Source organism: Diorhabda sublineata, unplaced genomic scaffold (genome assembly GCF_026230105.1).
Source record: "Diorhabda sublineata isolate icDioSubl1.1 unplaced genomic scaffold, icDioSubl1.1 Dsub_21, whole genome shotgun sequence".
NCBI classification, from domain to species: Eukaryota; Metazoa; Arthropoda; class Insecta; order Coleoptera; family Chrysomelidae; genus Diorhabda; species Diorhabda sublineata.
In genome coordinates, this window is record NW_026614144.1 from 244,690 (window position 1) to 316,778 (window position 72,089).

Consider the following 72,089-nt stretch of genomic DNA (forward strand, 5'->3'; position numbering starts at 1 on the left):
GTCCTACAAAATGCTAGGTTTGATCAACGAGGTCCCATTTTTGCAACATGTACTATTTACGAGGTCATGAAAAATTATTACTAACCAGCTGATTTTTTTTTTGTTGGTTAGTTAATAATTATATAATTTAACGCCCACATTGTCCTACAAATTGCATGGTATATTTTGCTGATCCTCCAATGGAATTTGAAATTCATAACAATAAAAATCTATTCATTCTGTACATTTTTCTATTGGAGTTTAGTTATATTAGTACGCATGCGCGCGATGCTGCGTACTGTGTTTAGTTACTCCATGCTGAAGCCGACTATAACCGTGCTGTTCTTTTCTGTTGACCACGTGTTGGACGCTCTGAAATAACTTACATTTTTTTTTTAATTGCTCAGCAAAAATGGAGTGTTTTTTATGCAGTGTATTGTGTGATAACCCTCGCTTTAGAGAGAAACGCGAAGAGATCAAGAAATTTTGCTTTCTTGTCGAACTTTTTTGTCTGCTCGAAAGCATCATAAACATAAATATAGTAATGTCGTATTACCGGAAAATTGGAATGACGACATAATCGGGTATCATTCCTCTTGTTATAAGGAATTCAGAGTGAAATCTCAATATTTGTGTTATCAACGGTAAGTCGATTGAATATTTTTTAATTTTATTTTCAAAATAAGGTAAAGCACGCAGCCGTTGCTCAGGAATTTGTATATCTATATATATGATATTTAACAAATCAATGAGGTGAAATTTCGAAAAAAAAGTTTTCAAACTCACAGACTTTTTTTAAAGGAAGCTAAATTGTTGAAATTTTTTTATTTTTGTAGTTCTCTCTGAATAACTCCGAAACCGTGAATGATAAAAATTTTGTATGGTAACATATGAAAACTAAACAGTTGGGACTAAAATAATTTTTTTTTTGTTTATTGAACGACGATCTCCTTCCGAGTTACAATCTGTTGAAAATTATCCAAACATTTATGACCTTTTTTTCAATCCCGTAATTTTTGTGTCTAATGTATATACTTAATTTGAATTATTCTTTTATTTATTTGTTTTATACAGAACTGAGCCAGCTGTAACATCGTCTGCAGCTGAATGTACTGAAGTTACAGACGCTTCGACTTTAACGTCTGCTCCAATCGTAGAACCACACTTAATGCCATGCTCCTCTCGGTTAGTTCGTTGAATATTCTTTTTTTACGTTATTGTTCATTCTTATAATATATATATAATATAATTTCAAGTCGCCACCCTGACAAAGCTCCAAAAAAAATGTTTTCGGTTATTGATTTTTTCGTTACTAATATAATAGCTTCACATGTTATTATTTACAGAGATATCGAACAGAATGAAGAAACAGAAAACATTGCACATTCGCTGGATACTGTTGAAGAGAGCTATGCACATGATGAGATAGATGTTGAGAGTTTTGAAAATGATGGATCAGCCAAATCATGCTTTTTTTGCATGAAAATTAACATCAAACGTAAAGGGCGGCAAATATACTGCCGTAATATTAAAAATAAAATACCTTTTCTACAAAAAATTAAAAGCTATGCTACAGAATTGAATGACATTGAGATGTTGCAAAAAATTGAAGAAGAGAGTAATTCTGTCAACCAGTCTTCTTTAGCATATCATAACAATTGTAATGTCAATTATTTTGCAAAACATCAAAGAAAAGTTAATCCACCCTCTACCGATGATTGGTCTAAAAAGCGAGACAGCCATAAAATTGCTAAACAACGATTAATTCTATATATTGAAAAAGAAATTATTGCAAATCGTCGAGTGTTGTCACTAATTCACCTCCAAGATTGCTACACGGAATTTCTAAAAGAGACATATGAAAATACAGATTTAGAGGCTTCCATTTTCAGCACTCATGTTCTCAAGGACTTCATTCTGAAAACATTACAGAATAAAATTACAGTAATTAAAATTTCAAATAAGCAATTTTGTATATCCTCTGAAGTTGATATAGAAGCTATTGATGACGAAGAAATCCAAGACATCATATTTGAACAAGAAGCTCAAGATTTCGCTTTAAAATATCGCAAAAATATAATGAAAATAAAAAAAAAAACCTTTAACAGATTTCATAGATAGTGAAGTCTTGAATAAAGGAGAGTGCGATATTCCCAAGTGGTTAAATATTTTTTGGACTACTGCCTTGAGCGGCGTTGGCAAAGAAAGCTGCGATCGAGTTAGAAGATTATCTTCATGTTATTCACAGGATTCTATCTACAGCATTACAAGAGGATACATCAAACCGAAAAAACATATTTTATTGGGTATGACTGTAAAGAGCCTTACTGGAAGCAAAAAAGTAGTAGAGATATTAAATAGGCAAGGCTACTGCATCACCTATCCCAGTATACTGGAATTAGAAACGTCTGCTGCATACTCTTGTACTTCTAATAATCAGTTATGTCCTACCAGCATTTTACGCACTTCTATATTGTCATGTGGAGTAGCGTGGGATAATTACGATAGATTTGTGGAAACAAGCTCTGGTAAAAATACCCTGCATGATACAGTGGGTATTCTTTATCAAAATATCCCAACAGAAGAAGAGTTGAACATCATCGAAAGGAACAATGCATCTACAGTGTTCGAACAGAATTTATCAATTAATGTTCGTGATTTCTCTGGTCGTAGAAAACGTTCATTTGAGGACGACTCATTTGAACATTTACAGCCTACGAAGCAACGTCGTCCAGAATTTTGGCATAGTAGTTCATCGTTACCCGAAGATATACAAAATTCAGATAAATTTCAACATAAATACTTTGCGTGGGTACTTTCCCATAAGTTACAAATTTCAGACACGCCAATGTGGATAGGATATAATGCCAAAATTTTTGAAGATACTAGTAAAATTCAAAAGGTGGAGTATCTCACGCAAATTAATGATTCACCCACGGATCCATCAGTTGTGAAAGAGACGATGCGAAGAAGTTTGCAAATCGCTTCGGAATGCCAGAAAAATTTCTTCAGTGTTACTTACGATTTAGCCATGGCTAAGATTGCTTTACGGATACAGAGTGCCGAGGACGAATTTCAAAAACTTTTCATTAATTTTGGATCTTTCCATATAATGTTATCATTCATGAAAGCAATCGGGAAATTTATAAGTGGATCTGGTTTAACAAATATTCTTATAGATAGCGAAATTTTAGCCAGTGGTTCTATCAATTCGTTTTTAAGTGGAAAACATTTTAATCGGTGTAGAAAGATTCATCCTCTACTCTCCCTTGCTTTGCAGATTTTGCATTTGGAGGGGTTTTTACAGCAACATGATGAGAACCTGGAAAATATCCAAGAGTATTTACAAATATTTAATAAAGAAAAAAATGAGGACCCACAAATAACCAATGAGAATTTGAAAAAGTTATTTGTAAAATATGAACAATATAAAAGTGAAACTTTACTCGGAAGACATGGTAAAACACCTCAAATTTATTTAATGTACACCAGATTAGTTGAATATTATCTTCAATTAGAATACAGTATTCGTACGGGTGATTTTAATTTCTTTATATACATTTTACCGAAAATAACCAATATTTTCTTTTCAATGAACCACCATAATTATGCAAGGTATATGTCTGTTTATTGGGATAAATTAATAAATATTGAAACAACACATCCTGGATTGCTTAATGATTGTCAAAAAAGTTTTTTGGGCATTCGCAGAACAAGCAACAAGAAACCGTTTTCAAGAATACCGATTGATTTAACACTTGAACAAACAATCAATGCTGATGCTGCTTCTAAAGCTTCTGAAATTATTAACGTTACAAACTCGTTTTCCGCACGACAAAAATGGTCAATTACTCATTCACTACGTACGAGTGTTATATCAAAAATGATGGAGTTTTGTAATATGAAATCCACCGATGACATAACGAAAGACTTAAAGGAGTCATCCATTAAGAAAGCTACGAAAAACTTAGAAGTATTAATGCAACTAATAAAGCAGTACACCAACCCTTTCTCGTTCGATCTGCCAAAAAATTATCTTTACAATATATCGAAAGGTCAGTCCGTTAGCGATGAAATATATCAATTTTTATCATCAGTTGAAATAGAGGGTGAAAAACAGCATCAGAATTTCATTACTGAGACTCGGATAACACCAGATAGGTTTGATGGAGCCATTAGTAAAAATAAAATTATTAATTTTGATTACAAGAATACGAAAAAAGTCAAAATTAATGGAAAAGTCAAAGAAATTAAAATGCAAAGAGATGTTTTTGGCCGTTTACTTTATGCATCAGTAGAAAATAAAATTGATATAGAAAAAGCATTAAGTTATCCTCTAGCTCCTGTTCCTTTTTCACTCTGTCATACTAATGGATCGATATGCAAGACCCCTAAATCTGTGATTATTAATGAATTACTAGAATATCAAACCGAAATTGAAAATCCTCCAGAAGCAGACATTCACTTAATTGATGGATTTTATTTATTACATACGCTGAAAAACGTTCCAAACAGATATGGTAAAATCTCGAAACATATATTACAAATACTTACATATAATAAAAAAGAAGTACATATTATATTTGACAAGTACAAAAAACCCAGTATCAAAGATTTTGAACATGATCTGAGAGGTGAAGAGGATACACAGTATGACGTCATACGTAGAGACAATAATCGTCCTGCGGATTTCTGCAAATTATTGAGGAGTAGCAACTTTAAAGAAAAATTTGTCGAATTTTTAATTGAAGATTGGACAAGAGATGAATTTTTTACCTTGATTGAAGGGAAGACTGTTAAACTTAATTATGATCAATGTTACACTTATGAGGTGTCTAGTGATAATAAAATAAAAAGAATTATTGATTATAATCTTTCTTGTTATCATGAAGAAGCTGACACCAAAATTGTGTACCATGTTTGTCAATTTAATCGTAACTATCGTGTGCAGATACATTGTACAGATTCTGATATACCAATAATAATGTTGGCTAATTTCAAGTATTTAAAAGATGAAATACAAGTAATAATTAATTTAAGCACAAATAAAAAAAAAATGTACCTGAACATAAATGAAATTTATGCCAAGCTTGGAGATCAATTATCGTGTTCATTTGCTATATGCCATATTTTTACAGGAAATGATTACAATCCCGCTTTTTTCCGTAAAGGAAAAAAAAGACCTTTCAGTATTTTTAAGAAAAATAAAAATTTTCAAGAGGCTTTTATTCAACTCCTACGAAGTGATCATACAGTATTAACAACGTCAAATGAAATAGTTCGAATTATTGAAGAGTATGTATGTAGAGTGTACTCATTAAAAACCAAAAATGATATCAACAGAGGACGGTATGAACTATTTGAAAAAGGCTATAGATCAAAAGGTGGAAGTGAAAAAGTATTAAAAAAAAATATTATAGGATATGATCCTTCCAGTTTGCCACCAACAAAACAAGAATTGTTGCAACAAATTAAAAGAACTGTATTCATCAGCAATGTATGGTGTAATGCACACATGCGGTGCCCCACAGATAAAGTACCTGAAAATTATGGATGGACAATAATTGATGGTAAATACGAGTATTATTGGTTTGATGGTCCTCAAAGCCCATCCTTTGAAGAATTATTTTCTCAATTGCAAGGTACCCTATTAATATTATTGAAATTTGGTTTTTAATTTTTCGGCGACATTAATTAATTTTTTCATATTATTACAGATTTAGATACCACGGAAGATCAGAATGAAGAAGATACTGATGAAGATGAGGAGAGTGATGCCAGTAGTGAGGATGAATGTTTTTCTGATGAGTCAGATGAAAATTAATTACTTTTTTAATATAAAAATATCTACTTTTTCATGTATGTTACATAATAAAGTTGATTTATTTCAATAAATATATTTTCACTTTACCTCATGTTGCACATAGGAAAAAGGAAAATTACGATTATTGTAGGACTACGGATGCATACCAGTTTTTTTGTAGGACATTGTTTTATTCGGATAAAAAACACACTAATGTATCACGTGATACTTTTGTCCTACAGTTACTAATAAAAAAAATGGTCCTGTGGTATGGACAACTTAGGAGTCTAGGACTAGAAAAACGTTCCACGTAATGTGTAGGACAATGTGGGCGTTAAATTATATAATTATTAACTAACCAACAAAAAAAAAATCAGCTGGTTAGTAATAATTTTTCATGACCTCGTAAATAGTACATGTTGCAAAAATGGGACCTCGTTGATCAAACCTAGCATTTTGTAGGACAAATATTTTTTCGGCTAATTTAGATTATTATTATAAGAATTATAAATAAAAAAACCAGTTAGTAATGAATTTTTGATAACCACTAAATCAACAAATTATGTTCTCATTACCCCTGTTAGCTACCACTTACGAAATTTTTGTACTAGCTAATGTTGGGCGTCTCGTCAAAATGAAGCTACTGACGAAAAATTAGCTTGTTAGTAATCACTTACGAAAAAGGGCGAGGGATCCCGGTCTATATTTGATTACCAATAGTTATGATACGCTGCCGTGGGGTCATTATAGTATTCCAAACTTACTCTCTTGTAGATAATGAACTCCTCAACATTAATGGAATTATGCATCATAAAAATTTGTGAAACGATAAAGTCAGCAGCCGATTTCGCAGAGCAATCCCCTCTTCCTCGGAAATTTACCGAAAAAATTGTGAAAAAATTTCCTGTTTACAAATAGAATGCGATGATAAAAGAGGCTGAGAGTAATCCAAATTCTTCATCCATTGGAATAGAATATATTGACTATAATAAAGAAATACCGTTATATTTAAGAAACACTATATTAAGTAAAACAAATTGGGGAGATATTTTTGAAGAATCTACTTATTGCGTATGGTCTAGTGGATATTGGCTTCCACAATATCGTATAAATGTTTGTAAATCATGTTATTTTGTATTTAGAACGGTCCATAAATATTTAAAAAAGAACATTTTTGTTAATTATGATCACTGTCATGAAGTATTTGATGGTGACGAAATTGTTGAATGTGTATATCAAGAAATGTCCTATTGGTGTCAGAGTTGTTTTAACAAAGTCTTATTCATGATAAAATCACATGAGTCCTGTATTAATAATTTACATGAGATGCCTAGAAATAATCGTTTTGATGATTCTGATATAGACAGTGACATTGATACTTTTGAGGCCGCTATGCAGTAAAAACAATATTCATGGAATGTACCTCTCTCTCTCTCTCTCTCTCCACATCAAAATATCTGTTTTATCATAGTTTTTTAGTATGCGTTTTAGGTGATTTATATGAGCGTTGTTAGTGTTAGACATAAGTCTGTCCAAGTTTATCTCGTATAAACGCTTCAAGATCGGCAATTTCGTAACATCCTGTGGGAAAATCAAAACTTTGAAGCTTGCCCTTGGTATCGTAGTAGTAAAACTTACAATTTTCAATGTTTGGTATACTGTGATAAGAATAAAAAGATCGCAAAGCTATTTCGTAATCATTATTCGGATCGAGCACAATAGGCGTAGTAGGTTTACTCTCAGCAACTGTGACATGGTGACTAATGGAATTCGGGTGATGTTTGAATTTAAATAATACTACTTGTTTATTCTATTTATTGTTACAAAGAAAACAAGTGGCTTGAGAACTCGGAGGACCATCACAATGTGTTGTCCAATCAGGTCGGTTGTAATGGATGAAACAAGGTAGTCGTATTTGTAGTTCAAAATTTCCTCGATATTCATTGGGAAGTTTATGCCACATATCCAACAATTCCCAAGGTCTTACACACTCTATTAGATGTTCAATGGGAAAGTGCTTTAGTTCTTCGGCAGTAAAACTATTCAATGTTTTTCCATGGTAGATATGTTATAGTAATAGTTCTACGCTCGTCATTGTTGCTGTAGAAATTTCAAACACAAATGTCCGCAATTTATTTGATTGTAGTTTTGATATTGGGTATTGTTGTAGAAAATTCTCGCACTGTTTCCCAGATATTCAACAACTTCTTTCGGCGGCTTCAAATTACCAAATGAATCAAAATACTCTACATCGTTGTTTATCTTTCTGTAATCCACCTAATGACTCCCACTATTCTTAGAGACATCTAAATTAACCAATGCGCATTCTTCTCTTCGAGGACCGTCTTTGGAGAGTGTGTCTCGCATGAAAACTCCTCGAAAATGTGGTGTTTTAAGTAATTTTGCATAATGCGCAATGTCAAAGTCAGATAGTGCGTGATTGGGTAGCTTTATTAGTTTTTTTTTTGTTTTTTTTTTTAAATACAATCCAAATCCACCTTTTGAATACTTTTTCAAGTATAGGACAGATCCTACACGTTCCATAGCCTTATTATGACGTACATCTTCCTCCAATTTCTTTTGCGCATGCTTAGCATCAATGACGGTTTTTGCAATCCCAGCAGCACCACCTGACAAAGCTCCAAGTGCCGAAAAACCGGCAAACAAAGGAATAAGTGGTAGGAAACCTCCGGATTTCGCTACAGGTATTACTCGAGGAACCTCGACTTCTTTTTTGCTACCAAATTCTTTAATAAGTGCTTTGGCTGCTCGTAAGGCAAACGTTGCGGTGTCTTTCAAAGATGTTCCTCTCTTCAATGACTTTCCCACTTTCAGAATAACATCTCGATGCAAGGAACGACGTTTGCGACGACAACCCATTCCCAGCTTTCTTTTCACCTTCATTCCGCCTGTTGCAAGTAATGCAGCAGCTTTCTCTCCCAGTGAAGCGTCTTTTGATTTGACGCGTGCCCAAGCTTTACTTTGGGTGGTTTACTTACGTCCACAGTACTGATAGCTAGGTAAGTGAAGTTCAATAGGTAGTTTATTGATGAGAGAATTCAAAATACCCTCTCCTTCAAACACCAACATTAAGACTGACACGCTTAATTGGTGACACCTATATTTAAAGAGTAGTACTACGAAAAACGACACACACAATGAAAATAATTCAACCAGAGCAGACTATACCCATTGAAAATCTGGATTTCACCTCAACACCAACTGTTGGCAAACATGGTAAATTGTTGCCAAATTCTTTCCGTGCCATTATATGTGGCCCCAGTGGGTGTGGTAAGACGAACGTCGTGCTGGCGCTCCTATTCAATCCAAATGGCGCGAAATTCAAAAATGTTTATGTCTATTCAAAATCGTTATTTCAACCAAAGTATCAATTGCTACAAGAAGTTATAGCGCAAGTCAAGGGTGTTGGGTATTTCCCATTTAAAGACAATGAGGAAATAATTAGTCCAGAGAAAGCTCGACCAAATTCCATCTTTTTATTCGATGACGTAGCCTGTGACGGTCAGCAGAAAATTCGTGAATACTACTCCATGTGTAGACATAAAGATATTGATGCTGCATATCTTTGTCAAACATACTCAAAAATACCGAAACAGCTTATTCGCCACAATTGTAATGTTATTGTGTTATTCAAGCAGGATGAGGTGAACTTGAAACATATATTCGACGAACACGTATCTCCAGACATGACGTTTGACACATTCAAAAATGTGTGTTCAAAGTGTTGGAGTGATCGCTATAGTACTTTGGTAATTATGAAGGATTTTACCCTTAATGGTGGTAGGTATCGCAAAGGATTCGATAAATATATAAAATTGTAAGCTGCATCTTTAGTCCATACCAAAATGTCTGACGATAAGGTTGCTAATGCATTGCGCAAGAAAAAAGTGTCCGAACTTGCCAGATCGATTCACAAAAAATACTTGTCGTTGAAATTAGGTAAATCAGAGCAAGATAAGTCTATTAATAAACTATTCAAGCCGATATCTAAACCACTTGAAGAAATTGTGCAATCCTCAAAGACATTACAAAAAACGATTACAAATTTAAATCCAAAAGAGGAAATAAAGAAGGAAGAACCTGATGATGATGTGTTTACACCTTTTCTCGAAACGGAACCGGTAGCCGAAACCGATGAATTCGGAAATATTACACGTTCTGAATCTCCAGAAGAGATGCGCCCCGAAATTTCCCAGGAAGCTTTCGCAGATTATTTGGACCAATATCCAGCCATCAGTTATCAGTTCATTGAAGATTACTTCCAAAAATATGATAAAATTGATAAAAATTATGGTCCGATATACAACGATGAAATCGGTTGGTCATTAGGCAAACGTCGAATTGCATTTGATGGAAAAACCGGTAATATAAACATACTACCTGAGAAAAACAAAGGAGGAAGATATGTAATTGGAACACCAGGCTTGTATGAGCTTCTATTTTACCGAGATCCCAGTTACAATGATCAAGATTTACAGAACTATAAAAATCTTTTGACAACAACTGAAGTTCATTTAGACACGTTAGATCGTCTTAAGGGGTCAAGTACTGAAAAATATCACTACATCATAAAACCTTTATTCAAAACAAAATCTCTAACGACGACGAATAGATCGTCGCAGGTATTGACTCGTCTAAAATCGATTCCTTCAGCAAAAGGAAAAGGCATCGATCGTTTAAGATATAATGATAAACCTATGGAGTATATTTATTGGGATGATGCGAATGAATTGGTGGAACGTTTGAAGTTGTTGATTGCTTCAAAAGAGGCAGGTAATACGTCACACGACAACGAAATAGTAGCAATTATCAATGAACTCAAGGAGGCTGATATAATAGAATAATAAAAGTTGAAACTTGTTCATTTTAATTATGCCAGTCGATAAATTCGGACATAGACATCAAACGCCCTATGCGCGTTTACCAGTGAAAATTACGTTTCCTCATACACAGGACGGTAATATTGATATTGAAAATATGAAAATTTGTAATGTTAAGGAACCGACAACAAATAGTGATGCTGCAACAAAAAAATATGTTGATGTGCAGTTGAATGACCTACGTGCTATCAACTCGCCATTAATTCAAGCACATGGTGTGGTGCTGCACCAACAAGACCGTGATATAAAGGATTTAGCTGTAGGATTGAACGAAATGAGCTTCATAAAACGAAAATCCCCATATTACAGGCGCACATTACTAACTTACAAAATAAAACTAACGAAATTGATACATTTATTTCGCGAAATCCCCCTGTAGCAGCTAGGGATATGGCTACGAAGAAATACGTTGACGATTCAATTGTTGCAGCCAAAATATTTATTCGAAAAGAATTCACTGCTTCTATTAACATGTGTGTTGAGAGAGAGCATACGTGAGTTACAAATAGAAATTACAGAAAATATCAGATCCGTCTCTGATATGAAAACTAACGTTTCGGGCATTGTAAACAATATTAAGGTTATGAATACGAATACCGTTAACCGCATTAACAGTCTGGAGCTGAAGCTAGCTGGTGGTACGGCATAATATGTATTCTAAAGAAAAAATTTATATTGTAAACGAACTCCACAAACCGATACGGAAAACATTTCCTCGGAGACGCACTATTATTAAGGGTCTTGACGATCTTTGGCAAATGGATCTTGCGGAGATGAGGAATTTTGCATCACAAAATAGGAATCATAAAATGATACTGGTCGTCATTGATTGTTTTTCAAAGTTTGTGTGGACACGCCCACTAAAAACGAAGACCGGAGAGGAGATTACTCGGGCATTCTCGGACATTCTCGCTCACACTAGACGAATACCAAAAAATCTGCAATCTGATCAGGGAAAGGAATTTTACAACAGCAAATTTCAAAATTTAATGAGAAAACACAACATAAATCATTATAGCGTATTTAGTACAATGAAAGCCTCTATGGCAGAGCGAGTTATAAGAACGCTAAAATCGAAACTCTACTTTCAGTTTAAATGGCACCTACAAATGGATTGATATTCTGCCTGAAATAACTCAAAACTATAACAAAACATTCCACATCAAAATATAAACCTTCTCAAGTCAACAAATCCAACGAGAAATCTATTTTGAATAACACCTATAGTCATTTAAAGTTAGCCGGTCCACGAAAATTTAAAGTTGGCGACATTGTGCGCATATCCAAGGCAAAGCATGTCTTTGAAAAAGGATATAAACCCAATTGGACTACAGAACTATTCAAAATCACCAAAGTTAAAATTACCAATCCTGCTACGTATTTACTTGAAGACATGCAAGGTACACCAATCAGCGGCTGCTTCTATCATGAAGAACTACAGAAAACATCGAATCCAGACATTTACTTAGTTGAAAAGGTGCTCAGAAAAAAGGGTAACAAAATGTACGTCAAGTGGCTTGGTTTGGATAACAAACACAACAGTTGGATAGAAAATATTGATATTGTATAGATTTTTTTTTTTCGGTTCGCCGCGCTAAAAACCTTGAAAGAGCTCTATAAATTGGAGTGAGCTTTGGATATCAAACCCAGTTAGCAACATGAGTTCCCAAGATAGTGGTATTGTCGACATCGAATCTGATTCGAGTAACTACAGTTCAGAGTTAGATAGAATATTGGAAAACTATGAGACTGCTGTCAAGTCTGAAAACATTTACCTGCTTTCAACACAGTATCCAATTTCGGGGTATGAAGTAAAATGTGGAATAAGTCCTGCAAGATCATTCACACCTGCTGTTATCTTATCTCAACATCTTAAGTTCAGCAAAATATCTTTCAGTACTTATGAATGGAATACCTTTATCTCAATTATGTCACAACAGATCTTTCATACCGGAGACGAGTTCAAACCTGATTCATTACCATGTGGAGATTACTGTACCATCACCCCATTGAATTACGATGACAGTAAGGTAATTTTAGTCAAGAAACATGGTGTTGAGTATTACATGGATGAAGAAGAAGTATCGCAAATTTTAGAATTAAATAATTTAATTATACAACGTATATCTGTGTTAGAAAATTTGAATTTTTGTGAATATTATTATAATGTTTTGGATTTCTGTAAAAATACCTTCCCCGAAAGTCCTTTACAAATTTTATACGCATTTTGTTCTATTACACCAAACGATATGTTACACAATGCTCTTAGAGAATTTGTATACTTTTATAAAGTTAAAGTTATCAATGATTTAAATAAATAATTATTATTGTTATTGTTGTTTTTTTATGTTACTTTTAAGTCACCCGGTATACGTTACTTTTAACTGTATTTCAGTAATAGGACGCTATCAGTTAACCGCAGATTTTTATATTACAAGATTAGCGCTCCCGCTGTTATCATCGCAACGAATCTGTCTCGATTACGTGCGTGATACCTTACATTGACAAAAAATCTCTTTTTATTTATACGTTATACTTTTATGTTACAAGATTAGCGAATAATAACGGTATATATAATTTTTTAAAACCCAAAGACTTTTAACCGACTTGGTATATCAGCGCTCCCGCTGTTATCATCGCAACGAATATATAACTTTACGCATGCGCAAAAACGAAGTTTCTCTCTCTCTCTCTCTTACACATTGTCTCGCTGCTCTCTCTCTAACACACGGTTTTCCCTATTTCTGTAGTCAGACATACGTTGCTCATCTACTAAAAACTGTTCGAGGGAAATTTCTTGCTGACAATGGGAAGCAAATATCATGGTTTGACAGGACACGGATGATTACACGGTCTCAATCGCTGATAACCTCAAAAAACGGATCAACCGCTTCTTCAGGTGTACAAAAACGTTGACCTCCCAATTTATTTTTGATCTGCGAAAATAATAAGAAATCATTGGGTTCCAACTTTTGTTGGATTTGGTTCGTCTTGAAAGACTCATACAATCAATTATTGTTTAGTTTCTGAATCATATGCATAGATCCTTGATTCGACGCTTTTCACGATCCTAATTTCACGATTTTACAGCTAATTTTCACTAGTTCTTTTTTGAGCGATTGCCAAATTATGCGGTATTAAACTCGAACGAAATCTTTTTCGACAACCAAATATTCATGCAATATGGAATGTATACAAATGGAGTGATGCCATATCTCAAAACTCAAGTAGCAACCCTGTTGAACTAATTTAAAAGAAGAAATAAGTGAAATTGCTGTAAAAAGATTGAATAAAAAAATGCAAATCTCCAACTTGTAGGATGCTTTATAGTCGATTTAAAAACAACTTATAATTGTATGTCTTCAACTGAAGTTTCCATGCTCAGATTTAGATTATTGGGAAGCAGGACCTTCGCAAAATATTCTACCGTCTATATAGGTTGCTCTTAGAATCTGCAGCTGTCGTCCTCTGCCATGTTTATCGTCTTAAACGTGCACTAAATAGCCTTCATAGTCTTCAATACCCAGACAAGATACAAATATTCAAACTGTACAATCAAGTTCCAAACTTTCTCGCAGTAAGGAGATCTAATAGAGGAAGAAAAGCACCTAACCTAACCTCAACTCTTTATAAAATATCTAGAAAATTTGAAGAAGCCAGGGAAAACATCCAATTCTAATGTTCCTGGTCTCAAAAAGAATGCTGAAAATAATCAAAACCAAAAAACAAAATAATAATGACGAAGATGCCATTTTCTTATATTTTAATAACATAAGCAATTTTTTAGCATCGACAGAACCTTGGGCACACTGCCAGCTCTGTGACGCCAACACAAGCGTTGGGCTCACAATCATTTGATTTTTCATTTCATGGAAATCAAATCATATTAAGAAGTTTTGAATAAAAAACAGTAATTTCTTTAACGCATTTCTCAGGAACAAGTTAAGAATAAAACGATAAAAGTATGACACGTAAGAAAATTGTGAGAATTTGAAGGACACGCGAGCTGCATATCAAATATCATTAAGAGTTTTTAACTAAACGAAACGGAAATATCAGAAATAAAATGAGAGAACATCTGATTTTGAAATTGAGACCTCTGAGAAAGTTTCAATCAGAAATATGGTCTCGAAACGTTTCCATATTTAGAACACACTCCTGGAAGACTTTCTGATCATTTAGAAATTGATTAATCTTTGCTTGTTGAATTAGCTTATGTAATTCCAGGTAAGTCAAATCATTAAAAGAGCTTCTAGGACACTATTATTATTTGAGAGGAGATAGATCATTTATCGGCTGATTGTGGATCCTAACCTAGAACCAGATTTTGATGACAGTATTTGAAAGGCGGGCGCGTCCAATATTTGGTGGAAATTTCAAATTTAAAACATTTTTTACAAGAACTTTAAATTTTCATTTAGTAGGATCCTATCATATGATTACGACAGACATCATGATCGTATTAAACCGAATAGTTTCCAAAAAATCCTAAAGGGATACATCTAACAAATTATGGAATTAGAGTTCGACAGTTTCAAAATAAAAACATTTCGATACTTTTTCTGGCATAGAAAATTGTGCTATTACCCAAAAAGACAAAACCATTTTGTTGAAACCTTCGTTTGAAAGAATAAGATATTCGTTTTCTGGTCAAATATGAGAAAAACTAAGACCACACAAATAGATTTATTTCAAAAATTATTAGCATTCGAATATGAAAAAAGTCCTTACGATTCGACACTACACTGATTTCTAGAAGCTTGAAATATTAGAAGGATTTATTATACAAGGCAAGATACTTTAACTACATGTTTTATTGAAGTTAACGCAAAATCATCTATTAATCTTTAAATTTCAAATTAATGCAGCGATGATTTTTCCATGGTAGATCATGTTAAAATTGAATCAGAAATATAGATATTGTTCAGTAGATTTACAGACAAATATTTTGATTTCCTTCTGACTTTCGTTTTGTATTTCGTTACTATTCTAATACAATTTCTCACTGATGATTGTGATACTTGAATTCCGTAAACTCTTTTGCAACTTCTATTTTTTGTGATTTACTGACGAGCTAGAATTGTGAGAAAAATAATAGGTGTAATCATATGTGGCGAATCATCTATTAACTTATAAATTTCAAGTTAATGCATAGAGCAACGATAATTCTATTAAAAAGATTACTTTGAAGTGAAACAAATAGTGTAACGTTCTCTCTCCGGGCGCTTCAGTTAGTTCTGCGCATCTTTTGCGTGCATGAAGCATGCGCAGTATAGATAAAGTGTGTCGAACGAGAGGGAAAATGAATATTGTCGGCACCGTAACGTAGGGACGTTTTTTCCCATACCAACGGTCCATACAGGAGTATTACATATATAACTGATTCATCAATAACACATTTCAATTGTGGTTAGGTTCAATCGTTTCTCGTCTTTTCAGCTGCCATTTTGTAGTCTATCAACAAAATGGAAATACTAGATCTATGACAAAGGCATTATGTAATGTTTACACAATGCTATAATTCAAAATTTTTTGTTTTGGCACATTTAGATACAATTTATCACAAATGTGCTTGCTACTGCTGCTGCTTCTGTTATAGTCTATTATTTATACTTCTGTTCCTTCATGTAGTTTTAACCTTAATAATTGACGAAAGACACGCGAACGATTGGAGCAAATAACAAAATCAACAATAGTTTTTCTATATTATGGAAGCTGACAACGTTTAGAAAACAAGAAATTTAGGTCAGCTGATTTTATATGTGTCGTTCTTCTTGCTCTTTCAGTTGGTGTTTGGGCTACCTGGCTGGCGATAGCGTTTATTAATACTCATCCTACCTGTTTAGATAATAATACTGAATTTTTAAATAATTATTGAACGCGTAATTTTAAAATTTTAGTCTTTAGATAGGTCTCACAGACACACATTTTTGCGTCATTAACGTTTCAAAAATTATATTTTTGTCCGCACGTTTTATTATCGAGTATTCCAGTAGATATTAGTAGAACTATTGCGAAAGACGTGACTCAAACAATGAGATCGCATATAAGGTTGTTTCTTCGGGATTAAATAGTCAAACATCAGGAGATTCTGAACTGAGTTTAAATAGTGAAATAATACTAGAACATATTGCTTAAAATTCAAATAGCCAGTGCATGTTCACAATACCGAAAAAGGAAGTTAGAAAAAGAGACAAAAAACGATTAGCTGGATCATTAAAAAAGTTTTTTGTGTCCAGGAGCAATAAAGAACCACAACTTCCATGTAGCCAAAACCCACATGTTCAATATTTTGAGTCAAACAAGGATAAAGAAGAACGACTGGAAAAATTGGAAGAAAATAAATCGTACGCCGAAGCGCCCGAAGTAGTGGAAAAGAACACGCTGGATCAAGCTACAACGAACACTCCCACGCCAGCAAATACACAAACTGAAGATAGTGAAGATATTCTTAGGTAAATAAGAAATTATTAAATGATCCAGCCTGTTGGCCGCAGGTATATGACTGGCAACATTTGTCTCGGAATTTAGAAAGGCATGAAACAAGTAAAGGCATTTTGAGAGTGTTAGAAAATGGGTTGCTTTGAAGCAGATTTACGAAGATATGCTTAATACTCTTGGTAATCAATGTCTTTCGTATGCGACCGTGAAAAATTGGACTGCAAGCTTCAAAACAGGTAAATTTTCTTTTGAAGATAATGACCGATCGGGAAGGCCAGTTTCTGTGTCAATCCCCGAAAATATCAATGTAGTTCATGATTTTATCAGATCGTTGAATTGGGCTAAAACGGATATCTGCAGCACTGAATATTTCATACGAACGCGTTCATTATATAGTTTACGTCAATTTGGACATGAGAAAAATTGCTGCAAAATGGATCCCCAAATGTTTGAATGTTGACAAGAAGCGTAGAAGGGTAGAGCATTTTCGTGTGATCTGTGCTCGATTTGAAAACGATGTAGACTTCTTAAACCGAATTGTTACTATGAATGAGACTTGGGTACATTTCTACGACCCAGAAACAAAGTGTACTGAATCCATATCTGATTATATATATTTTTAATTAATTACATAATTGATAAGTACTTTAACATTTTAATAAAATAATTTAGATATTATTATTAAACGAACTAACGTGACTCGAAAAAGATCATAACAAGATTTATATTTTAAATTATTAAAATAACTCGAAGGAATCTAAAAACAGTACGGTGTTTAGAAACAAATACAGATCGTGTTCACTTTCATTAGAGGTAAACAATACCAGCCTTGTCGAGTACACAATAACCATGAAAACACATATATATTGCTGACACTTCATACAAAAGAGAGAGTATTAATGGAAACATGATTTCTCGACATGGTAGTTCGTCGACTTAGTATATTAGGCCGGTTTTACGTATATTATAGAAAAGTGTATTTAGTGTCAAAAGGCTTAGCCGTAAGTATTATGTTAACGTAATAAACACCCAGTGATTTTTGTATGTTTTTATTATTACTGTTCCTGACCAAATACCCCAACAACACATGGCGATCCAGCGAAACACAAGGCTACTAATTGATCCTGATCAACATACATTGGTTAAGTAAACTAACTGATTCAGCAAAAACATCCTTAATTAAGAAACAAATCATCAAAACAAGAAGTCCAAGACAACGGAGCTGTAAATAACAATTTCATAGTCCAGGACGAACAATCAATGAATCAAATGACAGAGCTAATGTACGTAATAGTGATCATTCTAATCCTGAAACTGGTATGGTCCGTCTGGAAAACACACAGAAAATACCTGAGATCTAAAGGCACCAGTCGCAACCCTAAGTGTATAAAAACTGTAAGTACTTCTACGAAATTCGTGTATGATAAGTTGTACGTGTAATTTATGGTTATATATATTCTTATTCTTTATGTGTCTATATTCTTAAATTTTTAATATTTATGTCTCTATACTAAGGTTACATGATTATATCCTATATATAGATTTTATGTATTTATGTATTGTACGATTATACTAAAACGAGCCGAGACACACTAAACTTAATCAATGTTATTAACTTGGGAAGATTTTGAGTGAAGCTAAAAGAAATAGTGGAAGATGTAAATAGACAAAGTAAGAGTTTTAAAAAAAAAGAGGTTCTAAAGAAACTCGAAATACATAGGGACGTAATTAGTAATTCATTAAGCTCTTATAATAATTTTATTTTTAATAATTAATATTAACAATATAATTAATTAATATTTAAATTTTTCCTTATTAAATTATTTATTTAAGTCATCAAGAATTATGCAAACTATATTTTGATAAGATTCAAGATAAAATATCACGAATATTTGAAATATTAAATTATCAGATCTCATTACCACACTCAATTTTGCAAGAACTAAAGGGTGAAATATTACAAACAATAAACAAGGTGAAATGGCGTTGAGTATGAATGCATTTTTTTAATTTAGCTAGCAGAATTTTACCAAATTTACCAAAGTTTTTATTGGGGGTGAATATATTAGATGCAAAGACGGTGTAAATTACTATGGATTGAGTTCCTCCATTGCTGCTGATGCATTTTTTTTTTGGGTAACGTATTACTCTTGGTACGACGATGAAAAGTCCAACAACCAGTAAAAAAAATTATTATTTCAAATAGATTAGGAGATTGCTGTAACTACACTACTCTAGAAGAATTGGAAACAGAAGCAACAATTCCATCGTTATAAGGGTATCAAGTTTGTCCGCCAGACATCATTATAAATTCCTCACTGTGTCCTGGTGTTGCCAATGACAATTTTGATAAGATACATTGACACCTTGGACGGAAAAGAAACTTGACATGATACTGTGGAGTTTTACCAAAACATCGATAATAATTCCCATAGCGAATTAAACTAAGATGATGGGAATTGTTATTCAGAACATTTATCACCAACACGAATATTTATTATCCCAATCAATTGATTAATCAACCTAATTACGCTCGATATTGAGTAAAATATTCAGATAATTTGAATAATGTCAATAAAATCTATCCCGGACTAGAAGATGATTTTAATAAAGGATATTTTGGAGTCAAGAGAACTGATAAGTCATTCTCATGAGAACCAATAGATCTCACTTTAGAACCAACTATAAATGCCGATGTGGCAAAATGACTTAGTGGAATTGCTCACTTTACTAATTTTATAGCTGCACGTCAACGCACATGTCTTGGATGTTTGTCTTAAGGTAAGATGTCACAGCAAAATTACAACCCAATAGAATAAAAATGTATGGAAAACAAATTGCTGATTTCATTGAAATAATCGAAAAAAATTGATTCGATCAAACATTATATAACGAGAATTTGTACAAGATTGCTACTTCAAGACCTGCTTCTCCTGAGGTTGCGGATTTTCTACTAAATAATGAAAAAATGCTAATGATTTAAGGAACCAATTTGTCAATGAATGCGTTGAAGATGAAAGTAGTTTTGTGAAGCCAATAAAAAAACTTGCTAAATCGCCAAAGAAAAATAAATTGATTTGGGGAATAAAATTGTTGAGTTGTGATTCTATTCAGTAGAATGTTGGGTATTTCCTTCACTCATAAGGTTCATATCGAGAAAGTTTTGACATTCCCACTTACTCCAATGCCAACATCAATGTGTCATCCAGATGGTTCAATCTGTAAAACTAACAAATCACAGTTAGCTAAGCTCATAGACACTGTTGAGCAACAAATGTCATCTTTTGATGTTTGTCTTGTTGATGTTTTCTTTTTGTTGCATCTAATGAAAGATGTACATATGACGGTATATCTAAAAAATTTGTGAGTACTATCTTCCATAAGAAATCTATTCGGATTGACATTATCTTCGACCAATATTTTTTGCCGTCTATCAAAGATTGTGAGCGTTCACGCCGAGAATAATCAACTTGTCCAGTATATATTGGTCCAAATCAAGTTCGGCCACATAATTTTGGAGCAGAACTCAAAAATATCCAATTCAAAGAAGCTCTTGTTCAACTTTTTCATTAATCACTGGGATACTGAAGAAATGTTATAACTTTTATTGTTAATAAAACAATTTATGGAAGTTCTAATAAATGTCATTCTTAAAAAATTGTAAATAACATAGTTATATTAAAATTACTGAAGAATCATTATCATGTGAAAAACAAGAAGAAGCTGATTCTAGAATTATTTTCCACATTTGTCAAATTGATTTAGACGCAGAATTTGTTATATGCTGTTCAGACTCTGATATTTAAATTATACTTCTGGGAAATATGGATCATTTAAACGCATCTTTCAAAAATTTGGAAAAATATGGGTGTAGGCAATCAGCAGCGATACATCAACGTAAATGAACTGTACCGAATCCTTGGTGTCTCTTTATAGAAAGCTATACCATGTTTCCAGGTGCTTACTGGATGTAAGTACACGCCAGCATTTTTTAGAAAAGGTAAAGTTAGGCCTTATAAATCAAATTTTATTTTCAATAAATTCAATAAATTTCTGTTCCAATGTTTGAATTTCTTATATATAAATTTGTTCTGAATAGAAGGAATGTAAGTAACGTAATTTTGAAATTATTTTCTGTCTCATTCTTGATCATATTCTACAACTCTCTCTCTTTCTCTTTGACTACTAGCATCATAGGACAATACTTTACATGAGTTTTTAATTTTTTTGGCAAATTATCTTTAGACTATTTTATCTTCAAAGAATACAATATAAAAAATACGGACATTCTAAAATGTTGTGAATTTTTAATTTTAGGAAATAAAAAATTCGCACACTGAAAATGTCTGGCGATAAAAAATGTATGTCTGGGAGACCTATCTAAAGACAAAACTTTAAGAATCACGCGTTCAATAATTATTAAAAAATTCAGGATTATTACTTGTACAAGTAGGATGCGCATTAACAAACGCAACTGCTACTGCTAGCCAGGTAGCCCAGACTCTAACCGAAAGAGTAAGAAGAACGACATATCAAAAAATCAACTGACCTGTAATTCTCTCTCAAACACGTTACTAGCTCCTATACTACTACTCTTCAACTGAGTATAGAAAAATCATTTTCCTGTCAAATAATGAATACAATAATTTGAAGTGGCATCCTACAAATTTTATTTCATTATTATTTGTGTTTCCATCAATGAATTGTAGTTGACATTCAAAAGATGGAGGAGCATTTCAATATTGGAAAGACCTAAAAAAAAACACTTTCTTTATTTATGCTCAGCTACTAAGCCTTTTGATGTGTTTAAAAAAATATTTATTTAAAAATGTTGTCCTGTTCATTAAACAAATACCTCAAAGTTTGTATGGGAAGAAAAATGTGTATGGTAATCACATATTTTATTACCTTCACTTTCTACAATATACAATAGTTAAATACAGGGTACACACGTAAATATGTTAACCTGTGAAATAGAGTAGCAGCAATTTGGTTATATTATATCGTCGACAGACCAGCAAATGCCAAATGTAGTTCCAAAGAATATAAAAAAATTGTATATTTTAAACGAGATATCCCCTACAATATTTGACAATTTTCAATTATTTTCTATTGCCAGATAAAGGCAAATATATATTGACCATCGATGTGAGGAAAGTAGGAAAATGTTTTTATTACAACCGTTGCGTTAGTATCAACATGCTGAGAAAATAAAATGAGTCACTTTGTTTATACTGGTTTTATAATGATATAATATTGGTTTTATTTTATTAAATTATTCTTTTCTATGTTAGGCTAAGAACTCATAGACTACAATATGTAAATACTCATTTTGTTTAGATTTCTTTGTTTCTAACATAATGGAGCGCCTCCTCTTCATCTCAGAGGTGTTCTTTGGCTAGGGATGGCCAACCCGCTGCTTGCCTGGGAGAGTTTGGCGGTTTAAAAATTTATCAAACATTTAAAAAAAAATTATTATTGTTCCAATAGTCTATTCTGGAATGCCTGAAAACGCGGAATCCCAACAAAAGTAAAAAATAATAATCTAATCTGAAAAAAACATATACGAGCAAATAGTATTGTATTCACTTTTGAGAAATCTGAAAATACAAGCATTTTTGCTGATTTACAAAAGCTTAGTGAAAATTCGAGAAACAAATATCTCACTAAATGACTAAATAGGGAAATTATTAAATACTACAAGTTATTTTATAATAATGATTAATTCTGTTTAAAATGTTAACTCCCAAGTTTTTGGTATTTATTTATATTAATACTAATATAATTTTATCTGTGGCTCGCCGAAATATCAACACAATAACTTATTGTATTATTTGTATACAGATTGGCTTTTTTTTCTATTTTCTTGGCCCGCAAGATCATTTGGGATTGTCACTCCTAGGAGAGATAGATTCAAATATATTAAAAAAATGTGAAGATCAGAATAGAATTGAATATAAAAACATAACCTATAAAAATGCTGATATTTGCAGATGATATAATGTTATAGTAAATTTTAAAAATAGAATCCAAAAATTAATGGATGTCTGATCCTTAGAAATAAGAAAAATGACAAAACTAAAGTTGAAATAATAAATGTAAATCAAAAGAAACCAAATCTGAAGCTAAAACTTCAGGGAGAATAACGACATTAGGATACCTTAGTATGGTACCAACAGAAGACAGAAAACCAGGTAAAAGAACAAATAAATTTACAACAGTACCAACTATAACCTACACAGCAGAATATATGACAATAAAGAGAAAACATATCTTAACCCAATGATAATTGAACATTCGAAAGAAAATTGAAAAATATAGAAATTGGAAAATAATTAAAACAAAAATCAATAAAAATTGAGACAAGATACAGCTGAATTGATATGTATATATTATAAGAATGAAGACATGTACACTACACCATTGAAAACTGAGAAAAAACTTTGGTGAATAGAGCTAATGAAAGAACTAAGAATAAAAATATGAGATCACAGGAAATATACTAACCTCCAAAACACCTTCAAACGGTACAAATTTACATAGTGAATCCATTTTTTGCTCTCATCTATCGTGATAAGGACTTCTCTAATCCATTTTAACCATTTCTTAAGCCAACCGGTCAATTCTTTTTCGGTTTCCTTGTGATATGGAGGTCTTGGAGGAAGTGAACTTGATTTTTACATAGTGAATCCATTTTTTGCTCCTATCTATCGTTTTAATGACTTCTCCAGTCCATTTTAACCATTTCTTAAGTCAGCCGGTCAATTCATTTTCATTGTTCTTGTATTTTGGAGTCTGGAAGGAAATTAATCGAAGGAAACCAACTCTCGACCTCAGAGCGCACTAGAAGAAAATTGGCTCAACATTATAAAAGAAACCATATCGAACTTGATTCAGCTAATGTCTAATCATATGAGAAATATTAGTATAGAAATTACCCATTATTGAAAATTAAGTGATATATTAGATAATAGTTAATACGCCATCATTGTTACGATAATAAAACGAGTTAATTTGTATTATTAGTAAGAACATTTAATTTTTTTTATTTGATGCCTATTTGAAGTCAAATATTACCAAAGGAACTATTTTTATGTCAAATGCAGAGGAAGCTACTTCCTATTTCACAAAGGTGTGAGCACTTTCATAAATATATTTTTAGTGGAACTGTGATTTTTGAAAGTAATGAAAAGACTTTAACAATTTTTCTAAGAATCATAAGAATAAACCCATCTAGAACTTCAAATATTAGGTTAAATTTGGAACAGTACCATATTATGATATCTTTATTGAATTGAAAATTGGGTAATAAACTTTTTCTTGCAGATGCACTATCAATATCGTTTAACACAGACTTAAATTATTTAATATTGGTACATCAGAAAAATGTAAAAATAATGCCGATAACACCACAGGATTAAGTAATATGGAAAAGTTGTTTATTTCAAAATATATTGAGAGACCTGCCTCGTGAAATAAAAGAGCATATTATTATAAAATTTCCGAAAGCCTGAGTCCCTCCGTTCTATCTATGAAACTGAGTTTATGCATCATTTTATTAATAAAAAATCAAAAATTATGGATCTTTAAGCATGAGGTGTTCAGACGAAGTTATCTAAAATCTAAGCAGATGGCAGGAAAAAAAGCTACAAGCTTGTTTTTGGGAGAAACTTCAAATTTCTTCACACTCACCTCTCAAACTTTTCAAATAGAAATCAAACATAACATGAAAATAAAAACTCTCATCTTTACAAGAGATGATCACAAATGCTCGGTTTTGGTTAGTTTCCCGGTGTAAAAAAGATCCTTTATTAGGCCCCACAAATAAAAATCTAGGCAAGTTAGGTCTGAAGATCTGTATGGCCAAATAAATAAACTTGTCCTATCCACCTATCAGGAAAAGTTTGATCTAAAAAATGCACAACTTATATGGAATAATATGCCGGGCAATCATCAGATTGTAAGAACATGTCACTACAAATGACTAAATAAGGGCATATTTTCTAAAAGAAAAGACACAATTCGTTTTTTCACAAGTATAAATATTTTTCTTAATTAACTATCTCATTCAAAAAACTGGCCCAATTATTTGTCCGCCTAGAAACCCACGCCATTCATTTACAGACCAACGACACTGATGTTGGATTTCCCGCATCCAATGGGGATTCGTTTGGAACCAGTAGTGTTGTTAATTGTTAGATTTATTACCTAGTTTATTTAATGATACGTTTTCATTGTTAGTAATATTAGCTTCACTTTTAGATAGCGCCATTCATCGGCAAATCTAAGATTATTATAAGAACAGTTTAAATGACTGCAGGTAAGCCAATGTAAGAACTTTCCATACATTCTAATTTTGTTTTTATAAAGATTATAATAAGAATAAGTATTAGTTTTAGACTGATAGGTCTACTACTCTATTTTCTATAAAAAAGTATAATTTTCCTTCGATTTGAAGAGTTTCGTAATAATTGCTATGATTTTTCTTTCAGCCCACAACATATTTAATACTGATTTGAACATACCACCTCTGGGATCACTGAACATACCTTCTCAATATATATTCACCCATGTATCTAAAAGTATGACATCGAATCCAATAAAGGTATATTCATAAAGATTGTATAATCTAATACATAAAATTCTCGTGTAGTCGTATTTGTTGCCAAACTCCTCCAAATTAACTGGATCGATTTTCGTGATTTTTTATGTGAATATAGTGTAAGTCCAAGAATCGGCCAACATCTATTTTTCATATCTCTATATGTTAAGGGTCGCTCACACCAAAATAATACCTAAGAAAATATTTCAAAGAAATAATGTTTATGGCAAAACAACTTTTGACGGGTCAGCTAATATTTATTATAATAATTAGATAGAAGGGTGAATGCTCAATACATTCTTGTATAAAGTATATTACATTTATGTAATTTTGATGACCTATATATTTTGTAAAATATGTATTAGAATGGTCAAAAACTGGAATTGATGTTTCTCAAAAATGGGTCATAACATGAATTTGAATATAATAACAGAACCAATTTTTGAAAATATTTTCTAATTTACAAATTTATGGTGAAATTCAACTAATTTGTTTTTTGTGCCATACTTAAAAAACCGACTCGACAATTGCATCTTAGATAAGAACTTTAGTTGCTTAAAATAGAGTTTTGGATTAAGGCAAAGTTAAAATAACATCTAATATCTGTTATTAGCAATTGACAGAAAAGTTTCTGGACATTCCAAATTTTCATGAAAATACTCCCCAAAAAATCGAAGAATACTTGGAGAAAATAATAAAATGTATTACACTCACCATTTGTACTGAAGCTATACAAATAATTATTTGCAGCTTTCTTACTACATATTGAATAAAAGGAGATTAGTAAGATTATCAAGTCATATCGATCCATCCAAAGAGCAAATACTCATTGCGATTAATCTTGTTTTCTACTATTTGCATTTTAACATCTTAGTTGGCAAATCAGTTTCAAGTTACTACTTCAACCTAAAAACAAGAAAACACTTCTTCAGTTAAACGACACAAAATGTATAGTTTGCTTATTACTGGGTATTGTGATAAAGCAAGAAAATTTTTTTCTTTAGTAATAATTTAATTTCCACTGCTGCATTCACTGCATTCAGTTGAAGTTAGAGGCCTTTTCCTGTTCTCTTTCTTCCCTCAAAATAAAAAAATTATACATTACATTTAATAATTCAACAGAAAAACATTTTCACACATATGTTTTTTTGGAAAAGATGACTTTTTATATGTATCAATATTTCTGCGCCTACAAAAATGAGACTTTTGTGATTTAAATAAATCCAAAATATAGTGTTAAATTATAGAAAAAATCAGCTTTTCGCCACAAAAATTCACACAAATACGAATCTAGCATATTCCGATATTTTACTAATTCGTACTTGTACCTTATCTTTGCTCTTTATGTATGTGCTCCAGTTTCCTTATTAATAGTGAAGTGTATAAAATTCATCTTCTACTTTTGTAGTTTTGGTATTGGAATTCCAGACATCAGACATAATAGTAGTTCCGGGTTCTAAGTACTGGCCAATAATATAAAGCCACACTTTTTTTCTCCTGAAAGGCACGGCAAACAAAAACATTTCCCATCCTCTTGACAAATTCCCACAAACACCTAGTGATGCGTCCTCAATTGTATATCGTTTGTGAATAAACAGGACTCATCAATTTATATGGTTTTTTTGGGTTCTTGCAACAATTCCCTAAAATAATTTTTCCATTCGGTTACCTCATCATTACTTGACCCTAATTCTTTCGTACCCTATTTCTCTTGTGGCCATGCATGTATCAATAATGCTAGGGTTTCATAATAATGTACTGCATTCCAACCAAGTCCCCATTCTCATAAGTTTTTCGAATTGGCAACTTCTCTTCTTGTACACCCACCGAACTTAATTATTACTATAAATAGTACGCATCACTTGTTTCTGCTGTTTCCTTTTGAAATAATAAATTTTTTTAAATTCTGCTGTTTCCTTTTGGAATAATACACTTTTTTTAAAAATTCTACTGCATTTTTTCGACACTACTTTTTTCAATGAAAAAGTATATAACTAATATTTTCAAATTAACTATCAGAACCACTCTATGATAATACTGAGATAAAATACCATTTCAAAATCCAATCACATACGTTTGTAAATATTACGTCACCTAATAGATTCACACAATAAACATCAGCTACAACAACATGTAATAAGGAAAGCCTAAATAAATACAATTGATAAATTAAGCTAATACCATATCTATTAAGGAATTGCAAAATCTCTCATATTCATTAAATCATTCCACAATTTTCTACAAGAAATATTCAATACTGAGAAAGATTTCAAATGTAATTTTAAATCAACAAAAACAGAAAAGAGAACATCAGCTTAATGAGATCTATATACCATTACTATCAATCACCTTACTGACAATGTAAGTGATATATGTATGTTATAATTTATTAACCAAGCTAAAGAATAATATTATAGAGTACAACGTAACTATAGTGAATTGTGAATACAACAATACATTATACTACCCTCATATTTCTTCACTATACTGAATAAATAAATAGCCACCTTTATATTGCCCTTCTCTTTTGTGTTTTTTTATATTTCACCTATTTATCCATTTTGGTGGACATTAAATATTATATAAAATTAGTTGAAAATAAGTTGATAATTATATTGAACTATAAAGTTTACTTCTGTTTAAATTCATCAAACTATCAATTTTCACAAGAAGCAGAGATAACATTTATAACACTGTTACATTAACAGTTTAAAGGCAATGATTCACTTAATTAATATGTTCATTATTTTTGCAATTTGAGTACCTACTTACATTATTTCATAAAATGTAAACATGTTTTCTAGAAGCAATATTGAGGTATTATAAGCTAGCAGAAAAGAATTGATTACATTATTAAAATATAATAATATGAAAAGGTATTCATGGTGTTTTAATGATCACAACTGTTGCAATTAAAAAATGTGCTAGTTTGGTTACATACACTACGCCACTCACTTCCCTGATTGCCTTAACAGACAGTAGAACACAAGTGTAAAAACCAGCAATAGTATCCAAATCCCCAGCCATACTGAAAACAGCTGCTGAAAGAACCTTTTTCATTTCATATATCAATTGGATGTAGATTGTTTTCCATCAGTTATATAAACAGATTTAAATTGATAATACAATATGGGCTAATCTAATACAACTCCAGAAAATAATGTTTTTATTCCTCAATTTTTCATTTTATTTATTAGGAGTTATTTGAAGGTTCACAAAGAAACTGATTTACAATACACCTTCAAGTTAGCATCCCTATCACAATTAACAACAACTTTTTTGTCACTATTGAACAATAAATATCCAATTATAATTGTTTATTTATAAATTATTTTAATTTTCTCTTTGATAGCCTATTTTTCATTTAATTCTCAATTTTATTAGCAAACACCAACTAACCTATCTTCATTTTACTCACAACATGAGGATACTAAATATAGGAAGGTTTACCTGTTTTATTCTGGTTATCCGCATATGTTCTGAAGCTTCTTCCTACTACCTTTCACTAATTCATAATGTTGGTGTTATTTGGATGCTAATATTTTTAAACTCTGTGGCTTTCTTCAGCTTCATAATTTTAACCATTTTTACTTTGAAAGTACAAACTTCATTCCTGTATTCTGCATACAAGTCAATCAACTGTTTCATGTTGTTTCGTTGTTTATTGTTCAATTTCTTTTTTTTTTATATGTTTTATTAAAACTATATTTATTTACTAGTAGTTTTATTTATTAGCACTTTCATTATCAGGTTTTAATGCTAACATATTTTTTTTCACTGTGCTATCTTCTTCTTTTTTATATCTCTCGACAGGACTAGGGATATTCGATATAAATCGATGCATCGAAAACATTATAAATTTTTTTAAGCATGTTTTTAGAGATATTCATTCATACTTCTCTGCAAAACTATTTGACTGGTGATAAAAAAGGATAGAAAACTCCAAATAAAAATTCCATGATTTAGTAAAATTTCTAAATTCTATACTGTTATAGGGAACATTATCAGCATAGAAGATATCAGGAACACCAAATTTAGAAAACAAAACCTTACAATGCTTGATCATAGTAAAAGCTGTTTTATTTTGGGTTGGAAAAACTTTCAACCAATGAGAGTAGCTGTCAACAATTAACAAATAGCTTTTGGACTGGTAATCAAAAAAGTCGGAAAATAATATTTGCCACGGTCTTTGGTGGCGTCCATAAGTTACATGAGGTGTTCAAAGGAGGAGGCGGTCAAGTTAAATCTTTCCAGATCTCACTTGGGGAGAGGGGGGTTTCAACAAATAGAGAACCATGTAAAATTGTGTGAAAGTAAAGTTAAATTGAAGTAAGAAATTTTTCTAGAATAAAAATATATGCGAAATTTTACACAATGGTGTTTGTCGTACTACCCCGAACTCCGCAGAGTAGCACAATAGCTCCCCGATTGTTTATGTGCTTTCGACCAGCCGTATCGATACGCGCGACTCGATGAATGTCGTAGCGTAAAGACCCGAGTAACCGCGACGCAAGTACAGGTCCTATAACCTGCTTTGTTGATGCCCGCCAATATTTTATTTAACAACTTTTTTGTTACTATTTTAATGATTAAACAAGAGTTTTCAAGAATATTATAATGCTTACGTTAAAAGACACATCTACAAGACAAAGAAATGCTGTCAAGAATAAGTGGTAAAGTTATGGAACACAGCAAAACAAAAGTATGCAAAGAAGATTTGATGAAACATATTCAGCATGAGATTGATCAGCAGCGGAAAAAAAGGTCTCTCTCTCTCTCTAAGGTAGGTTAGATACCTCTATTTATTTATGGTATAAATTTAATTTTAATTCATCTAAATGTTCTTGATTTTAGGTATTTTAGGTCCTTTAGCTATTTTAGAGACCTAAAATCAAGAAAATTTAGAAGCATTGATATATCAAAAGATCTAAGAAATAAGAAATAGGAGAAATTTAATTTTATGTACAATATATTTCAAGATTGTGCTGAGGAGAAAAAAATATAGATCCTCTTAGCGGAAAGTTAAAAAAAATGCATAATTTTGTTCTAAACGTCTCTAATTCGTGAATCTTGAGTCTTTATAATGATATATTTATTCAAGGGAAACACTCGGAGCTCTGATAATGTTTCAACACAAGTACTCAAGGTATGTCAAACTTAGAATGCGCGAGTCAAACTGAAATTAACATCCAGATTACTCAACATGAGGAATCAGTGACACGAAATGAACCTCAACTGGCAGGTTAGTGTTTACCTTCTTTTTGTATGTGCGACATTTTCTTTATTTTTTCTTTCCCCTACAGGTGCTACAAAACGGAAAATTCAGCGACGATGAGAGATGAGAAGTTTCGGCAAGAAATTGATAATTTTGAAAAACAGCTCAAACCTAAGGAGAACCAAAGAATATACTCGATGAAGCATAGAAAAAATAAAAATTATCGAATTGTGTTCTAAAAATCCTGGAGCAGCAAAATCGTTGATACTTCGAGCAAGGTCTAGACGTCCGCGCTTGGAGGAAGAGCAGTCTGAATTGCTGAAAACTATTAGTGATTTAGCTATGTTTGGTGCATCAGCTGAGGAACGGAGTCTCTGTGAAATTGTTCCTAGTGTCCATAGTCTTTCAGAGCTGCTCACTGAAAAACTTATCGAGCTGGGATTTAATATTTCTCGAAGCGCCGCTTACATTCCACTGTTACCTAGACGGGCAGATACGCGCTAGGCTAAGCGCCACTTAGTGACTGTACCGGTGAAGTTGAGTCGTCCCGAAGCAGACCATCATAAAGCGCACCAAGACCAATACTTTTCTGTAGCTTCCATAAGGTCACTAGAAACTGTAGCCTCAATACTTGGCCCTGATTCTATATCTTTTTTATCCCAAGATGACAAAGCATGGGTCCCCATAGAATTGACAACAGCAAACAAACAGGCGCCTTTGCTAATGCACGTTGAGTATAAAGTGTCGTTACCAGATCACGACTTTATAATTGCTGCAAGACATAAATTGATCCCGAGTGTCTATGCTTTGTGTGAAGTAAAACCGAATGAGATGGGGCGGCCAGAAGCCGTCTCATATAGTGGACCAACATATATAGCAATCCGAAGTGGTAAGCACTCGTCTTCGACTGCAATTAGTCAAGCTGAAGACTTGGACACTCTCTTAACTCTTCAGCCTTTTGGTAAATTAATGAAAAACGAAGACGATAAAATCAAGCCTGTCCTTATTATTTCGAACGATGGCGGTCCCGATGAGAACCCGCGATATTTGACGCAATATTCATTGGGACTAATGCCCCCGGCAGAAGTGCTTTCAATAGAGTAGAGAGACGCATGGCTCCACTTAGCCGAGAACTATCAGGTGTTGTTCTTCCCCATGACTCTTTTGAGACACATCTTGACTCCACGGTAAAACAATTAATGATGACTTAAAAAAAAGATAACTTCAAAAAAGCAGAAATATGGTCCGCAATGTGCATTGATAGACACAAAGTTATTGCTAATTACATCGACCCAAACGACGACATTTCTAATGTTCCAGATTTTCCAGCTGAAGAATGGTACACCGAGCATTTTAGAGAGAGTCAATATTTACTTCAGGTAAACAAAATCACCATTTTTCTAAAATATTTTTTTAACAAGCATCTTTATAAATAATCAAAAATAATTATCATTTTAGGTTGTAAAATGCGATGATCAGCAGTGCTGCAATCCGCGTCGGAGTTCTTTACATGATATTTTTTTATTACCTCCATATCCCATTGAAGTTAATGGAGATCCGGCGATTCCGGGTCCTGAACAGCATGATGGAAAAACATTTGCAACATTCTTCATTCGCCATTGCCTACCTATTCAACCATTACACACCTTCACAAGCATGCCTTATGATGACCTCTATTGTCCAAGTTTACGTCACGATATAGAAAAGAGATGCTGCAATACATGTGGTATCTATTTCGTATCCATCATCATGCACGAGATGTGCAAACACTTAAATTGCGACCACCGTGTATTGTTTCAAGACCAGCGACTGTGTGCAAGCGACAAAGGTTTGGAGTGGCTCAATCAGAACGAAGTTGAAGGAGCAGATGATTTCATTGAAAATTATTTGAATATGTTGGTTCTAGTAGTCACTCTTGGGAGTACACGAGTCTCCATGGACTGAATTAGAATAATCTCTTATTAATTTACGTTGAAGTATTTATTATTTAATTTCATCACAGTGATTTTAAACTAAGGCAATATTCTCAAATCACAATTGTATACTAGTCTTTAATAAAAGTGATAGTGCAAATTGTTTTTTTTTTGTATTTTTTTTAAATCCAATGAATTTTACAGCCAAAAACACATTATAAAAAATCTCACGTGAGAATGGGGGAGGGGGGTGTAGGTAGTAAAGAAAAATCTTACGAAATCTCATCAGGAGGGTGGGGAGTCGAAAAATCCTAGAAAATGTCTCACGTAATTCATGGACGCCCCCTTTCTGGTGTTTTATGGGGTACAAGAGTCTCTTTTAGGTTAGCTGGCCTATTGAATTGACAAGTTTCACAATTTCTTACATAGTTCTCAATATCTTTAGACATTTTGAGCCATATCACAATTTTACGTGATTGTAATTTACATTTTTACATTCCAAAGTTGACCAAATGTATTAATTTAAACATACTACTTCCAAGTTTCAGAAGGAACAACAATTTTTTTGGTTGTAAAATAGCAAATTGTCAGAAAAATATTTGTTATGTCTCAAGTTTAAGGAATATTTCAATTCAGAAGTCAACTTTTTATCAGTGTTGGGCTATGAGTTATACAACAATCATTATTAACAGCATTTTGAAAAACAATTTCCTTTTCTGCAGACATCGGTACAGTTAAAGAGAGTGCATGAACAGTGTATTCTAGTTCTGTATCTAAGGGAGTCTCTGATTTAATATAAGATCTACTTAATGCATCTGCGACATACATCTTAGGACTAGGTAAATATCTTGGGTCTAAAAGTTTTTCAATCGCCGAAACAGCTTGTACATTTTTTTAGAAGGTTGCACTTTATATTGCAGCTTATCAAAGTTAAATTTTATATATTTTAAAGATCATTTCTAATATTTTTTAAATTTAATTACAGATTAAATTGCTTTTCCTTCCAGCTTAGCTAAAATTTCGTCACACCTAGGAATAATATAATGCTCTCGACAAATATATTTGTTATATCAGTTGGAAACTCAACTTTAGAAATTATACTTTTTTGTTCAAGATTATCTAACGTTGATTTTAGTTTTTCATTAAAGGCCAATGGTACCTTCTTTGTGTTTGTATAATCTAATTTCCACATAATCTGAAATTCATCCGAAGCCCTCAAAAATGTTTTTAAAATTTTTATTTACTCCATTTCTTGTTTTTGGCAGTATTATCATCATCTTGGTTTGAACTATACTCCCTCTAGATATCATGTTAAAATGTAAACAATCACCTAACTCCAGTGAAGGCCCTGACTCTAAATCAACTATAAAAAATTCAACATTTTTAAATTGACTTTTATAAAAACACTCAATTTCAAAAGGAAATTATTGTCATGTTGAAATAATTTTAGATTTATCAACATGTAGATCATTAAAATATTTCAAAGGTACAACGCTAGATTCAGCTCCTGTTTCAAGCTTAAACATAATGTCAATTGTCAATATTGTTAACAATAATAGGTTCATACCAGCTATTCTTTTTAATATTTGGCTTATGCTCATTAATAAAAATAGAATTCTCAATACCTGCATTGTCCCTACTTATAATGTCTGAATTCTGAATTTATATTGCCCAAAACATGTACTTCTGATGTTAGTTTCTTAACCTCAGCTTCATCTTGTTCATTTGACCGATATTCTTCCTGCCTCCCGTTTTCTGGCTATTTGGAATTAGAATAATTACCTCGTTCTTACCACTTGTTTTGGTGCTGTTTGTCCTTGAAAAAACAAACCTTAGTAAAATGGCCTTTACGTTGACAAATTGCACAAGTTTGATTATAAGAGGGGCATTGTCTAGGTCAGTGATTCCCAAAGTGGTCCATATCGACCCCCAGGGGTCGATGAAGTCCTGCAAGGGATCTATGTAGGCAAAAAAATAAATTGGGGGTCCATGAAATAAAAATGGGGGTCAATAGATAGAAGTTTTCAAAATTACAAAATTTTAATATAATTTTTATATAATAATATAATTTTATATTAGTTATTAATATATTTTATGTTGTATTCGTTACATCAAAGGAAAACAAATACGTTAGCAAACGAATGTATATCGAAGCAAAAATCACTCTCTAATCTAAGCTAATGAAAAGAATCACGATTTGTAAATATTAAACATCCGTTGTTGTTGAAATTTGATTAAGCAGAATTGTTTTTAAGAAAGAAATAAAAGAGCAATGACGACACGCTCCGTTTTTATGTATGTGCAAGCATATTCTTTGTGAGGGCTTCGGTCCACTAATAGTCCGAGAGCCAGCTGTCGAAAATCGAGACGATTATTTAAAGCATGAGATTTACAGGGTAGATAGATAATGATGAATGAAATTAACTGAATTCCGATCATCTGATCTATTTCAAATTTCTAAAAGAGTACAAAATAATTGCATATAATTAATTTTTCCTATAATTTCAATAAAATTATTAATTAATTACGAATTAAGGGTTGTTTTCTTTAACTAGCCGTATAATTAATAAATATTTTCTTGTTCAGAATTAAATAATCTACAAATCTATGATAGTACGGTGCTTTAATTCCGATTATAACTAGTAAAAAATTCAACATTTGTTCTCGTATCACTATTGCGCGGCTAATTAAGGGTAATTTGCCCTATGTTTCCGTAGGCTTTCTTGAGATAATTTAATATTTTCTTGTTCAGAATTAAATAATCTACAAATCTATGATAGTACGGTGCTTTAATTCCGATTATAACTAGTAAAAAATTCAACATTTGTTCTCGTATCACTATTGCGCGGCTAATTAAGGGTAATTTGCCCTATGTTTCCGTAGGCTTGCCTGAGATAATTTAATATTTTCTTGTTCAGAATTAAATAATCTACAAATCTATGATAGTACGGTGCTTTAATTCCGATTATAACTAGTAAAAAATTCAACATTTGTTCTCGTATCACTATTGCGCGGCTAATTAAGGGTAATTTGCCCTATGTTTCCGTAGGCTCGCCTGAGATAATTTAATATTTTCTTGTTCAGAAATAATATATTTTTTTGTATTCTATATATTCTGATCTTTAAATCTGAGTCAAATTTAAAACGAAATACCACTGCCACTACCACTATAAATAAATTACCGGAAATAACCCGTTTTAGGGGCAATTCCGTGGATGGACATTAGGCAAGCTATGATTTTTGGAATCCTCATATCATTATCTATCTACCCTGTAAATCTCATGCTTTAAATAATCGTCTCGATTTTCGACAGCTGGCTCTCGGACCATAAAGGTTCAATCAAAAACAGTGTTAATTTTGCTGTGATTGACATCAGTTGAATAATAGCACTGTGCACTTTGTGTTTTACTTTGTTATCCTCAACGAAAGGAATACTAATTTGATTCGAAGTTTCGAAGAAAAGTAAGTACCTCTTACATTATTTTTTATAAAACATTAATTTTGTTCTTGTTGTTAGAACTGAAGAAAAATTTAAAATAAATAAATTAAATTTTTAATTATTGTTTTATGTTATATATATAGCTTTGTTGTCCACAGATAACCTATACTAAGCATGTCCCAATCAAAAAAGAAATGTAGACAGTACAATGTTGATTATCTGAAGTTTGGCTTTATTCCATCATTGTCGAATAAACAACTGCCATTGTGCCTTATATGCAACAAAGTATTTAGCAATGACGCCATGAAGCCATCTAAGCTGGAAGATCATTTAAGAAGATGTCATCCAGATAAATTAGATAAAGATTTGAAATATTTTCAAACTCTCAAAGAGAATCTTCAGAAGAGATCCACGCTGGACAAAATGTTCACTTTGACGTCACAAAGAAATGATGGTGGTTTTCGAGCGTCTTATAATATCTCGCTACTTATAGCAAAATCCGGAAAACCGCATACCATTGGAGAGCAGTTAATTTTGCCAGCCGTTGAAGAGGTTATAAAGACTGTTTTACACAAACCTGCGTTTGATATCATAAAGAAAATACCCTTAAGCAACAATTCTGTTCAAAGACGCATTGATGAAATGAGTGATGATATTGAAAACTTCCTATGTAAATATTTGCAAACGACCCATTTCTCTATACAACTGGACGAGTCAACTTTACCTGGAAATGAAGCATTATTACTAGCATATGTTCGCTTTATTATGGATCAAAATATCCACGAAGAATTGCTATTTGCGAGAACTTTGGCAACGGACACTAAAGGCGAATCAATTTTTCATGTTTTGAGGGATTACTTTATTGAAAAAGAAATTCCTCTATCAAATATAATATCTGTAGCTACCGATGGAGCACCTGCCATGGTTGGTCGATATCGTGGATTTATAAGCTTTTTAAAAGAAAGCGTACCCGGGGTATTAGCAGTACATTGCGTCATCCATAGACAACACCTAGTTGCTAAAAATTTGAATGAAAGATTGCATGAATCTCTGCAATTTGTCATTGACGCAGTAAACCGAATCCGCAGCAATGCGTTGAATACGCGATTATTTGCGCAGTTGTGTGAAGATAACGACGAGAACTTCCACCAATTACTTCTTCACACTAATGTGCGTTGGCTGTCGAAAGGTTTATGCTTGGTAAGATTTTTTGCACTTTTTGAAACTGTTCTAGAGTTTCTCGATGGTAGATATGAAAATTTAAAAGAAAGTTTATTAAAAAGAAAAACGGACATCGCGTATTTGACCGATTTATTTGCTGAATTGCATGAATCTCTGCAATTTGTCATTGACGCAGTAAACCGAATCCGCAGCAATGCGTTGAATACGCGATTATTTGCGCAGTTGTGTGAAGATAACGACGAGAACTTCCACCAATTACTTCTTCACACTAATGTGCGTTGGCTGTCGAAAGGTTTATGCTTGGTAAGATTTTTTGCACTTTTTGAAACTGTTCTAGAGTTTCTCGATGGTAGATATGAAAATTTAAAAGAAAGTTTATTAAAAAGAAAAACGGACATCGCGTATTTGACCGATTTATTTGCTAAATTTAATACGATGAATTTGCAGTTGCAAGGTGACAGTTTAAATTTGATTAAGACAAAGTCGGTCATTTCAGCGTTTCTTGTCAGAATTAAAATGATGAAGCAAAACATTGGACGGAGCGAATTTTCACAATTTCCCAATTTATCCCAAGTAAACTGCCAAGAAGACGATGTTCCAGTCTATGTGCATCATTTGAATGCACTCTACTCAGATTTTGAAACGAGATTCGAAGATATTTTGACGCTAGTAATACCACAATGGATTATTAATCCTTATGGTGATATTGAGGAGGCGGATATCTCATTACAAGAAGAATTAATTGGAATAAGTACAAACGAAGAACTTAAGGTAGAGTTCAGAAAGGGTTATCAATAATTTTGGCTTCAGAAAGACATACCTGCTACATATCCCGGAGTGTGGAATATCACGAGAAAGTTTTTAATTGCCTTTCCGTTTTCATATTTCGTAGAAAGAGGTTTCAGTGCAGTTACTAATCTTATTACAAAAAAAAGAAACAAACTGGACATAGTAAACCGAGGAGATTTGAGATTAAATGTTACTAAATTGAAGCCAAATGTTGATAATTTGTTATTAAAGCATCAAGTTCATCCCTCGCATTGAATGAATTAATTTCTTTTTTTTTACAACACATTTTGTTTAAAATTTAATTAATAAATTAGTTAATGTATAAAAATGTGTTTTTTTTTCTTTTACACTATAGGAACTACTTATTTATTAATTTTTTTAAAGAACAGGTGGGGGTCTAATAAAAACCATAAAATATGGCAAGGGGTCTACGAAACAAAAAAGTTTGGGAACCTCTGGTCTAGGTTGATGACTGAAAACACATCTTTCACATTTGCGTAAAAACTTAAGAGCATCAGCTTCTTGTGTTTATTCTGTACCACTTTTTAATAACTCAACATGTTTCATTGTAACTTCAATACTCCTACAATATTGAAGTGTCCTGTCTAATGACATTGATGGTTCTCTTAATAAGTGACTTTGAACCTATTTATCCAGAACACCCAGTGCTATTCTATCTTTTATCATCCTCTCTGCATAGCTGCTTTTACACTGACCCTTTTCACATACAAACACAAACAAACAGTTTGCTGCTTGAGTCTATATTTTGACCTTCTTTTTGCTGTATGCTGTTAAATTTAATTGTTTTCATACTTACATTTTTTTGGGTAAGAAATGATCATCAAAACAAAATAACACATCATCTAGTTTTGAAGTTTTGGTTGTTTCAAATGTATTATAGATATACAAGAATATTCAACAGCTACTTTTATATTTTCCTAAGTAGTGCTTTTTCCTGAAGCTAACAAAAATATTTCAAATATTTGCTTCCATTTGGACCATCCATGTGGCTCCTGTACGTTAAACGCTTCCGGGGACTTGAAGTATTCCATTTTTCACTACACTTTTGATACATCCGTACGATTTTCTTATTTTTAACTTCTCGTTTTTTATTATATTTATTGGAGGGAAAATGGCTTCTGTCTAACTTTTTTTTTATTCTTTTTAAGCTATCGGCTATTTTCGACTACGCTTCTGACACCATATTTCGTTGTTTATTGTACAATTGCTTCTTTTATTAAAAATATATTTATTTACTAGTAGTTTTATTTATTAGTACTTTCATTGTCAGGTTTACCAGCTATTTGTATTTATCAATGTCCCTCCTTCTTCTTTTTTATCTTTTGACAGGGTCAAAACTAAATAACTAAAAATGCATAAAACTTAAAAATATAGCCGATATTAAACGTGTCAAGTACCTAAAGCAAGTTACCAAATCAAGTAGCTAAATTTAGTAACTTGTATGTTGAAAACAACTTGACTAAACGCCGACTAAACGAGTGTAGACAGGTTGCTTCAGTCTAGTTTATTAGTACAAGGTGAGGGGATAATTTTTATTTGATTTGGTAGCGTGTTAAAATGTCTCGTTAGAGTGAAGCGACAACATTAAAGTTTGTAGAAGAATATTGCGAAAGGCGATGCCTATGAGGTACAAAGGCTATAATTTATAAAAATTAACAAGCTCGGGATTCGGCGTATAATGAAATTGAGGAGATCGTGGGCATAAAAGGATTCGGAGTGCCTGAAATGAAAAACAAGATACGGGCGTTGAGGTTAACTTAGTCTCAAGAAAAAAAGAAAATAAGGGATTTGATGAAGTCGGGAGCAGGATCGGAAGATACATATAATACATGAATTATAACGTACCTTGCGACCACGTGTTTGTTAGATGTTCCGGCAATATCATCTACACCTCTTTCTGCGATAGTTATTTGAAAATACTTTCAGTTCATTTTAGCGGAACACAATGATAATAAAACTTCACAATGACAGCAATATAAGTATGTTGACACTGACAAATTAGAAAGTTGCGCATCATAGGATGCGCACCAAAAACGTAACGAGGTCGTTCATGGATAGATTTTACTCCTCACATTTTTCTCATACCGAGCCCCTTATATATGCAAATCGATTCTTAAGGAGTGAACTCCAAAAACTTTTATTATTTCTTAAATCTGTCGGCCACTAAAATTTTTCCCCTCGTAAATATCAAGTCCACAATTTTTAGATGGTACCCGGTATTATAAATTCAAAGTTGTATTACCCAAGATGTTATAATTAATTCGACTTGAGTGAGTTAGTTATAAATGAAAATTATATCAATAAAATCAACTTTTCAAAATGAACTTCACAAAAAATATCCAAGCTGCAAGCAAAAAAGTAAAAAATCCCCCACCTAATCAAATTTGTCGAATTCGCCTTCGTGGTTTTCAAGTTAAACAAAATATAACATAAAAATTTCTTACGGAAAATTACTTTTTCATTAAAATTGCGATTCTCAAATCAAAATCCCTACAAAATTATACAAAATCATTCTCACTAAAACGATATTTTAAAATAAAATTCTGCTCGCTTTTGTTTCAAACTTGATTTTATTAGTTGTTTACAATTAAAAGTTTTAAGATTTTTATTATTTAACAGAAGAGAGGCCCACAAATTATAATTTTCGGTTTTCGAAATTTATTTTTAAAAAATTTTATTTTACAATATTCGAATGAATACAATTAATCTCAAGAGCGAACTAATTATAAATATTGTTAAGTTGTTTACAAAAGTCTTATTTATAATAAAATATATGCTGATACATGTTTACGATATTTAATAAATGCTGATACATGTTTACGATATTTGATACAATTGCGTTTTTATAAAATGTCCTTCAAGAATTTTCTACATGTAACTCCTCCATCCCTAAGAATGAAAAATGACGGAGGTATTTTTCATCTCTTGTTTTCTTCTTTCTTCTAATTCGACGTCTTCTTTCTTCGTTTCTTCGATTTTCTATTTTCTTACAAATTTATATCTACGAATTTTTTTTTAAACGACTTGTCACACTTCCTCAGCAATTTGCTGGGAAACATTCACCACCTCTGCGGAGTCCTGCTTTGCAGAGGGGCTCGGACGGTTGGAGTGTCCTTCTAGTCGTCTACGGCCCCTTTCGTCACTTATGGCATCGTTCCTGGAACATACTTCATGAGTGACGGGCTATCAGTGGTTTCCTTCTACCCTACGTCTCCCTTCCCCTCTAGGGATTAGGAGTTCGGGTTCCTTTCTTTCTGCTGTCTTTGTCTTTCATCTTTTTCCTTGTTGCTGAGAATACTCTTAGCCATGTTCTGCACCGATTTCCAGTTCTCTGAGCTGTCAAGCATCTTCTCTACAATGTTGTCTGGAGTGAGCTCGCATTCCAGCTGTCTGCAAGTCCTGTCTCTGACCTCTCTCCACTTGTAGCATACGGCAGTGTCTACGGCGGCACAGTATATACATCTATCCGTGGTGTCTTTTCTGAACCGTTTGGCATAAACTCGAAAGACGCCATGTCCTGTTAGGACCTGTGTCAGGTAGTAGTCTATTTGGCGGTGCTCGCACTTAACCCACGGCTTGATGTCTGGTATTAACCTTTTGGTCCATTGGGCCTTTACTGTCTCACCTTCCCATCTAGTTTGCCATGTTGTGAGGGAACTTTCTCTAGCTTCGTTGCTATTCTGTAGCGATTTGTACTTGGATGTTCTTTCCTGGGCTAAGAGATCAATGGGCACCGTAGCCGTAATTACTTGGAGTGCTACCCCAGACACAGTTCGGAAGGCGGAGGCTACACGCTGCAGCATGTCTCTTTGTGCTCTATTGACCGTAGTATAGTGCTTTTTTCTCATAAGCGCTTTTTGCCATATTGGAGCTCCATATAGGACAATATTTTGCATAGCACTACACAACTGTGCTCTTTTGCTTTACCTAGGACCTCCTACGTTTGGCATAATCCGAACAAGTTTGGACACCCTTTCTATTGCTTTCTTTGTTACTGTTTCTACAAGTTTGCCAAAATTTCTACTTTCGTCAATGGTTATACCTAGGTATCTCAGGTTCTTTGCTGGCTTTATATTGACTCCGTCTACGCTGAAGCTTATTTGCTCCCTCTTTTGTTTACCCTTTAGTAGGATTGCCTCAGTTTTGTGGGGGGCAAGAGCAAGCTTGTTGTCTCTCATCCAGGTATTTATTTTTTCCAGGCACATGTTGGTGTTAGTAACCAATGTCTGTTGGCTTTCTGCTCCGACTATCAGCGCCAGATCGTCAGCAAATCCTATTGTTACAGCATTACGAGTTAGTTCTAAGCTCAGCACGCCGTCATATAGTACATTCCACAGCATTGGGCCCAGGACGGAACCCTGGGGAACACCTGACGTAATATCCACCTCCCTATTCTTTTCTAATTGCAGCTTTCTGTTTCTTACATAGTTAGAGACAAGGCTTATTAGATATGTCGATATTTTCCTTTTTTGTAGCTCTTTGATAATCAGGCTGTGGCATGCAGTGTTGAAAGCATTCTTAACGTCAATTGTGACAAGGTGCAGAATCTACTTTTGAACTCCGTTACAGTATTCAGTGCAGCTTCTACAGCCTGGATCGTGGATTTCCCTTTTTGAAACCCATACTGACACATGTGCAACCCTCCTCTGTCTTTAAGCTCATCTTGTAGTCTTTCCCGTATGAACGCTTCTAGTAACTTGCTCAAAGAATTTAACAGACAGAGTGGTCTGAAGGAACTAGGTAACTCAGCTGACTTTCCTGGTTTTAGTATTAAAACCATCTTTGCAACTTTCCATTCATTTGGAAATTCCTGTTTTTGGAGTAGTTTGTTCATCATACCTAATAACCAGTCTGGGGTACAATCTGCTACTATTTTGATAGCCTTAGGGGGAATTTGGTCAATTCCAGGTGATTTTCCACATTTGATACCTTGGGCTACCTTCCTTAGCTCTTCTGCTGTGAAGGGTGGGGCTGGAGCTTCCTTTTCAGGGTATCTCCACTTATCATTTCCGGGTGGAAACAGTACTGCCACGATTTCGGATTTCTTTTCGATGTCAAGCTCATAGGGTTTTAGAGTATTAAGCTTTTTTGCTACTAGCTTATACGCATCTCCCCATATATTATTATCAAGTTCTTTGCATATGTCGTTCCAGTGTTTCTTCTTTGATTCCTTAATTAGGCAGCAGAGTTCCCTTCTATTGGTCTTGTACGCCTCTTTCATTGCTTCAATATCGTCTCGATTCTTAATCTGTTGCATAGTGACCGTTTTTCAGCAATGTTTTCATACCACCAATACGGTGTTTCAGTCTTTGGAATTCGATTTTGATTAATTTCAAATGCGATATGTCTGTGCTCTGTCAGTGTTTCGGTATCAAGTATCTCCCAGTTGATTACTCTTTGAGATACACGATTGGTTGCTATGGTGACATCAATAAAGGACTCGCTATCTCCTCGGATAAATGTGGGCTCATTTCCAGTATTCAGAACCACCAAATCGCGAGCGTTGATCCATTCCACCCAGTATTGACCATTTACATCGGTTACAGGTGATCCCCACATTGGGGACTTGGCATTTAGGTCTCCCAGAATAATGGCATCACTGTTGTTCGTTATGTGCTCCATTATACTGTCCACCTCAGTTTTGTAGTCTTCCAATCTGATGTTTGGGGATATATAGCAACATATCAGCTCAAGATCTTTGAGTTTGATAATTACGTTACCATCTCCGGCTACGTGGTTTATTACGCCAAGCTTTTTATTCAGAAGTACGACCCCCACATTATGCCTGCTGTCCTTGATCCAGTTTGCTTCTTTGGTTCTTCTTTTGTTCGGTTCCCCAGTTACCAAAATATCAATACATTGCTAAACTGCGGTGGCATACGCCATGGCTTGAGCTGCATAGGCACGTCCAACGTTCGCTTAAAGTATTTTAATATTGAACACTAAAGTTTTGACCGCGTGCAGTGCTGAGTCTGCGTCTGGTGTCACTAATTGCTTTTGATTTTTCTTTTACAAGCTTAAGGTAGTAAGGGCAAGCAGTCTGATCAGCTCTGTGACCGTCTTTTTTACATGTTAGGCAATGGCTTTTGTTAGGACAGTCTCTGGCCTTGTGGTTATCCTTGCCGCATTTAAGGCACATCTTCGAGTTATCGGTTCCTTTGCATTCATTGGTGCGGTGGTCAAACATTTGAAACACCTGGTGATTTTAACCCTTGCTCGGACCTGGCACGGTGCCCACCCTATTCTCACGGTATCCATTTTGAGTAATTCGCTGGCCACTCTTCTTTTGACCGCAAGTGTAGCAGTTTGGTTTCCCCTCTGGTTTGGTCTGCAAGAGAGCACTCGAACGTCATCTTCTTTTGCGTTTGCTACGCTTTTCCTGACATCTTGCTCTATCTGTTTTGCGTTCATATCTCCGTCTATGTCCGCGATATGAATAAAGTCTTCATCTCTTTTAATTTCGACCTGGGTATCTTTATCTTTGTCCATTATAGCTTGTCTGAGGGCGATTACTTGATTTTTTTCTCCAAGTATCTCCATAAGGACATCACCCTTAGCAGTTTTCTTAATCTCTTTTACCTTAACACCCATCTCGTCTATGTTCACACTACTCTTGATCGAACGGAGTATGTCAGCATATTGCTTTCCTTCAGATTTGATTATAATCTTCTCTGTTGTCGTCGCTGGCCCTCCCTTACTTGACTTAGGTGCTAGTCGGCTTGGATCTCTAGGTATAATAACTTGCACTTTGACCTCAGATCCCCTGAAGATACCTTCTGCGCACTTTCTAAGGTAGATTTTATCAATTTTGCCGAAGGCTACTACTTGAATTTCCGTCACTCCATGGTTTTGGACCTCTGCTTGCAGTTTGCCTAGCAATTGATATAGTTGACCCATGTCGTTTTTCCCTTCTGGGTTGACCTTGTATGGCAGCATGTACATGGTTCTTGACCTTGCTCCATTTTTGCCTTTGCTGAGTATGACCTCGGTGTTCGTCCTCACAAATTCAATACACCCTTCCTCAAGCTCTTCGCTTGTTATTTCCGGAAAGTTGCATTTTAGGTCGCTTTCCGTAGTGGTGGTCACGGTTACATCAGGGTCTGCTACTATTACCAGGTCTCCTCGTAGCTCTCTAAGCGATCCCAGCTCTGTAACACCGGTGCTTTGGTAGCAGCTTTCTGGCCACTCGAGATGTATTACCTCTTCTAGCCCTGTCCATCCTTTTCTTGCTGTTATTTGCGTCTCTACCCTGGTGCGTATTTCATTTGTAAGATCGAATAACTCTCGTCTTATGTCGGTTTCATCAGCTTGGACTTTGTCTTGCGTAGCTAAGATTATTGTCCTCTGGTTTAGCTGAATTATTAGCAGTTTTGCTCTTACCTGCTGATGATTGCTCAGTGTTGTTTCGCACCATCTGCGTGTGTCTGATGCTTAAAACATCCATTTTTCTGTTCAGGGTTGCCATTATGCTTACGAGCTCTCTCGTTATTACCTTGATTTCAGTTTTTACCTTTGTACTCACTTTGACTTCATTTTTTAATTCGTCAACTTTTTTATTAAGACTACCCAAGGCGGTCAAAGCAGCAGTCATCTCTTGGCTAGTATCATCCGGGATATGCTTTCCATGTGAGTCTCGCTTTCGTTTCTTTTTGGCTGGACTGGTATACTGGACTATATTTTTGCCGGTCCGTCGTGACTGTTGTCGCTACTTGCTTCGTACGCCGTGTTACTGGGGCTCCCAGTCTTGACATCTTGGCGTGTGCCAGAGTTTGTCTCTAGGCTAACAAAAACATCATCCGTGGCAGAGGCAATTGAATCTTTGCGATTCATTGGTGGTGTTCTTGCCAATGAGGATCTCCTAACACTAGGGTCTGTAGTAAATATCCAGTGATAACCTGTTGGGGTCATATCTCCTTCATTTTGTTCTTTGCCTTCTAAAGACAGTGCAGTTTTTTCGTCGTTTGAACCATAGCTATCTATTTATTTCTTGTCACCTGCGCTTCGTATGTAAGGGGGCGGGTCGAGTTGATTGAGAACGGGTGTACCCTCGGCGGTCGCCTACCCCAGTTCACTGAGGCCCAACCCTCGCTTAGCCAGTCCCGGAACACACAGACGGACCAGACTCGCCCGGGGCGATGTGAACTTCCGACTTCCACATTCAATACATACTACCTGATCAGGGCCCGTAGTGGCTGGCTTCAGATCCAGCGCCATCATCCACCTCGGCAGAGACTAGCTCACATCAGCATCAGCAGCTACTTGGGTGACGAACCGAAAGCAGGGCGATGCACTCCCAGCAGACTACAGCGCAGAACCAATCCGGGATAGTGCGGTTTTTTTTTGGGAAGAGTCCACCTTGGGAGTGGGGGGGAGCTCTAGCTAGGGTACCTCGGGCTTGCTACACCCGTAGTCGCAGTGCGACCTCCTGAGGGATATATTTACGAGTTAACCAAAATATTATTAAAATTATACAAATTATTATTATTATAGTAAATGATCCAATTGATACATGACTTGGTGGATTATAAATTTCATGAATTGGTTTCATGTTTTTAGCAATGTTATTAATTTCATGTAATTTATAAAAATCTATATTGGTTAAATTAGGAGATTTATAAATTTGATTATTTAAAAATTTAAAGTTTAACTTCGGTAATATTATTGATTTTCCTTTTTTAATTTGTACATTGGTTAAGAAAATTTCACTTCCTATTTGGATACTACAGTTCTTTGGAATTTTTATAATCGATGGATACATTATTTTAAAATAACGGTCCGAAACACATTTAGAAATTACGTCAGTTTCTTAATTTGGAATCACTAAAAGTTCATTATTTGTTACTTGTTCTAATATTGTTTCTTGAAGATCAATTTCACTAATAACACAATTTTTACCAGAATGTCCATTTAACAGTTCAATAGTACAATTATCTTGTAACTTGAATGTTTCTTTGCAATAATATTTTTCTTCTAATGCTGGACATTCTCCTTTAATAAAATTGACTTCTTCTTGACTTCTGGCCAAGTAAGGTTGAGGAGGGATAAATATCGTATGATTTTGAATTACGGGATATAAATGAAAAAATTCATAGGTTTTAGGTTTAAGGATTGGAACATGGGTAGCAACAATTATTTTAGATTTGGAAAAGGTTACTTGCGAACCAAGAAAGAGATAATATGTCAGAATATTATTAAATTTTGGTATTTGTTCTTTATTGTAAATGGTACTTAAGTATTTTATTATTTCCAAAATTTCTTGACTGAAGCTGTGAATCGTATTTAATTTAGAAAACGTTATTGCATTTTCAATATTATCAATCAGTGTAATTAAACTTTGACAATCCAGATTAATTTGTGAAATTGTACTCTGAAATGTTATAAAATTATTCAAAGTTATTATTTTATTTTCAATTGAAATGTGAAATTTCTCTAAATTATCAGAAAGTTTTTGTTGATTAGTCCATAGAGTCGTAATCGATTTGTTATAATTTTTTATGTAATGATATTTGTAAATTAACTTCGTGAATTATTTGCCTTTGATTTTGTTGTAGAACATTTATAGCATTATTATATCGTTCTTCATAATCGGAGTCTAAAGTTCCAAAAAGCCATTTATCTAATTTGCCTACTGCATTTATTAGTCCTCTTTTCAATCTTAAATGCGGATAAATATTTTCTGATTTTTTGTCTAAAGTATTAATTAAAATTTCCGTTCTACTTAATAATTGTTCAGCTAGATAATGATACGAAATAGGATTTGTTGCGTTCTCTTGAGATAAATTATTTTTTAAGTTATAATAACATTGCTTTAAATTATTGATTTGTTTGTGAATAAATTCTAAATCTATATAATATATGAAAGTGTGGTATGTATAAGATTACTGGTTCCTAAATTGATGGGTAATAATAAGTTATTTACTTTTATAATTGTTATGTCTTCTGTCTTAGTTGTCTTGTAAAGTAGTGGTTATATTAATACTATTGTCAGCTTCATTATCCTGTAACAATTTTTATGTTTTAGTTTCTAATAATATGCTGGAGTATTTTACGATTTCAGCTTTTTTTAAATTTAGGTAATTTTTTGTCTCGGAATTTTGTTCTGATATAGGCTATGTCTTGATTTTCATAATAGGGTGGATCATTTCTATTTTCATTTCTTTTATTTATTATTTTTTCTTTAATGTTAGCATTTCTATCTTTAATTTTTTCGTATAATAATTTTGACGTTTCTTTATGATTTTGTATATAGTTAGATATTATTAAATGATCATCTAAGTCAAATGGCTCGGGGTGGTTTATGTGACCTTTAATAATTTCAAATGGTGTAAATTGTGTTACAGAGTGAATCGAATTATTATATGCCAATATTGAATGTTTTATTAATTGGTCAGGAGTTAAATCTTTATTATTTTCTTTTATACATCTAAAATGTTCAATTAAACTAGAATGAAAACGTTGTACGGGTGAATTAGAATTACTATTTTTAGACGTTGTATAATGTAGTTCAATTTTGTGCAGTTTGCAAAAATCTTGTAGGTCGTTATTCTTAAGCTCTGAACCACAATCAGCTGTTATTTTATAGGGCAAACCATGATGAGTAACGTAATTTAATATATCGTCAACAACTGAAGTTCCATTCACACTTGACATTGAATAAGCTTGACCGTAACGAGAGAATGCGTCGATTATAGTTAAATATGACTGATTTGCTATTTTAAAAGTATCTATATGTATATGCTCAAATGGTTTACTAACTGTTGGGGTCAAATTGAATTCAATTACTGGTGGGTTTCTATCATCTTTATTCTTTTGACATATTTCGCAATTATTAACAAAGTTTTCTATTTTATATTTGCGCCAATTATAATTTTCGTTAATTATTTTTTTTTATCTTCTTTTGAATAGTTAAAGTTGTGAATTTCATATTGGTTTGTTCCAAATGGCTGGACTTTATGAGGTTCATTAAAATTCTATAAATTGTCTTAAACGTTTCATTTGTGTGACATTGATTGTAATTTAAATTTTTATATTATTTTCTTTTTCCATTAGTTGAATAAGCAAAGTTATGAATTATATTATTAAATTTCTTATATATACTCTAATTAATTATTATATATAATATTAATTATTATCATAGTTTCTAAAAGTTTACTAATTTTTTTTTATATTTTACTTATTTTAATTTCTATTCATTCTAAATCTTATCTACTCTTATAACATAATAATAAAAAAGAAAGAAAGGTCTTTGTATAAAAATCCATTTTATAATTTCTTGAATTGCGTACCATTTTAATGAATTATAATATCTACGTTTCCAAAATAGTTCTTCAATTAAACTTTCATATAGTATAGCATTTAATTTTCTATTGAAATATTTTAAACTTATTTCATTATTATTTCTATCAAATTCTTTGTTAATTGTTTCATAATTAATAACCATTTTCTCATTTTCATTATTCATGTCTCTTTTATTAATCATATTATTTTTATTTTGTGTGTCCAATATATTTGTATTTAATTCAGATTTTATAACATAACATTCTTTTTCTAATATATCATTATCTATTTTTATAACATCATTTATATCTTTTTCATTTTTAATTCATCTAATTCCGTATATTTTAATTTTACATTTAATTCCACTTTATCAAATAATTCTAATTCTCCTTTTGTATTATTATTCATTTCTCCTACCATTATAATATTTTCTTCTAAATTCTTTTCTGTTATATTTAATTTATCTTTTTCTTCTTCGTCAAATAATTTACTAAGATCTAATTCTACTTGTCCCTTTATTTCTTCACAATGATTTAATTCCGATTCTTTCATTTTTATGAATTTTTGAATTTTTGGTGATGAATTATTAGATGTAAAATTTATTTCAATTATTTTTTCACTGGATTCTGGTTCGTTAGTTTCTATGAAATTTTCAAAATATGTTAATGGATCATTGGGAGTAAAATTTATTTCTTCTATTTTTGATTCTTTTTCCGAAGCTCTTTCCGAAAATTTTCTATTCAATCATTATTTTCATCGCGCTCGAACAAATGTTGAAAATCAATTATTTCTTCTTCTTCTTCTTCTTCTTCACTATTTTTATAATTATTATTGTATAATTCTTCAGATGTAAAATTTGGTTCGTTTCGTGATTTGAAATATTTATTATTGCTTGTATTATTATTATTGTAATTGTTATTATTATTTATACGTCTACTAGGTCTGTCAGAAAAATTTCTCGATGTCGTAGACATCGATCGGTTCTGGTCTAGGTAAACGGTTTACAAGTATTTGGTTCGGGCGGAAAACATTTTTGCTGGGACCAAATACTTGTGCATTCGTCGGGTAATTTTGCCTTCTCTGTGACATGGGATTTATGTTTATAAGTTGACTAGGAAAATTATTATTATAATTATTATTATTATTGTATCTTTCATTATTATAATTATTATTGTTATTATATCTATTATAATTATTATTGTAGGGTTGTCGGTAGAAAGAATTGTATTATACTATGTTGATTATTTCTATATTGATTATTATTTCTTATTTTGTTTGTTTGGATGTCATTATTATTATTATTATTATTATTATTATTATTATTATTATTATTATTATTATTATTATTATTATTATTATTATTATTATTATTATTATTATTATTATTATTATTATTATTATTATTATTATTATTATTATTATTATTATTATTATTATTATTATTATTATATTTAACTCTAGGCTCATAAAATTGGCCGTAAAGTCTTTCAAAATTTTCAAATTCATCAACGTAAGCCATAGCGTCGTCTAAAGAGTTAAGCTTTTTTAAATACATATTATTGCGTATAACACCTGAACATCCCGCTATAAAGGTGTTCAAGGCTGTTTTCTCACAATGATTTATTTGACATCTCTTATCAATTTCGGCTAAATTTAAATTGTTGCTAATTATTTGTATAGTTTGACTTTTTAACAATTGAATGAAGTCTGTTTCCAAAAGCTATTAGATTTTCATTTTCAAATGGTCTGGTTCTACTTAATTCTTGTAAAATACAATCTAAATCACGTCTATCTGCAAAACACTGTATCAACGCTTCTTTTAATTTAAACCAAGTATTCAATTCTATCCTATTTCCTACCATTAGTTCAGCCTTATCTATTAATTTCTCTTGTATATATTCTAATATATGATTATTAACGTCTTGATCGTTATAAACTGAATACGTCTCTATTAAGTTTTCGCATCGATTTATAAATTTGTTTAACGTATTTTTATTTCCGTCGTATGGTTATATGTTTTCTAATTTTAATTTGAACAATTCCCAATTTAGGGTTTTTGGACTTGAAGTTGCAATTTTTATATAGTCTGGATTCTCTTTTAAGTTTAAATTACTGAATGTATTTAATAATTTATCTAAATCGTTCATAAAATTAATATTCAAAGTTATTAAATTATCTCTTCCTTACTCAAAGTTTTGATAAGGATGGATAATAAAAAAGGAATAAAAATAAGGAAACTTGGCACTTACAGCTATCTGAAGTCCTGAAGTTCCTCGTCGCACACGTAGGTCTAGTGCTGCTGTACTGAAGTACGTAGTCGGAATTTTTATCGCGTGAAAAATCGCGACCGCACTAATCCGAATGACTGCGCCACTTATAAATTTCGGTTTTCGAAATTTATTTTTAAAAAATTTTATTTCACAATTAATCTCAAGAGCGAACTAATTATAAACATTGTTAAGTTGTTTACAAAAGTGTTATTTATAATAAAATATATGCTGATACATGTTTACGATATTTAATAAATGCTGATACATGTTTACGATATTTGATACAATTGCGTTTTTATAAAATCTCCTTCAAGAATTTTCTACATGTAACTCACATTATTTTATTTCTGAAATTACTTTTACCAAAATTACTTTTACCAATTATGATATACAGGGTTTTTCTCAACTATTTGTATTTTCTAATATAATATTAGGAAAATATCGATCATATATATGTTTTCTAGTAGTTTTCCAAAAAAAAATTCCGTTCTTACAAACACATTTTTTGTAAATGCTTTGCAAAGTAGATTATATATATAGGGCGAGTCTTCTGTATTTGAGATTTAAAAAAATTCATTTTCGTAGCTATTTAAACATCAATCACGATTACAATCTAAACTTATCTACAGGATGTGCCTAAAATAATCAATCAAACCAAATAGACGATATCTCATGATATCAAATTAATTTTACCAATTCGTGTATAAAACTAGTTATTTATTTTTGTCTTTTAACCTGACATAGATGTAGAAAGAGTTATACAGAGTGTACCAAATAATAATTGATGTCATTAAAAATCATATTTTGAAATTATACCGAACTATACTGAATGTTGCAACTCCTTTACAAACATATTATTTTGTTGGATGGGAGCTCCTGTGTAGTAGGTATACTGGATTGATCACATTTTTTGAAGAAATGGTAATAATTACGGCTTACAATAAATTTTAGCAATTTTCTTATAAGTTTAACGTATAGAGAATACTAAAAAAAAATTACACGAAGATAAATTACAGTGTGATACATTCGAAACAAGAAATATAATGAGAATTTCAATTTTGGGCTCACTTTGTATATAAAATAACAAATAATTACAATTTAATCGACTACGATGATATTGCATCTTATTAAGAAAGTCACTTAGGTAAATTCTTTTTCCTAACTTACAATAACTTACAGAGGGTTCTTTCATTTACCTACCACTCTATAAATTTGTATACACCTCTCAAAGGAGTCATTTTCAAAAAATTATGTTTAAAGCGTTCAAGATAATTTCAAAATATGGACCTCAAATACAACTAATAAAAAAATCCTTTTGATACGTATTAAAACGACCCCCTAATACCCAACTTTTTAACAAAATTGGAGCACCCTGTATATCAATATAATTTTCTATCGGATACAGAGAGAAGTAGGCACGTAAATAAAAAATGTTTCCTAATGAAATTAATACTCAAAATTTATGAAATCCAGCTATTCAATAAGAGATGTCACTATTGGTCATTCGACCATCAACCACTGTTCGTAGAGTATAGGATTCAATTTTTTAGAAATTTCCATTCATATTTCCGTGATGGTGGACAAATTATTCAATAAAAATATGTTTATTTACTCTGACACACAACTTTGGTCTTAATAAAAAAATAAATTGGTGTGAAAATAACGGACGCCATCTTCCTTTCAGTTTTGTAAATAGGTGACAAAAAGTCAAGTGCTGAAACATACGAAATGGTAGAAACTAATATTGAAATGAGCTCAGTATGAGCTTCTGTACATAGATAGCGCTGCTAGTACTAAAAATCTAAACCAAATTCACGTTTTGGAGTTATTATAAATAGAATAAGTGACGCAATTTGCTAATTTATGTCCCGAGTAAATACTTTTGATTTCAGGATAAATTTGCGCCTTTCCATTTTGCAAATCCATTCGAGAGTATTTCGTTACTCGGTTAACTAGATACGTAGAAGAAAGTCACCACAGAAATGTCCATATCTCAATTTTTTGAACTTTTTTTTATTTGAAGAACTTTTCAGTGAAGTGAAAAATTATTTATTTGGATATAAAACCAAAATTTCGGCAATACTCTGAGAAAAGCATAATTGATTTCTGGAATTCTGAAATCTCCGAATAAATAATTTTTCACTTACCTGAAAATTCTACAATTTCTTAATTCTCAATATTCCTTCTGAATAAAAAAAGAAAAAAGAAAAAATAAGAAAAAAGAAAAAACACACACACAGATAAGCCGGCTTTTTTTCGTTTAGTTCATTCTTATTGCAGCTTGGGGGCGCTGAAAACTGTTTAAAAAATTAACATTGAGTGTCCAAGTCTGAAACGGATGGTCTGTGGGCCAGATCCACGCTCATGCGTGCTAGGATCCGTTTCAGACTAGTATTCTGACGTCATGTTAAAATATGACTGTCTTTGGCGGGATTTTTCGCGCAACTGTCATGGCGTTGATGTAGAATAGTTGTTTGATACGAACTCTACCATTTTGTACTAGTTGGCAAAGGGCCGCACAAGAACTTCGCGGAGTCCGCAGGTTCCCCACCTATGCCCTAGAGAATGGTTTATTGCCAAATGTTGTTGGCTTCATTATTGGTGACGATGCATTTCCGCTAAAATGTATTTGATGAAACCATATTCAAAAGTATCACTTTCGGAAGAGCAGAAAATTTTTAATTATTTTTATTTTCTCAGTCAAGAAGGATAGTAGAGAATGCTTTCGGAATTATAGTTAGTAGATTTCGTGTTTTTGAGAAGCCTATAGCATGCTTACCAGAAACTGTTGATAAAATTATGAAACGCTGTTGCTCAATACACAACTATTTGCAAATAACTTCTTATAACATTAATACCCCAAATGCAGTGACGGATTAAGACTACTTGATGCCCTAAGCAATCCATGCCTGTGGGTCCCCCTATCCGTATGCCAGACATTTTTACAAATTTCCAATCTCTGTGAAAACTTGTACGAGAACCGCGACTTTATAGGTATGTTAGCGGTTTATTGAGTCATTATCACTTTATTTGTACTGTTTAGTGTATCCCAGGGTATGTGTTTAGTTTTATTTCTTTCTTTGATTATGTTACCTGACGCCTGATAATATTGTAACCATCCCTAATCTTACCCACACATGCGCACGTGTACAGAACGTCTACCACTACAATGACAGGTCAAATCGCGCTTTTTGTATGGAGTGTCATACCTGTGATACGGTAGTAATTCATTTAAATGAACTTAGCAGCATGAGCGGTTTTAGCGCTCATAGCTCATAGGATTCGACTCGGAACACGGCCTAGGTCGGACTCCACCATAGAGTCCGACTCTATGAAAACTTAAAACGAGCGAATTTTCAAATTAGTCCTAGAAACTTTTTTTGGTTTGGTTTTTGGTGACGTGAGATGAGAGTGAGACATGATGCCCTAAGGACGGTTTATTTTTGTGCTTCTTCTGGTGCCCCCACAGACGTGATGCCCTAGGCCAGATATGGGCAACCTTTGACATGCTGAGGGCCAAACTTTAGCGTGCAAAACGTTCGCGGGCTGCGTTTAAAAGTACTTATTGCATTTTAAAGTAGTGATAATATTTTTTTGCGATAGATATTAGACATGAAATAATACGACAATGTTATTATTGTATTATGTATTTATTATTGACATGTATGTATATATTGACAATGTGATTATTGTATTTATTAAAATAACAAAATGAAATTATAATTAAATAGTTACATTTGCAATTGTTACAAACTACAAAAGTTAAATACACTGAAGTCAATGAGACACTTGAGCTTGAATTTGGGAAACTAATCCATCGATATTTGGATGAATTCCACTGATACAAAGACGTAAAGAATTTTCCAAATTATCGTCAGTCAGTCTTATACGATGTGTTGATTTATTAACTTTCATCAATGAAAAGAACTGTTCGCATTTATAAGTACTGCCAAACGCAGAAATCAATCTTCTTGCGAATTTTCTAAGCTGCGGAAAATTGTCTTCTTCTAGTTATTTTTTGTAGAAATCGCACAACTCTACGTCTTCAAATTTGGATTTTAGGAGTGAGTTTTCTTGAATCTCGATTAACTCCATTTGTAAGTGTATTGGAGCATTTTGTACATTACATTTTGTAGGAGTAGCAAATAAATTGAAACATTCTTCTATGTTTTTGAAGTCGCTAAATCTGTTCGAAAATTGTTCCGGCAGTAACTTGAGTTCTTCAGCATATTGAGCATAAGCAATATTTTCATACGCAGAGAGCGTGTTGAAATGGTAACTGTTACCAGACTGCATCTGTGACTCCCACAAGCGTAGTTTGATCTGAAACGCTTTCAAAATCATTTACTAACTGTCCTTGTTTTTGAAGTTTCAAATTTAAATCATTCAAATAGCCTGTAAGATCGACCAGAAATGCTAAATCACTCAATTCAGATAGTGGCTTATCTTTTATTTTCATAAAGTCTGCTATCTCATTTCTAAGCTCGTAAAACAGTTTCAACATTTTTCCTTTGCTCATCCATCTGACTTCACAATAATATGTTACGTCGTTATATTCAGCTGATATTTCATCCAAAAACGTCTTGAACTGACGATGGTTAAGCCCTCGGGATCCAATAAAATTGATGGTTTTTACTACCACATTCATAAAATTGTGGAGTCGAATGGACTTAGAACACAAGTTTTGTTGGTGGATAATGCAATGAAGGACTATCAAATCATCTTTTTGTACATTTAATTCTGTTGCTTTTTCATTCAAAATTCCGATGAAACCTTTTCGTTATAGCAATTCCTCAGTAACAGTGAACTCCTTATCAATACCTCGAATAAATATAGCCAGTTGAGCTGTGTCAGACAAATCGGTGCTCTCGTCTAATGCTATGAAAAATGATTCAAAACCAGCCATACGGTCAGTCAATGTTGTTTTTATATCATTAGCCATCATTTCTTTACGTCTTGACAAACTAATTTTTTCAAATTCATTTTTATTTTCAGGACACAAAACACCGCAAACCTCTAACATACACTCCTTGATAAATTCTCCTTCGGCAAATGGTTTTAATGCCTTTGCGAATTTTGAGCTAACTATAAAACTAGCTTTCACAACATTATCAAGTTGTGTTCTTTGTTTATGCTGTTTTTCAATATTTGCTCTAAGCTTCTGGATTTTGTCTGTTCTTAATTGTCCTGTCAGTGAGTGCTGTGTAGCAAGCTTAAATGAGTAATGCCTCTTTATATTGAATTCTTTCATTACTGAAATGGATTCATTACAAAGCAAACAAATAGGCTTACCATTGTGCAAGATAAAAAATAATTCGTCAGTCCATTTTTCTTGAAACTGGCGACCCTCTGTATCTACTTTTCGTTTCTTTCCACCAGACATCATTTTTTTTTACTTTTCGTTCAATAAACTTAATAACAAACTATATCGCTTGTCTGAGTTATCACCTCGGTAGCTCAAATAGAACTGAACTAACTTTCGGGCCATCCATCCGCTTATATAGACAAAATGAAGGAATAATCTGGAATAAACTAGTTTAGAATAATCGAGAAGCAACAAATAAAATCTTTTGATGTGTAGCCCGTGCGTGAGGAGGCAAACTTCAAAGAATTTGATTGAGCAAGCCGAGTGGCGGTGATTATGAAAAAGTGAGGCGGCAAACATCGAAGGTTTTGATGTTTGCCGCCTCACCGTCACTCCCGTGAGTAAAGTAAGGAAACATAAGGAAACTTGTGTAGGCTATGGGATTCATTAGTCTATTGATAACTCCACATTTTTATAGTCTATTCATATCATATCCGGTGCCGGATAAGATAAAAAGCACAAACAAGTGTTTTCTTTCAAAAATATGTACTAGTATAAGTATATGTACTAGTACTAAGTATAAGTACTTAGTTTAGCGTAATATTTCTTTAATTGGGTTTTTCCAAAATGTCTCGCGGGCCGGATCATATCTTACACGGGGCCGGATCCGGCCCGCGGGCCGGTGGTTGCCCATATGTGCCATAGGCAATTGCTTAATTTGATTAAGGGTTAATCCGTCACTGCCCAAATGGATCTGTCGATGAAGAAGATATACAAAGCGGCCAAATTAGATTAGGTATTTGAAGAAATGAGACTAATGTACATTTGCCGTCTGTAAGAACTTTAGGAAGTAATCATTCTTCAAGACATGCAAGAGAAATACGAAACCGAATCTGCCAGTACCTTATGGGTGAAGGTGTCGTCTCATGGCAGCAGCGGATGATTTTTTTATTGTACTTTAATATAAATGCTACAATATACTTATAAGGAGATTATCCTTGTACCCAGGTCTTTTATTTTCCTCTACGTTACGTAAAAATGCGTCCATTTCCTTGAAACATTTTACATTGGGAATATAAATATTTTCCGATCCTGCTCCCGACTTCATCAAATCGCTTATTTTCTTTTTTTCTTGAGACTAAGTTGACCTCAACGCCCGTATCTTGTTTTTCATTTCAGGCACTCCGAATCCTTTTATGGCCACGATCTCCTCAATTTCATTATACGCCGAATCCCGAGCTTGTTAATTTTTATAAATTGCAGCCCCTGTGCCTCATAGGCATCGCCTTTCGCAATATTCTTCCACAAACTTTAATGTTGTCGCTTCACTCTAACGAGACATCTTAACACGCTACTAAATCAAATAAAAATAATCCCCTCACTCTGTACTAATAAACTAGACTGAAGCAACCTGTCTACACTCGTTTAGTCGGCGTTTAGTCAAGTTGTTTTCACCATACAAGTAACTAAATTTAGCTACTTGATTTGGTAACTTGCTTTAGGTACTTGACACGTTTAAAATCGGCTATATTTTTAAGTTTTATGCATTTTTAGTTATTTAGTTTTGATCCTGTCAAAAGATAAAAAAGAAGAAGAGGGGACATTGATAAAAACATAGTAGCTAGTAAACCTGATAATGAAAGTACTAATAAATAAAACTATTAGTAAATAAATATATTTTTAATAAAAGAAGCAATTGAACAATGAACAACGAAACATGGTGTCAGAAGCGTAGTCGAAAATCGCCGAGAGCTTAAAAAGAATAAAAAATGAAAGTTAGACATAAGCCATTTTCCCTCCAATAAGTATAATAAAAAACGAGAAGTTAAAAATGGAATACTTCAAGTCCCCGGAAGCGTTTAACGTACAGGAGCCACATGGATGGTCCAAATGGAAGCAAATATTTGAAATATTTTTGTTATCTTCAGGAAAAAACACTAGTTGTATATCTATAATACATTTGAAACAACCAAAACTTCAAAACTAGATGATGTGTTATTTTGTTTTGATGATCATTTTTTACCCAAAGAAATGTAAGTATGAAAACAATTAAATTTAACAGCATACAGCAAAAAGAAGGTCAAAATATAGACTCGAGCAGCAAACTGTTTGTTTGTGTTTGTATGTGAAAAGGGTCAGTGTAAAAGCAGCTATGCAGAGAGGATGATAAAAGACAGAATAGCACTGGGTGTTCTGGATAAATAGGTTCAAAGTCACTTATCAAGAGAACCATCAATGTCATTAGACAGGACACTTCAATATTGTAGAAGTATTGAAGTTACAATGAAACATGTTGAGTTATTAAAAAGTGGTACAGAATAAACACAAGAAGCTGATGCTCTTAAGTTTTTACGCAAATGTGGAAGATGTGTTTTCAGTCATCAACCTAGACAATGCCCCTCTTATAATCAAACTTGTGCAATTTGTCAACGTAAAGGCCATTTTACTAAGGTTTGTTTTTTCAAGGACAAACAGCACCAAAACAAGTGGTAAGAACGAGGTAATTATTCTAATTCCAAATAGCCAGAAAACGGGAGGCAGGAAGAATATTGGTCAAATGAACAAGATGAAGCTGAGGTTAAGAAACTAACATCAGAAGTACAGGTTTTGGGCAATGTAAACTCAGAATTCAGACATTATAAGTAGGGACAATGCAGGTATTGAGAATTCTATTTTTATTAATGAGCATAAGCCAAATATTAAAAAGAATAGCTGGTATGAACCTATTATTGTTAACAATATTGACAATTGACATTATGTTTAAGCTTGAAACAGGAGCTGAATCTAGCGTTGTACCTTTGAAATATTTTAATGATCTGATAAATATAAAATTATTTCAACATGACAATAATTTCCTTTTGAAATTGAGTGTTTTTATAAAAGTCAATTTAAAAATGTTGAATTTTTTATAGTTGATATAGAGTCAGGGCCTTCACTGGAGTTAGGTGATTGTTTACATTTTAACATGATATCTAGAGGGAGTATAGTTCAAACCAAGATGATGATAATACTGCCAAAAACAAGAAATGGAGTAAATAAAAATTTTAAAAACATTTTTGAGGGCTTCGGATGAATTTCAGATTATGTGGAAATTAGATTATACAAACACAAAGAAGGTACCATTGGCCTTTAATGAAAAACTAAAATCAACGTTAGATAATCTTGAACAAAAAAGTATAATTTCTAAAGTTGAGTTTCCAACAGATTGGGTTAATTCATTGATGATTGTTGAGAATTCTAATGTATTACTTTGTTTGTGTTTAGATCCAAAACCATTGAACAAATATATTTGTCGAGAGCATTATATTATTCCTAGGTGTGACGAAATTTTAGCTAAGCTGGAAGGAAAAGCAATTTAATCTGTAATTAAATTTAAAAAATATTAGAAATGATCTTTAAAATATATAAAATTTAACTTTGATAAGCTGCAATATAAAATGCAACCTTCTAAAAAAATGTACAAGCTGTTTCGGCGATTGAAAAACTTTTAGACACAAGATATTTACCTAGTCCCTAAGATGTATGTCGCAGATGCATTAAGTTGATCTTATATTAAATCAGAGACTCCCTTAGATACAGAACTAGGATACACTGTTCATGCACTCTCTTTAACTGTACCGATGTCTGCAGAAAAGGAAATTGTTTTTCAAAATGCTGTTAATAATGATTGTTGAATAACTCATAGCCCAACACTGATAAAAAGTTGACTTCTGAATTGAAATATTCCTTAAACTTGAGACATAACAAATATTTTTCTGACAATTTGCTATTTTATAACATAAAAATTGTTGTTCCTTCTGAAACTTAGAAGTAGTATGTTTAAATTAATACATTTGACCAACTTTGGAATGTAAAAATGTAAATTACAATCACGTAAAATTGTGATATGGCTCAAAATGTCTAATGATATTGAGAACTATGTAAGAAATTGTGAAACTTGTCAATTCAATAGGCCAGCTAACCTAAAAGAGACTCTTGTGCCCCATAAAACACCAGAAAGGGGGCGTCCATGAATTACGTGAGACATTTTCTAGGATTTTTCGACTCCCCACCCTCCTGATGAGATTTCGTAAGATTTTTCTTTACTACCCACACCCCCCCTCCCCCATTCTCACGTGAGATTTTTTATAATGTGTTTTTGGCTGTAAAATTCATTGGATTTAAAAAAAATACAAAAAAAAAACAATTTGCACTATCACTTTTATTAAAGACTAGTATACAATTGTGATTTGAGAATATTGCCTTAGTTTAAAATCACTGTGATGAAATTAAATAATAAATACTTCAACGTAAATTAATAAGAGATTATTCTAATTCAGTCCATGGAGACTCGTGTACTCCCAAGAGTGACTACTAGAACCAACATATTCAAATAATTTTCAATGAAATCATCTGCTCCTTCAACTTCGTTCTGATTGAGCCACTCCAAACCTTTGTCGCTTGCACACAGTCGCTGGTCTTGAAACAATACACGGTGGTCGCAATTTAAGTGTTTGCACAGCTCGTGCATGATGAGCCATACGTCGATGTTCTGCAACTTTTGTGATGCTTTGTCATCTTGGGATAAAAAAGATATAGAATCAGGGCCAAGTATTGAGGCTACAGTTTCTAGTGACCTTATGGAAGCTACAGAAAAGTATTGGTCTTGGTGCAACTCAACTTCACCGGTACAGTCACTACGTGGCGCTTAGCCTACCGCGTATCTGCCCGTCTAGGCAACAGTGGAATGTAAGCGGCGCTTCGAGAAATATTAAATCCCAGCTCGATAAGTTTTTCAGTGAGCAGCTCTGAAAGACTATGGACACTAGGAACAATTTCACAGCGACGCCGTTCCTCAGCTGATGCACCAAACATAGCTAAATCACTAATAGTTTTCAGCAATTCAGACTGCTCTTCCTCCAAGCGCGGACGTCTAGAGCTTGCTCGAGGTATCAACGATTTTGCTGCTCCAGGATTTTTAGAACACAATTCGATAATTTTTATTTTTTCTATGCTTCATCGAGTATAGTCTTTGGTTCTCCTTAGGTTTGAGCTGTTTTTCAAAATTATCAATTTCTTGCCTAAACTTCTCATCGTCGCTGAATTTTCCGTTTTGTAGCACCTGTAGGGGAAAGAAAAAATAAAGAAAATGTGGCACATACAAAAAAAAATTGAATGTATGAATGAATATCTCTAAAAACATGCTTAAAAAATGTATAAAGTTTTCGATGCATCGATTTATATCGAATATCCCTAGTCCTGTCAAGAGATAGAAAAAAGAAGAAGATAGTAAAGTGATAAAAAACATGGTAGCTTGAAAACCTGATAATGGAAGTGCTAATAAATAAAACTACTAGTAAATAAGTATAGTTTTAATAAAACATATAAAAAAAAAGAAATTGAACAATAAACAACGAAACAACATGAAACAGTTGATTGACTTGTATGCAAAATACAGGAATGAAGTTTGTACTTTCAAAGTAAAAATGGTTAAAATTATGAAGCTGAAGAAAGCCACAGAGTTTAAAAATATTAGCATCCAAATAACACCAACATTATGAATTAGTGAAAGGTAGTAGGAAGAAGCTTCAGAACATATGCGGATAACCAGAATAAAACAGGTAAACCTTCCTATATTTAGTATCCTCATGATGTGAGTAAAATGAAGATAGGTTAGTTGGTGTTTGCTAATAAAATTGAGAATTAAATGAAAAATAGGCTATCAAAGAGAAAATTAAAATAATTTATAAATAAACAATTATAATTGGATATTTATTGTTCAATAGTGACAAAAAAATTGTTGTTAACTGTGATAGGGATGCTAACTTGAAGGTGTATTGTAAATCAGTTTCTTTTGTTTAACAAATTAATTCCAAACATTCGTTTATTGTGAACCTTCAAATAACTCCTAATAAATAAAATGAAAAATTGAGGAATAAAAACATTATTTTCTGGAGTTGTATTAGATTAGCCCATATTGTATTATCAATTTAAATCTGTTTATATAACTGATGGAAAACAATCTACATCCAATTGATATATGAAATGAAAAAGGTTCTTTCAGCAGCTGTTTTCAGTATGGCTGGGGATTTGGATACTTTTGCTGGTTTTTACTCTTGTTCTACTGTCTGTTAAGGCAATCAGGGAAGTGAGTGGCATAGTGTATGTAACCAAACTAGCACATTTTTTAATTGCAACGGTTGTGATCATTAAAACACCATGAATACCTTTTCATATTATTATATTTTAATAATGTAATCAATTCTTTTCTGCTAGCTTATAATACCTCAATATTGCTTCTAGAAAACATGCTTACATTTTATGAAATAATGTAAGTAGGTACTTGAATTGCAAAAATAATGAACATATTAATTAAGTGAATCATTGCCTTTAAATGGTTAATGTAACAGTGTTATAAATGTTATCTCTGCTTCTTGTGAAAATTGATAGTTTGATGAATTTGAACAGAAGTAAAGTTTATAGTTCAATATAATTATCAACTTATTTTCAACTAATTTTATATTATATTTAATGTCCACCAAAATGGATAAATAGGTGGCTATTTATTTATTCAGTATAGTAAAGACATATGAGGGCAGTATAATGTATTGTTGTATTCACAATTCCCAATAGTTACATTGTACTCTATAATATTATTCTTTAGCTTGGTTAATAAATTATAACATACATATATCACTTACATTGTCAGTAAGGTGATTGACAGTAATGGTATATAGATCTCATTATGCTGAGGTTCTCTTTTCTGTTTTTGTTGATTTAAAATTACATTTGAAATCTTTCTCAGTATTGAATATTTCTTGTAGAAAATTGTAGAATGATTTAATGAATATGAGAGATTTTGGAATTCCTTAATAGATGTGGTATTAGCTTACTTTATCAATTGTATTTATTTAGGCTTTCCTTATTACATGTTGTTGTAGCTGATGTTTATTGTGTGAATCTATATATATATATATATCCCCTTTTATAGCGTTATACGCCTTTGGGTTCCTAATCTCCAGGCCTGTCTATCTTGCCAGTCGTCGACTGCTAGGTTCCTTTCGGACATTGCTCTAGTGATTCCTTGTAGCCATGTTCTAGGTGGTCTTCCCCTTCTCTTAACGTGTCCGTACCAAATCAACCGTTTCTTTTCTATATCTTCTACTAAAGTTCTTTCTACTTTCAATTGTCTTCTTATTTCCTCGTTTCTTATATGTTCCGTTCTAGATATTCTTGCTGCTCTCCTCCAGAAATCCATTTCCACTGCATTTAAGTTATTTTTTTGCTTTTCTGTAAGTTGCCAAACCTCGGAGCTATATGTAATTATTGGTTGTAAAATGGCGTTGTATATTCTCTTTTTTGTTTCTGGTCTAATATTCTTTTGCCACAGCACTGAGTTCAGGGCTCTTATTACTTTTCTTCCTTTGGTTATTCTGTCCCTAATTGTTTCCTCGTTTCGTCCTGTTGTTGTTAGTTTTACACCTAGGTATATGCATTCCTTACAGTTTTTAATTATTTTTCCCTCTAGATCTAAATCCCCAGGTGAATCTTCTGATCCTATACATATGTATTGTGTCTTCTCCGTGCTAACCTGTAGACCCCATTTTTGGTATTCTTCTATAAGTTTTCTAGACATGTACTCCAGATCTTCTTTTTCCTGTGCTACCACTACCTGGTCATCGGCATAGTGCAGTGTATACAAGGTGCTCTCCCCAATAGTTAGTCCCATTCCGTTACATTTTTTTTTCCAAACTCTTAGGGCTTCATCTATGTATATGTTGAACAGAGTTGGGGATAAACAACACCCTTGTCGCAAGCCTTTGGTTGTTTTGAAGCCGTCTGTCACCTTGTTACCTATTTTTATTTTTGCTGTTGTGTCTCTGTATAGTTCTTTTATAGCCTTTATTAGAGTGGTATTTATGCTCGTTCTTTCCAGAACCTCCCATAATTTTGAGACAGGTACTGTGTCATACGCTTTCTTCAAGTCTACCAATAGTAGGTGCACTTCTTGTGATCTTACGGTTCTCTTTTCGATTATTTGTGATAGACAGAAAATACTATCTATCGTCGATCGACCTGCTCTGAAGCCGTTTTGTTCCTCGGATTCGTATGGGTGATATTCTTCACAAATGATCTCCTTTATTATTTTTCCGTATAACCTACTGAGCGTACTAGTCACTGTAATGCCCCTATAATTATTGCAGTCTTCCTTATTTCCTTTCTTGTATATGGACGTGATCCATCCTTCTTTCCACGTTTGCGGTATTGGTTCTCCATTTAGATGTCTATTGATAATTTCTGTTAGGATATTAAACAGCCTATTTGTTCCTGCTTTTATTAATTCTGCAGGTATTCCCTCTGGACCAGGAGCGCGCCCATTTTTAAGTAGTGTTATAGCTTTCTTTGTTTTTTCTACGTTGATTTTTATTGGTTCACCTGTAATCCGTATGTCTTCAGCCGGCATGTTACTATATTCAGATCTCTGTTCTCTGAGTAATGAGCGGTAATAGTCTTGCCATTTATTTGGTGATATGGTGCCTATTGGGATATTTTCTTTTCTGCCAGATCTAACATTATCTATAAATCTCCACGATTCCCTGGATTGGCGTCCTCCTAAATAGGTATCCAATTCCTTGCATTTATTTTCCCAGCTGAGGTTTTTGGCCTCTATCGCAGCGGTTTTAAATTTTGATACAGCTTCACTATATTGTTCCTTATGTTCTGCTTTTTTAGTGCTTAGCCAGGTATGATACAATCGTTGTTTTTGTTCTTTTAAATTTTGCAGTTGTTCAGTCCACCAATAATTTCGTGTTCTCTTTTTCATTTCTTTATATCCTAAGACTTCTTTGGCTGCTTTGTGTATGCTGTCAATTACTACTTTGGTAAGATTGTCTGTTGGTTCTTGTTCGTACTCCTGTGGGAGGTTTTGGTCCAGTCTTTGTTGGTATAATAATTTTGTGCTCTCGTTCATAAGGCTTACTATATTATAGTTTGGTATATCTATATCTGTTAAATCTTTACTGTTTTGCAGTTGATTCTTTTGTTTGTTGTCTTTGATTATTGGCATTATTAACTTAGCTTTTATCAGATGATGGTCACTTCCACATTCTGCGGATCGATATACTCTGACATTGTGCACTTTTATCTTCGTTTTTTTTTTCATTATAAGATAGTCGATTATTGATCTTAGATTTCTAGTTATTTGCGTCCATGTATATGTGTGTATTTCCTTATGTTTCCTTATGACAGACATCTATCAACCTGGAGCCATTATCATTCCTGGTATTTTCACCGTAGGGCCCTATTATCTCATGCTTCGTTTCTTTGCCAGTTCTAGCATTTAGGTCTCCCAGTATTATGATTTCTCGATCGTTACCTGTCTGAGATATTAGCTCATTTAGCGTTTCATAATACTTTTCTTTTTCATCTACCCGTGCGTCTTCATTAGGTCCATAAGTAGCAATTATTGTTATTTTGCAGCCTTTTAAATTGACATTAACTTTTATTGTTCTATCGCTTATTGCTTCCCAGCTGGAGACGTTCTTCTTATACTTCTCATGTATAAGGAGCGATATACCCCTTTTTGCATGTTCTTCTTTGTTAACGCCGCTGTATATGTGGATATATTCCCCGAGTGTTTGTGTACCTTGTCCTTTTTTCTTTGTTTCAGAGAGAGCAATAAAGTCCAGTTTATGTTTTTTAATTTCTTGTAAAATGTCATCTACCTTCGTTCTAATTCCCTGTATATTCCATGTTCCACAAATCATAGTCCGTTTTCGTTGCCATTGTCGTTTTCCATTTTGATCATCCATATTCCGAGGCCTAGTTTTCGGATTTTTAGCCAAAAGAAGTTTTTTCCAAGTGATAGGGGGCTGGCCTATCGACTTGACCCTCCTCCTTTACCCGGGCTTGGGACCGGCAGTTGTGTCCAGTGGGCTACTCAATCCACCACACCGAAATACACCAGGCGGAGTTTGTGTGAATCTATTAGGTGACGTAATATTTACAAACGTGTGTGATTGGATTTTGAAATGGTATTTTATCCTTTATCGGATATTCTCTCAGTATTATCATAGAGTGGTTCTGATAGTCAATTTGAAAATATTAGTTATATACTTTTTCATTGAAAAAAGCAGTGTCGAAAAAATGCAGTAGAATTTTTAAAAATAAGTAAAATATAGTATATATAAGTATAAATAAGTGTATTATTCCAAGAGGAAACAGCAGAATTTAAAAAAATTTATTATTTCAAAAGGAAACAGCAGAAACAAGTGATGCGTACTGTTTATAGTAATATGTAATTAAGTTTGGTGGGTGTACAAGAAGAGAAGTTACCAATTCGAGAAACTTATGAGAATGGGGACTTGGTTGGAACGCAGTTCATTATTATGAAACCCTAGCATTATTGATACATGCATGGCCACAAGAGAAATAGGGTACAAAAGTTGCCCGAGAAGAATTGGGGTCGAGTAATGATGAGGTAACCGAATGGAAAAATTATTTTAGGGAATTGTTGCAAGAACCCAAAAAAACCATATAAATTGATGAGTCCAGTTTATTCATAAACGATATACAATCGAGGACGCATCACTAGGTGTTTGTGGGAATTTGTCAAGAGGATGGGAAATGTTTTTGTTTGCCGTGCCTTTCAGGAGAAAAAAAGTGTGGCTTTATATTATTGGCCAGTACTTAGAACCCGGAACTACTATTATGTCTGATGTGTGGAATTCCAATACCAAAACTACAAAAGTAGAAGATGAATTTTATACACTTCACTGTTAATAAGGAAACTGGAGCACATACATAAAGAGCAAAGATAAGGTACAAGTACGAATTAGTAAAATATCGGAATATGCTAGATTCGTATTTGTGTGAATTTTTGTGGCGAAAAGCTGATTTTTTCTATAATTTAACACTATATTTTGGATTTATTTAAATCACAAAAGCCTCATTTTTGTAGGCGCAGAAATATTGATACATATAAAAAGTGATCTTTTCCAAAAAAACATGTGTGAAAATGTTTTTCTGTTGAATTATTAAATGTAATGTATAATTTTTTTTATTTTGGGGGAAGAAAGGGAACAGGAAAAGGCCTCTAACTTCAACTGAATGCAGGTGTGGAAATTGAATTATTACTAAAGAAAAAAATTTTCTTGCTTTATCACAATACCCAATATTAAGCAAACTATACATTTTGTGTCGTTTAACTGAAGAAGTGTTTTCTTGTTTTTAGGTTGAAGTAGTAACTTGAAACTGATTTGCCAACTAAGATGTTAAAATGCAAATAGTAGAAAACAAGATTAATCGCAATGAGTATTTGCTCTTTGGATGGATCGATATGACTTGATAATCTTACTAATCTCCTTTTATTCAATATGTAGTAAGAAAGCTGCAAATAATTATTTGTATAGCTTCAGTACAAATGGTGAGTGTAATACATTTTATTATTTTCTCCAAGTATTCTTCGATTTTTTGGGGAGTATTTTCATGAAAATTTGGAATGTCCAGAAACTTTTCTGTCAATTGCTAATAACAGATATTAGGTGTTATTTTACCTTTGCCTTAATCCAAAACTCTATTTTAAGCAACTAAAGTTCTTATCTAAGATGAAATTGTCGAGTCGGTTTTTTAAGTATGGCACAAAAAACAAATTAGTTGAATTTTACCATAAATTTGTAAACTAGAAAATATTTTCAAAAATTGGTTCTGTTATTATATTCAAATTCATGTTATGACCCATTTTTGGGAAACATCAATTCAAGTTTTCGACCATTCTAATACATATTTTACAAAATATATAGGTCATCAAAATTACATAAATGTAATATACTTCTTTATACAAGAATGTATTGAGCATTCACCCTTCTATCTAATTATTATAATAAATATTAGCTGACCCGTCAAAAGTTGTTTTGCCATAAACATTATTTCTTTGAAATATTTTCTTAGGTATTATTTTGGTGTGAGCGACCCTTAACATATAGAGATATGAAAAATAGATGTTGGCCGATTCTTGGACTTACACTATATTCACATAAAAAATCACGAAAATCGATCCAGTTAATTTGGAGGAGTTTGGCAACAAATACGACTACAACTGAATTTTATGTATTAGATTATACAATCTTTATGAATATACCTTTATTGGATTCGATGTCATACTTTTAGATACATGGGTGAATATATATTGAGAAGGTATGTTCAGTGATCCCAGAGGTGGTATGTTCAAATCAGTATTAAATATGTTGTGGGCTGAAAGAAAAATCATAGCAATTATTACGAAACTCTTCAAATCGAAGGAAAATTATACTTTTTCATAGAAAATAGAGTAGTAGACCTATCAGTCTAAAACTAATACTCATTCTTATTATAATCTTTATAAAAACAAAATTAGAATGTATGGAAAGTTCTTACATTGGCTTACCTGCAGTCATTTAAACTGTTCTTATAATAATCTTAGATTTGCCGATGAATGGCGCTATCTAAAAGTGAAGCTAATATTACTAACAATGAAAACGTATCATTAAATAAACTAGGTAATAAATCTAACAATTAACAACACTACTGGTTCCAAACGAATCCCCATTGGATGCGGGAAATCCAACATCAGGGTCGTTGGTCTGTAAATGAATGGCGTGGGTTTCTAGGCGGACAAATAATTGGGCCAGTTTTTTGAATGAGATAGTTAATTAAGAAAAATATTTATACTTGTGAAAAAACGAATTGTGTCTTTTCTTTTAGAAAATATGCCCTTACTTAGTCATTTGTAGTGACATGTTCTTACAATCTGATGATTGCCCGGCATATTATTCCATATAAGTTGTGCATTTTTTAGATCAAACGTACCCTGATATGTTGATAGGACAAGTTTATTTATTTGGCCATCCAGATCTTCAGACCTAACTTGCCTAGATTTTTATTTGTGGGGCCAAATAAAAGATCTTTTTTACACCGGGAACCTAACCAAAACAGAGCATTTGTGATCATCTTGTCTCTTGTAAAGAAGAGAATTTTTAATTTAATGTTATGTTTGATTTCTATTTGAAAAGTTTGAGAGGTGAGTGTGAAGAAATTTGAAGTTTCTCCCAAAAACAAGCTTGTAGCTTTTTTTCCTGCCATCTCCTTAGATTTTAGATAACTTCGTCTGAACAACTCATGCTTAAAGATCCATAATTTTTGATTTTTTATTAATAAAATGATGCATAAACTCAGTTTCATAGATAGAACGGAGGGACTCAGGCTTTCGGAAATTTTATAATAATATGCTCTTTTATTTCACGAGGCAGGTCTCTCAATATATTTTGAAATAAACAACTTTTCCATATTACTTAATCCTGTGGTGTTATCGGCATTATTTTTACATTTTTCTGATGTACCAATATTAAATAATTTAAGTCTGTGTTAAACGATATCGATAGTGCATCTGCAAGAAAAAGTTTATTACCCAATTTTCAATTCAATAAAGATATCATGATATGGTACTGTTCCAAATTTAACCTAATATTTGAAGTTCTAGATGGGTTTATTCTTATGATTCTTAGAAAAATTGTTACAGTCTTTTCATTACTTTCAAAAATCACAGTTCCACTAAAAATATATTTATGAAAGTGCTCACACCTTTGTGAAATAGGAAGTAGCTTCCTCTGCATTTGACATAAAAATAGTTCCTTTGGTAATATTTGACTTCAAATAGGCATCAAATAAAAAAAATTAAATGTTCTTACTAATAATACAAATTAACTCGTTTTATTATCGTAACAGTGATGGCGTATTAACTATTATCTAACTTATCACTTAATTTTCAATAATGGGTAATTCCTATAATAATATTTCTCATATGATTAGACATTAGCTGAATCAAGTTTGATATGGTTCCTTTTGTGATGTTGAGCCAATTTTCTTCTAGTGCGCTCTGAGGTCGAGAGTTGGTTTCCTTCGATTAATTATATATATATATATATATATATATATATATATATATATATATATATATATATATATATTCAGCTGTATCTTGTCTCAATTTTTATTGATTTTTGTTTTAATTATTTTTCAATTTCTATATTTTTCAATTTTCTTTCGAATGTTTAATTATCATTGGTTAAGATATGTTTTCTCTTTATTGTCATATATTCTGCTGTGTAGGTTATAGTTGGTACTGTTGTAAATTTATTTGTTCTTTCAGCTGGTTTTCTGTCTTTTATTGGTACCATACTAAGGTCGTTATTCTCCCTGAAGTTTCAGCTTCAGATTTGGTGTCTTTTGATTTACATTTATTATTTCAACGTTAGTTTTTCTTATTTCTAAGGATCAGACATCCATTAATTTTTGGATTCTATTTTTAAAATTTATTATAACATTATATAGTCTGCAAATATCAGCATTTTTATAGGTTATGTTTTTATATTCAATTGTATTCAGATCTTCACATTTTTTTAATATATTTGAATCTATCTCTCCTAGGAGTGACCATCCCAAATGATCTTGCGGGCCAAGAAAATAGAAAAAAAAAGCCAATCTGTATACAAATAATACAATAAGTTATTGTGTTGATATTTCGGCGAGCCACACATAAAATTATATTAGTATTAGGGGCGTTCTACTTTTCTACCGACAATCTGAGTGATAAATTTTTTGATTTTTTAAAAAAATAAAAGTGTATTTCTTTTATAATATGTATTTTTACATCATTGTCCAGTTATCGAAGATTTCAGAAATGTATAATGCATCGAAGTTTTATTTTATATCTTTTATTTATTTTAAGTTTTATCGGAATAGTAAGAAAAAATAAACACCTCAGTCACAAAAAAATATATTCATTAGTTATTATGTAAAATCAAATTTTCAGTTTTTCTTTAACTTTGCTTAACTAGAATGCAAGTATTTATTATTATGTAACTCGATTTATAAGAATTTTTATTACAAATATATAAAAAATAACATTTAATACCACTCTGTCACATTTTTGCTCGT

At 32.7% G+C, this 72,089-nt stretch overlaps 3 protein-coding genes and 2 long non-coding RNA genes across 10 annotated transcripts in view; 3 read left to right on the forward strand and 2 right to left on the reverse strand.

Moving 5' to 3' along the window:
• Positions 1-21,659: 21,659 nt before the first annotated feature.
• On the reverse strand, positions 21,660-30,490 carry LOC130452151 (uncharacterized). Of its 6 annotated transcripts, none has more exons than XR_008910872.1 (8): positions 29,177-30,490; positions 27,428-27,604; positions 27,055-27,369; positions 26,693-26,805; positions 26,441-26,632; positions 25,674-25,919; positions 23,632-23,967; positions 21,660-21,876 (listed from the first exon to the last, which is right to left on the reverse strand). It is a non-coding gene; the product is annotated as an uncharacterized LOC130452151 (long non-coding RNA). The 6 variants fall into 6 exon arrangements; XR_008910870.1 differs by lacking the exon at positions 21,660-21,876 and adding an exon at positions 22,016-22,674 and having other exon boundaries at positions 26,693-26,800; XR_008910875.1 differs by lacking the exon at positions 21,660-21,876 and adding an exon at positions 22,041-22,548.
• Positions 30,491-30,597: 107 nt separating this feature from the next.
• LOC130452150 (uncharacterized) lies at positions 30,598-33,019 on the forward strand. The gene is made up of 2 exons (XM_056791465.1): positions 30,598-32,320; positions 32,400-33,019. The coding sequence occupies exons 1-2, from the start codon at positions 32,192-32,194 to the stop codon at positions 32,883-32,885; spliced, it is 615 nt and encodes a 204-aa protein (XP_056647443.1). The 5' UTR covers positions 30,598-32,191; the 3' UTR covers positions 32,886-33,019.
• Positions 33,020-36,221: 3,202 nt separating this feature from the next.
• On the forward strand, positions 36,222-38,592 carry LOC130452149 (SCAN domain-containing protein 3-like). The gene is made up of 2 exons (XM_056791462.1): positions 36,222-36,316; positions 36,452-38,592. Exon 2 carries the CDS (start codon positions 36,468-36,470, stop codon positions 38,271-38,273), a length of 1,806 nt encoding a protein of 601 aa, XP_056647440.1. The 5' UTR covers positions 36,222-36,316; positions 36,452-36,467; the 3' UTR covers positions 38,274-38,592.
• Positions 38,593-58,750: 20,158 nt separating this feature from the next.
• Positions 58,751-63,674, forward strand: LOC130452148 (uncharacterized). The gene is made up of 2 exons (XR_008910869.1): positions 58,751-59,170; positions 59,604-63,674. It is a non-coding gene; the product is annotated as an uncharacterized LOC130452148 (long non-coding RNA).
• A 7,469-nt stretch (positions 63,675-71,143) lies between these two features.
• Positions 71,144-72,089, reverse strand: part of LOC130452147 (uncharacterized) — a 5,669-nt gene continuing 4,723 nt past the window's right edge. Inside the window, exon 1 of the mRNA XM_056791461.1 lies at positions 71,144-72,089. This exon is cut by the window's right edge and continues 4,723 nt beyond it. The gene's annotated coding sequence lies outside the window, so the exon portion shown is untranslated.

Excerpts from the sequence above, each read along its gene's own strand:
- LOC130452150 (XM_056791465.1), top strand. The coding sequence starts at position 32,192 with ATGTGCATTGATAGACACAAAGTTATTGCTAATTACATCGACCCAAAC. Across the intron at positions 32,321-32,399 it reads AGAGTCAATATTTACTTCAG|GTTGTAAAATGCGATGATCA; the intron begins GTAAACAAAATC and ends TTATCATTTTAG.
- LOC130452149 (XM_056791462.1), top strand. The coding sequence starts at position 36,468 with ATGTCCCAATCAAAAAAGAAATGTAGACAGTACAATGTTGATTATCTG.